Here is a 72,089-nt window from a genome sequence, read left to right on the forward strand (position 1 = left end):
ATGGTTAACTGAAAGAGACTTCACAAACCGGATCAGCTGACGAAATTCGTAAATACTGAATGGCTGTTGCACTCTAATTTACCTCATTCCTGTAATCCGGCGGAGGAGTTGAGTGTGCAGATCTATTCTTCCGCGTCGCCTACGGATACCCTCGCACCGTCGTCATTATCTGTTGCTGCAACAGCAATCACCAGCTGGAAAGTTCACAAAGTTCGGTAATTATGCTGACCAGCTTCAATAATTTAGGCGACACCTGAATCGACGTGAGAGAATTTATTCCACTAAACATACATCATTGCGATCTTTCGAAACAAGGGAATGCACAATTGATACAAGCAGGCGCGTGACGAAATACCAGCGATCAGTTCCGTTGAATACTAATGATCATTTAATTATGTTGCAACTTTATTTTATCGAAATTTCACCAAAGCTGCATTTCTATAGTCTAACATAATTGTTCACAGAAACTGTTACCTGTGCTGTATAACTGTCAATATTTACCACGTCCCACGCGATACTATCCCCGGAAAGTTTGTAAGTATCGAAGAACTTAAGAGTAGCGGCGACACTAGCGAACGCAGCTGAGTCACCGCCCAAATCACGGCATGATAAACTGTCCGCTGCTACTGTTCAAGCAATCAAGTCGGCTATCTCCTCAAGACTCTTCTCGATGGCCCAGCAGAAGCAATTGTTCTCATTTGTCGTAGCTTCTGTCTATAGGCTGCCACATCTCCGTAGCTTTTAATGCCAAAAATTTACGTCAGGAACCCTATTACAACTAAACCGCATTTTTCAAATAATTTCTTTTCCTAAAGTTATAAGCCGCGTTCCATGCTCAATGCGAATACAAGAACAGTAAGGTTAACTGGTAGATTCTACGTTAACTGATAGTTGAGAGCGATTGTTTTCAATATTATCCATAACTGTACGAATTTATCGTGTAAAAGAAATATATCTAAATTATTTGATAAGTAGGTGTATAAAGTGTCTTTCTTATGGTAAAGTGTCTCCTCTTTATACCCGAGCATTCAGAGTGTTTATGTTTGTTAGGATGTTACGATATCATAATAATTCTTCATTGAGAAGCTTTTGATTTGTACTTCACGTTTGTCGACAAGTACCGCAGACGTTATTGCTTTTCAGAGTTGCTGGATTGATAGCTTCGATACCAGATATTCAAGGATACATTGATTGTAAAAGAGAGGTAAGACTTACTGTTTTATTAATTATTAACTAAGTGCGTAGCACTGATCGAATATATATTTATTTTCATCTCCTGTTAGTCCATGACTTCCTTCTTCCCGTGTCTGTCCATCCCCTCCTCCCCTCCTATCTGTCCCTCTCCTCTACCACCCTCTACCACTTCTCTGTGTCCACTTGCTCCACCCACTCGACTCTCTGTCAATCTTCTGCCCGCCTCTCTGTCCGTCTGCTCTCCTCGATCTGGCAGTCTGCTCCTTCCCTGTTTGTCCATTTCGTCTACCACCCACCTTATTCTATCTCCTTCTACCCCTTCTCTTTGTTCAACTCCTCCTCCGCCCTTCCTATCTGTCAATATCCTCCTCTCCCCTCCCTCTCTACGTTATCACCCCAACGCAACAGGGGGCCCTGTCGTTTCTCCTCGCATACTGTTTCTTTCTGAAGTATAACTAATATGTGTACCAAATATGGTTGAAATCGTTCCAGGAGTTTAGGATGAGCTTTCTGCCCATGGCTTTGCTCGCTTACTCACATTAAATATGTTTCACATACATTTAACATATTTCACAAATATTTGTACACCTCTTTTACCTGTAAGTCTAGCAAATTACGCCGTCCAGTTTCCTTTTAAAGCAGCTCAATGCTTATGGCGCATTATCTCCTAAATTATGTGTCGTACCGTGATATAATTTTACAAGTATACACAGAGGTATAAAATGATTCAAATGGCTCTGAGCACTATGGGACTTAACATCTGAGGTCATCAGTCCCCTAGACTTAGAATTACTTGAACCTAACTAACTTAGGGACATCACACATATCCATGCCCGAGGCAGGACTCGAACCTGCGACAGTAGCGTCCAGTGGTGTACATGGCAACCGTCTGCATAGTGTGCTGCGCATACAGTCAGTTGTAAAGAGGTAAAAAATTAAAACGTAATGCACGATACGACGCTTTCTCACGTATCGCAATGTTTATGGCAAACTATGTCGTAAAATGACATAATTTTGCTGGTATATTCGGTGGCATATGTGAATACTGTCTGGAAAACTGGTCACCAATACAGTTAGTAGTAAACAAGTAATAAGATAACATTTCACGCTTGATGCAGCAGTCTTACTGCGAGTCCAGCGAAACTGTGGTAAGCGATAAAGTTTTTCTTTTCCTTTCATCGTTTTTTGGGGACTGTCATCAAGAGAAAAATTCGTAAAGGTTCGAAATTATGTGTAGAGTTTGTTTCAAGTCACTAAGTGTAATCATTCTGAAATACTGGAAGAATAAAGTATGATTATTCGCGCGTTGTGAGCTTCACTGTTTTTCCACCCCCGCGTCCACCCATTAAATAGGTAGATGGTTCTTACCCCATAGCGATTCTTTTCAGCCAGTAAGTAATATGTTCACCGTCTGGTTGAAGTCGATCCAGTAGTTTAGTATGAGATTTGTAAAATACACACATAAATACATACATACACAGGCATATGTGCTTTTTTATATGTAGCGAAATATGTGCCAGAGCAATTTCACATCTTTCATTGCGAATATTATTAACACAATAGTTGTATCGATAAGTTGTTATTACCAGTAATGTTCTTTCTGTAACCTCTAGAAGCCGCTGTATTTGGTCATTATGTAGCATACTGATAACCTAATTTTATAATGCTCATCTGTTATATTAGACGTTATATTCCGCCGTACTGCCCGTGTTCAGAACAGAGGCCATTATTCACCCACAACCAGCGTGAGGGACTCTTCTGCGTCGATGCTGTTGTGTTGCTGGGTAACTGCTTCCGACCGACGCCGCCGTTTACGGCTCTGTGTACGCGGCCGGAGTACTCCGTCCACCACGTCGCCATTAGCGTGCTTCGTGGAGCCGAGGGCTCTTGTGAAAGCAATGAGTTGTAGAATTTTGGAACACGTATTATGTTCGAGTATAATGACTTTTCCGGTGACTAGAAATCTACTCTGTAGGAATCAGCATGGGTTTCGAAAACGACGATCGTGTGAAACCCAGCTCGCGCTATTCGTCCACGAGACTCAGAAAGCCATAGACACGGGTTCACAGGTAGATGCCGTGTTTCTTGACTTCCGCATGGCGTTCGATACTGTTCCCCACAGTCGTTTAATGAACAAAGTAAGAGCATATGGACTATCAGACCAATTGTGTGATTGGATTGAAGGGTTCCTAGATAACAGAACGCAGCATGTCATTGTCAATGGAGAGAAGTCTTCCGAAGTAAGAGTGATTTCAGGTGTGCCGCAGGGGAGTGTCATAGGACCGTTGCTATTCACAATATACATAAATGACCTTGTGGATGACATCGGAAGTTCACTGAGGCTTTTTGCAGATGATGCTGTGGTGTATCGAGAGGTTGTAACAATGGAAAATTGTACTGAAATGCAGGAGGATCTGCAGCGAATTGACGCATGGTACAGGGAATGGCAATTGAATCTCAATGTAGACAAGTGTAATCTGCTGCGAATACATAGAAAGATAGTTCCCTTATCATTTAGCTACAAAATAGCAGGTCAGCAACTGGAAGCAGTTAATTCCATAAATTACCTGGGAGTACACATTAGGAGTGATTTAAAATGGAATGATCATATAAAGTTGTTCGTCGATAAAGCAGATGCCAGACTGAGATTCATTGGAAGAATCCTAAGGAAATGCAATCCGAAAACAAAGGAAGTAGGTTACAGTACGCTTGTTCGCCCACTGCTTGAATACTGCTCAACAGTGTGAGATCCGTACCAGGTAGGGTTGATAGAAGAGATAGAGAAGATCCAAAGGAGAGCAGCGAGCTTCGTTACAGGATCATTTAGTAATCGCGAAAGTGTTACGGAGTTGATAGATAAACTCCAGTGGAAGACTCTCCAGTAGAGACGCTCAGTAGCTCGGTACGGGCTTTTGTTAAAGTTCCGAGAACATACCTTCGCCGAAGAGTCAAGCAGTATATTGCTCCCTCCTACGTATATCTCGCGAAGAGACCATGAGGATAAAATCAGAGAGATTAGAGCCCACACAGAAGCAAAGTGACAATCCTTCTTTCCACGAACAATACGAGACTGGAATGGAAGGGAGAACCGATAGAGGTATTCATGGTACCCTCCGCCACATACCGTCACGTGGCTTGCCGAGTATGAGTAGATGTAGATGAATGGGTTCTTCACGTTACGAGTGGAACATGAAAATCCTTGTGATGAATCACTCACGTTTTCCTGAAATTGCCTTGCACCGTTAGTTCAAACACATTCAACTGAGTGGTATGGAAAATAGCATAGTTTCTGACATGGAGGTTGTAGAATTATCTTACAGCCTGTGTAGCATTAATCTCAGAAAGCAACTGGTACGACTTCAGTGTTAATGTGCTGAAAATATTGCATTCGTTATACAAAATTTAGACTCGCGTATGAACAACAGCGCAATCTGACTGTTAATAGAGTAATACTCGGTAGTAGGCAAAACGTTCATAGCGCAACGGAAAACATAAAGCGGCATTTGACGAGTAATAGTACATTACGTTAAAACGTTCACACATTGTAACTCTGTCTGAAAATCGAAGTGCATTTTCACGTGCGATGCAATGTAGAATGCTCTTTCTATGGCGTAACAGCTAGTCGGAAGAAGCTGAATCACAGAAGCTACTCTCAATACATTCACAACTGCAGCACATGTGTCGAAGTTCTTTGCAGTTTAAGCTTACCTTGTGCTGTCTGAAATATGTGTGCAGAGAAAGAAAAATTGTCACTGCCAATGGCAGTTTACAGTGACGGCAGATATGCTGAAAGCAGAATTGTGCTGACATCAGCTACAAACGTAGACAATAGATGGCACGTGAGAGCTGACCATGAATATCTCGAAATGATATAAATGGTTTATGCCGAAATAATTAAAGGCAAATCTGAAGTGAATTACTGTCATTATTCATTAAAGGAGCATGAGAATCGCTAACGAAGAGCGATGTATCCTCCAACGGGCTACTAGTGGATACTATTAAAAATATTACAAAAACGGACCAAAATAATCCCGTGTATCCACATATCTTCGTGATATTACTAGATGAGTGGGAAAATAACGTGAACCGTGATCTGTGGCCAGTGATGACTTAATGAATGACCGATGTGATCCTTGTACAATGAATAATGCCTCGATCGGAACGACAGCAACAATATGTCAGCAGAGCTGAAAAATCATGTGATAAAACATTACGCCAAACCGCGCTAGCAAGCAACTCTATCACCATGAATTCCTGAATACAGAAAATGATTCTTACGAACATCTGAAAAACCCCGAAGCGACGTAGACGACGTTGAGACAAGTAATTTAATTTAGGACTAATGGGGTCGAAAATGTCTGCAAATGTCCTAAAAGTGGATGAGAAATGTTAAACGTATCACCAAACGACGTACCTAGTGCCACGTGCTGCGTTTGGGCATGGACGTGAAAGGATGACTGAGCGGTGTAATACTTGAGTTAGAGCAAACACCGTCAATTTCGATCACCTTTAGTAGTGAATGTGATCTGCTGTAAAGGTACAAGCTACAAAGTTGTTGTCCTTGCAGTACCCAAGTAAAAACTGTCCTTGTTTTTTCTTCATTTCATTTCGTCCCTTGCCTTTTTTCTGTTTTGTTTTCAGGCGTTATTTAGTAAAGAAAACGTACGTCGTTTAGTGGTAACGACTGAATTCGGAAGCTTATTGTCACCTACTTGTGACACAATACGGTAGACTTTTGTTGCACTGCACTTTTCAGTAAACCAGCGGATAATAAATATTACCTTACCGTGAACACACAGCTTTCCAATGCAATGGAAAAAATGCTGCCTGCTAGACGAAAGACTCGAACCCTGAGTTCCAAGTGTAAAAGCCGCATACGTGGACCCAGAGTCACATCGACGTGAATACGTGATTTGTGTTGGGGTGTTCAGGTGTGACAGATCGATAGACTTCACTGCTGCACGTGCGGCGTCAACCGGTGACATCACATATTCGACATTCGTCATCCACTTTTATGGTATTTCCCAACATTTGCGACTCCATTTGCCTTATATTTAATTACTTGTCTATGCGACATCTATGTCGCTTTGGAGGTTTTTAAATGTTAATAAGAATCATCTTGCACAGCAAATAATTTAATACGAGGGATAGAGGATCACCTTTAATAAGAAGATATTAGTAAAAGAGAGCAAACTTCGAAGGCACTAAAATCATTCAAAAAACTGACGACCCAAGAAAATTAATATCTACGTGAAATCTTACTGGTCAAAATTGCGCCTTGACCCGTGTTATGCGCGTAGTGGGCGAAAAAAAAATTACGTTGTCTCTCACCGAAGGTTAAAGCTACATTAAACTCTGAAACGGCAACTGTTGAATAAGGTATGGCTGCTGTGTCTATTAAGTTCAAAATAAATACAAAGAACTGACTGCTTATCGAACAATTAGCTACAATTTATAAATTATTGAAGTTCATTCGTACAAGAAAATATAAGAATACGCTTATTTTGAGAATAAGTACGGTGTGGACAGAAATAACCTTAATCAGTCAGTATTTCAGGTGCTTAGATGTATTGTCACTCTGGCGTTCAATATGAATTCTTAATAATGTAAATTGAAATGGTAATCAAAATTACGATTAAAATTATCTACAATCCACCAAAATATGAATAATAATTCCCCTCATTGTCTGATAATTGTGAGCAGTCATCGCTACTGGTTCTTTACACACACGAAGTGTTGCATGCTCTTTAGGAGGGATTTCAAATTGATTTCGTATTTCTAGATTTCCAAAAGGCTTTTAACATCGTCCCTCACAAACGACTTGTATTCATATTGCGTGCCTATGGAATATCGTCTCAGCTATGCAACTGGATTAGTGATTTCCTGTCAGATAGGTCACAGTTAATAGTTAATGACGGGAAGTCATCGAATAAAACAAAAGTGACTTTTGGCGTTCCCCAAGATAGTGTTATAGGCCCTTTACAGTTACTTATCTATATATACGATGTAGCAGGTAGGAGACAATCTGAGCAGCCCATCATCTCCCGATTAGCGATTCACAGTTACGTTGGGATGTCTATGGTCGCTTCAGCCAGACCTTCGCACTCAGAAACTGTGACCCGACTGTACTCAAAACTCTCCTACCTCAGTACAATGTTACATTCCCACTCGACCACAATCCGGAGGACCTCTAGCTGTCTCATAGGATTATCTTTCCTCTACTTGTTACAAACTTCCGAAAGAAATGTCCTCTGCCGACATGCACATGGACCTAGAGACTCACAATGGCTACGGCTTTGTTACAGTATTTATTTTTGTTGTGGATTGGCAGGAGAGCCAACCCACGGAGTTTGGAGGAAGCTGAAAGGCACGCGTTTTAGCTCACGCAGGCTGGCGTGAGGTCTGGAACAGGACAATGAAGTTAGACTAGAAAAAAAAGGATGTAGCTGGTGGAATACTTAACTTTAATCCATTATTGTTGAACGTAGCTCTTGTCTGTACATTCTTTACAATATCAATAGCAACTGATAATGGCGCCTTGCTAGGTCGTAGCAAATGACGTAGCCGAAGGCTATGCTAACTATCGTCTCAACAAATGAGAACGTATTTTGTCAGTGAACCATCGCTAGCAAAGTCGGTTGTACAACTGGGACGGGCCCGACGTATACTAATGGACCGCGGCCGATTTAAAGGCTACCACCTAGCAAGTGTGGTGTCTGGCGGTGACACCACAATTTGCACAAAGTTAAGCTTTCAGAGCTCCAAAAGCCGTCTGCGTATAAAAGGCAATGTTATGTCTGACTGACTCATCATTGCCCAGCCTATACCGTTAAGGTTAGAAACTTCAAATTTGGAGAGTGTCTGGAACTTATACTGTAAGCGTCGTTCAAGAAAGGAGTTTTCGAAACACCAACCATAAGGGGGTGATAAAGGAAATGAAATGTTTTTTTTTTTTTTTTAATGTCGCCATTAAGGCTATTTGAAAGCTACGTCTATGACAATTGGTATTTGGTTTCTCGGTCAGAAGTAAAGAAATACGTGTTTCGCCATTTTTGGAAATTTAATACTATGGGGGTGAAATAGTGGGTGAAACCTTTTTTTATGTCATTATTAAAGAACTTCTAAAGTATTTTTAAAGCTCCGTCTATAATACTTGTATCTGACCTACCGGTTAAAAATGAGAAAAAAATACGTGTTTCATTGTATTTGGAAACTCAACTCCTCAGTGTGTGAAATAGGGGATGAGATATTTTATGAAAGAATGTTATTTTAAAGTTGTTTTGAAGGACAAATCTATGAAAATTTAAATTTGGCTTCTGAGTAAGGAGTAAAAGAAATCGTGTTTCGCTGTTTTTTTTTTTTTTTTAATTCAGCCCCAATGGAGGTGAAACGGAGATTGAATGTTCTTAAGGATATGTTTCATTGTGCAAGCATTTTTGAACCTAAATCTATTAAAATTTAGTATGTTGCTTCTCCGTTAGAACTAAAATATATGCATGTCTCAGTCTTTAGAAATTCAACCCCAAAGGGGGTGAATAGGGGAAACATTTTATGAAAATATTTCATTGCGAAAGCATTTTTGTAGTTAAATGATCCAAAATTGGAGTTTGGATTCTTGGTTAGAGATGAAGAAATACGTGTTTCACTGTTTTTGGGAATTCGGCCCGTGAGGTGTTGAAATAGGATCAGACTGATTACTGATCATCGTCCCGCCCAAATCGCTAAACATAGAAACTTGAAGTTTGGAGAGGGTGTGGGTCTTATGCCGTGAGCTTCATTTAAGAGAGAATTCACCGAAATTCCACTCCTAAGTGGCCGAATTAGGAGATAAAAGGCTTTTTGAAAATATGTCGTTATTAAGGGAATTTCGGAGCTACAACTACGGAACATGGTGTTTGGTTTCTTAGTCAGAAAATAAAAAATACATGTTTTAGAAATTATGGAAATTCAACCACTAGGGGGGTAAAACAGTGATTCAAAGATTTTTTTGAACATAAATAATTAATAAATAACTACTAAAGACTTTTAAGGTTTCATCTATGACAGTTGGTATTTGACTTCTCAGTAAGAAAAAGAAAAATACGTGTTTCAGTGTTTCTGGAAGCTCAACCCTAAGGAAGCGCAATAGTAGATGACGATTTTCAAGAAAATGTTTCGTTACATTAATAAAATTTTAAAGTTAAAATTATGAAAATTGATATTTCAGTTCTCGGTTAGGTACAAAGAAATACTTAATAGGGGATGGAAGTCGCTATGTAAATATCTCCACAAGAACGCAAAAGACATGATTGACAAAAATGTTGGACTGCAGCTGCCAGAATCGCTTTTTGGTCAGAAGTACATTCGGAAAAGAAAATGATTAGATGGCCTCAATTAGCGCGAAAGCTTAGACGGTGATGCAATTTGTGAACAACATAAAAATTCAATTAAATAAAAAAACCTATAGGCCGCATATTCTACGCGAGCGCAGGAACGAGCGCTATGATATTTACTCACATGAACACAGTGGCAATCTACCAATGTTGAGACATGCCGTTGAACTGAACACTGGGTCCGAAACAACACACAGTGAACAACCTTCTAATAAGACATGAAGAGTTCTTTGCTGCGCGAGCACCAGCAGAGCATTACAATTCAGCACACTAACAGTACCTGTCAGTGTTTGTTTACATGTGGTACAGAAGGGCAGCGCTTATTGTGACCTTTTCCTCCTGATGCAGCGAGAATGTTCCCGCGATGCTGTCATCAGGTTTCTAACTCATCTACTTCCACACGTATTATATCGTCGTAGTATCCTCCAAAGGATCGTTATAATTTTGAGATAAACGTAAGTAGTTCAATTTAAGTAAAATAAAACCGATGTCATTATTCGGCCACTGTAAACACTAAAAATTATTTCAAAAAAATTGACGAATTGTTCACTACAACTTATCGAAAATATCGCCTCGATATAGTTACTCGTTCTAGATATATTTAGGATTGCCTGTCTTACCTCCTTCTGCCTGTACGTCACGTACAAAGACTGAGAGGGCATAAAGAATGGAGGACCAAGCAAGAGGACCTCGGATGGGAAAGGGCAAAAGTGAGGGGAGCAATACTTCTCACCTACTATTCAACCTGTATCCCTAAGAGGAATGATGGAAAAAAAGTTGCAGGAGTGGGGTTAAGATTCAGGGTGAAAGAGTTACAATGGAAAGAATCGCTGATGACTTTGCTAACTTCAGTAAATTGAGGAAGAACAAAAGGACCTGTTGGATGGAATAAACAGTCTAATGTGCAGTGTAAACGAAAGTAAGACAGATATAATTAACCAAAAATGAAACAAAAGAGAAATTCTGTGACGGCATGGCAAGTCCTCCGATTACTAGGCTATGTCAGCATCTCCCAATTAAGGCATTCTGTGTCACTCGTTCGCTAAGTATCCATACATATCATAAAATTATATGTTTGTGTGCATGTGTGTGCCTGTGTGTGTGACGATCCACATCTTCTCCTAAACCACTGAACCGATTTCAACCAAACTTGGTACACATTCACCTTTCTGTCAGGCAACAGTTACTGTGGCGATAGCAACGACCTATCTACGAAAGGAGTGACTGTTGTGGTGGGAAAGAAGCCTATGAAACGACGCGAGAATTTCCAGATTTTTATTATTCCAGTATTTGAGAATGGGAGCACTTAGAAACTAGCAACAAACTTTCCACATATTTTCAAACCTTTATGAAATTCTTTATCGCCGTCAACACCTGCAAAATGATGAAAAAAAAAGTGTTTAATACTTACTACGTTTCCGCTGTTCATGCAGTGAAAGTACTACAAGAGACATGACACTATAATTTGTTACGCCTTTACTACTAATTGTATTTTACAGACATTATGCACATGTACCAGTGAATGTAAACGCAAAATAACATCATTGTGTGATACATAGTTCAGGAGGTATGACGTCATAAACATTCAGCACACGGCCAGACGTTGCGTTGTACGGCGTGGACGCACTGCTGCATATAAATACCTGGCCTACGCTGGGTTTCTCCGCTAGTATGTCTATAAAGTTGATCCAGGCCTCAGAAAACTGTTGAATGACTTATCTGCCAGGAGGCCGAGCTGTCGGTTATAGAATAGGAAAATGGCTCATGCGAACTTAACGACATGGAAATACGCACCCGAAAATGCGGCGGTTTCTCCCGCTACATTTAACGCATGTAAGCTACATCCTGAATCATAACCGGAACTCGTCAATTTACTTCTCTGAAAGCACGTCTCACTGGCTTAGAAATGATATATTACAACTTCCAGACTCAAACGAACCTCGCAGCCGCGTTGAATGTTTGCGCTCTGTCAACCAGAAGTGAGTTTCACAGAACTACCAAAGTTCATGGTGACATACCCTACTGTGTTATCCTCTACTTCTTCATTTGCATACCTATAGCAGACAAGTTGTTATTAAATCTACACACATACTTTTACTTTAGGCTCTCCACTTAGTTTCTGTCCTTAGAATTACAGGTAAATGTAATTCTCCATTTTCCACAGACGGTCTGTCGTCCATATTATCTCAGAGCAGTGCACGCTTAGATCTCACAGAATTACTGCGTCACACTCGGAAAGCCATAAACATCTCACTAATGATGGTGCCATATGATAGTATTCTTTTATAATGACGTGGAGACAGAAATCGTAGATAACATTATAGAAACGCTGGTTGCATTAATCTCACGTTGAAAGAGCAAGAGTAAACACACACTGGCTGAACGCAAACATTCTGACCGGAATGGAGCATTGCTCTCAAGACTACCGGCTCGAAATCGCCAGTAACTGAGAATTAACGGACTACGTTATTAAACACTTTCAGATTTTCTACTCTGACTGTAAATGTGATAGAAACCATCCTGTCATCTGTGATTCTAGCGGACATGTATCAACATCTGCTTCCAAACTTTACTTCTGAGTGATCTCGGCATTCTGTCCCAACCAATATTTCAACCACCTTCTCCTACCTAACTACAAAATCAACCCAGAGAGTGCACCCATTCTTCCAGCTTCAGCAAAATACTCTGTCTACTCTCCATGTCAGGGCTCCTCATCCTCACACTCCCCCCCCCCCCCCCCCCCCCCTCCTGTTTCCAAAATATTAGATCGAGTTTCTCCTCACCGTCCTTTTCATCTCATATCGTTTCCAAGACAATTTCCGCTTCACCTATTACTCACATCCTGTAAGTCAATACAGTGAAGTGGGTTTTGCAAACGTTCTCGGCTGCAAAGCGGTAACGTAAAGCTGCCAGCCTACCGAAAGGCGATGAAATGAAATAGTACTTAAGTGAAACAAATATCACGTTGCGCATGTGGGAGAGGATATAAAAATGAGTCCACTTGGGAATAAATTCTACTTTCATTTCGCTTGAATAGACTTACTACCGCTGGTAAAGTCCCACTAAAAGTTACCCACGTCAGTTTATACCTATGGCCTCCTCCTGTGGGATGCGATGGAAGGAGGCCATCTTGGAAAACAGCCAGTACCAACAGAGTACCCGTGTCTAGCGAAAAAAATATACTACAGAAGAGCCGGAAGAGGAGGAGGGAGAAGTGGAGCCCCTCTGGCCAGCGGTATGGGCTGAGACCAGCCAGCACGTCAGCTCCGCTAACCCCCTAAATCCTGACTCCACATTACCTGCACGGGGAATATCGCGTCCTTATCTTCAAACATACAAAACGCTCCATAAAAAGTCCATACTATTGTACCACTACATTGTACACTTCCCATTATGAGAACTATGCATTTACCCGATTTTTTAATTTTCTGTGGCTCTTACATGCTGCACTACTCCAGACATGAAATGTAACAGCAGGTTTACAAATAACAAATATTTTACGTGTGAAGACACAAGTATATTCTAGCCATTTATGTGACTAAACTCTTTATTTTAATCTTAAAACAAAATCTGATAAATGTATCCAGCCACGTAATAATATCTACTCGGAAATTTAGTTAGGGACTAGAAATGATTTCAGGTTTTTTTAAACAAAACTTTCATAATCTGCCAGCACTATTAAGCTGCAAGCGAGATCGTCATGTACACCCTAAGAACAATTAATGGCGACCCACCACGAAGCACTATCCCAATGAGACGGAAATCGATAGATGCACTTACGTATACACACAAACAAATGATTAAAGTGTAAGAAAAACTCAATGATTCATGCAAGAGAATGAGCTTCACAAACTGAGCCAGTCAATAACGCATTAGTTCACCTCTGGCCATTACGCAAGCTGTTTCGAGAGCTCTGCCGCAGTGTTCATACGTAGATGGGGAGAAATGCGGCGGCGTTGCTGACCAAGGCGTGGTTTGGCAACCTGGGAGACAAGCGGTAGAAACCCTCGCCGTGTGCGGGCTGGTTTTATCTTGCTGAAATGTAAGGCCAAGATGGCTTCCCATGAAGGACAACAGAACTAGGCGTAGAATATCGTCGACGTACCGCTGTGCTATAAGGGCGCTGCGGAGTATAACCAGCTGGGCCCTACTCGGAAAACAAATGGCATCCCGGAACATAATTTCTGGTTGTCAGACCATTAGGCGGACGAAAGTCTGGTTGGTATCCCATCGCTGGCGTTTCCAGACACGTCTTCGGCCGCAATCTCCTTGACTGGAGTATAATTGTCTTCGGTGTTGAGTCCTGCAGTGGACTGAGCCACTATGACCAGCGGAGACGTGGCTGGAGACGTACTGGTGGTCGGATACCAACTGAAGGCAGCCATACGGCGCGACAAGCAGGATTGACGATCTGAGGTGCCGTTTCTTTCCGTAGCAAGACCCCTTTGGTTGCCATCTATGTCACCCATACAGCACAGCGGTAGCTCGAAGATGTTCTACAACTCGTCTTGTTGCCCTTCGTTTCAAGTAGATCCTGACCTTATATTTCAGCAAGATAATGCACGCCCGCGCACGGCGAGAGTTTCTTCTGCTTGTCTTCTTACTTGCCTAACCCTGTCTTGGCTAGTAACTGAGAACGTTTGGAGCATTATGAGAAGGGCTTTCCAACCAGCTCCGGTTTTTGATGATTTCAGTCGCCAGTTGGACAGAATTTGGAACGATATCCCTCAGGAGGATGTCCAATAACTCTTTCAATCAGTGCCACGCCGAATATCTGCTTTCACAAGAGCCAGAGATCGATCAAAGTGTTATTCACTTGCTCAAGTTGTGAAGCTCTTCCTCTTGAATTTATCATCCATTTTTCTTCTGAAATTGTAATCATTTGTTTGTGTCTACATGTATATCCGATCTGCCAGTCTCCGTCCCATTCGGACGATTTCATCCCATTGCGTCGCTTTCCTTACTTCGTCTTAAAGTATGTTTTTTATAGTCGCGCACTTTGATCAAAAATAGTTCAAATGGCTCTGAGCGATATGGGACTTAACATCTGAGTTCATCAGTCCCCTAGAACTTAGAACTACTTAGAACTAACTAACCTAAGGACATCACATACATCCATGCCCGAGGCAGGATTCGAACATGCGACCGTAGCAGTCGCGCGGTTCCGGACTGAAGCACGTAGAACCGCTCGTCCGTACGTTGATAGTTTCCTTGTTTCAGAATGGTTCAAACAAAATTTGACTGTCTTATCATTGCATTTTTTGCATTTTAAATTTGTAAGAGACAAGAAGTTCGTATTTAGTGGACGTTTCCGAACGGAAGATTGAAGGGAGGATGAGTTGGATTGAACTTCCCGGCTACACGAGGTCATTATAAAAGGAGCACAGGCTCTGAATGTTTCAAGCATGGGGAAGGAACTGTCCATGGAGGAACCATCCCTGCTTTTGCGGGGAGCGGTTTAAGAACATCATGGAATAGATAAATCTGAATGGCCGGAACAGAAATGAACCCTCGTCCTCTGCATACGAGTCAGGTGTGCTTACTACAATGACAAGTAATAATTCGATTGTCCTTTTTCATTATCATAACTTTTATGCTATGCCTAAAGAAAATATTCCTACAGTGCATCGCTATAATAAAGAATACTTTCTTCAATACGAAACTTGTTTACGGTGAGAAACTTTACCTAGCTTAAATGCTAATTTATGTTGCATTAGATGTGTACAGCCGTTCTTGCTTATGTCTTATGAGCGAATTTGACCGTGATTAACAATTTGCATTTCATCGCGTCACGTCCTTTCTCAAGTACGCTGGTAATATGAGAGGCAAGCGAGCCGCAACACTTATCAGTAATGGCGTACCACATTTTTTTTGGACGGAACGCTTAGATCTTCTCCCTGTTTATGCTTGTTCCCCACCTGGAAAGTTTCCTGCTGCTAGCTTCACTGGCTGTAATTAAAGACTGAAGTAGCTTAACATTACAGTCTACCTCTTAAAATTCAAAAGTAATTGCCTCCTATTCGTTTGGAGTTTAGTTTGAAGGCACCTACAGTTAGCAGACATCAGGTAAGAGACGAGAAAACTTTTGTGCCTCTTCAAGGCAGAATATTCAATAATGTATCTTCGAACCAGACGTTGATCATTATTTTTTTTAAGTTTTTACTTAGATGATTATCTATCTGATTGTCTCGTTGTCATGTGTATGGCATGATGCTGGACAAGGATCCTATTCTTATACGAAAAAACCTTAACTGACAAAAGCCTTGTGATATTCAGATGAGTTTCAAAGATTATTGAATGAAATGACGTTTCTGAACTTTGAAATTGTTATATTCAGTAATATTTCACACTCTGAAATATAACAAAAAATATATTTCGTTGAGCAGTTCCATGAAAGGTCACCAGCTCCATTTTCAACATCTCTCCCGCAAAGACCGTTCAATCACAAACACGATCCCAATTAAGTTATGCACAACGCAGAAGAGCAGAGATACAACATGTAAACGGAAGAGTTTACATCTTTGCAATAAAAGGAAGATAGCAAGTGTGCACTCCGTCTACATACGTGGTGGATTCATTCCAGACGTGGAAGGGTCCTTCCGGATGCGACGAGCAGCACAGGGTGCAGCCAATTGCAGGTGCTGGTTCATAACGGTAACAATGATGTGTGTCGCTTTTGCTTTTGGTCATAAGAGATTCTGTCTGGTTGCGAGCGGCTATCGGAAGTGGTAAAGGCTGCCAGTCTTGTTTGCTAGATGAAAGCAGAGCTGTCGAACCGCAACATAACTGACAGAACCGACCGCGGGCTTCTGGTACAGAGCTGAGTGTAGGGTCTGAATCGGAGGCTCAGACAGTTCTGTGACCGTGTAGGCTGCAGATCCTTCGACTTATGCCATGGGATGGTAGGGTTTAGGGTTCCGCTGAATAGGTTAGGAGTCCACTACACGCAGGTGGCGGCTACATGGGTAGTGGGAGCCGTGTGGCGTGCACTGGATGTTTTTTTTTTTTTTAGGTTAGAGGGTCCAGGGAAACTTCAGAAAAGGTCGCCACTCTAAAATAGTACGGGACAAACAGAATGGTAGACTTAGCAACTATTAGTACTGTAGTGGCCGTGCGGTTAAAGACGCTTCAGTCTGGAACCGCGTGACCGCTACGGTCGCAGGTTCGAATCCTGCCTCGGGCATGGATGTGTGTGATGTCCTTAGGTTAGTTAGGTTTAATTAGTTCTAAGTTCTAGGCGGCTGATGACCTCAGAAGTTAAGTCGCATAGTGCTCAGAGCCATTTGAACCATTTGAACCATTAGTACTGTAGTTGTAAACTGTTGCAGCTGCGTTCGGAAAGAACCAGAGCTCCAGGCATTATTAGAAACCACTGAAGCTCAAATTGTTATAGATACCGAAAGCTGGCTAGAGCAGGAAATAAGTTCAACCGGGATCTTTACAAAGGACCTAACCGTGTTCATAAAATACAGTTGGTGATGGAGTGTTTACTGTATTTCTGTCAGTAGTAGTTTCCCTTATAGTGAATTGAAGTACAGAGTTGCTGTACGTACGGATGGAAGCTATACTTGCCACCCAGTATAAATTAATAACTAGTTCGGTTCACCGGCTTTTTCATCGAGATGAAAAGTTCAAAGAAAATTCGAGTCTCATTTCAAACAGATACCCCATTCACACAGTTATGGTTCGTAGGGACTTGAATTTATCCTCAATATGTTGGCGAAAATATATGTTTAAATCCGAAGGTACGTGAAGCCATCATCCGAAATTGTACTAAACGCGTTCTCTGAAAATCATTTCGAGCAGTTAGTTCATCAGCCCACGCGCATAGTAAACGGTTATGAAAATGTGCTAGACCTCATACAAACAGAATGAGATTTTCACTCTGCAGCGGAATGAGCGCTGATACGAAACTTCCTGGCAGATTAAAACTGTGTGCCGGACCGAGACTCGAACTAGAGACCTTTGCGTTTCGCGGGCAAGTGCTCTACCACTGAGCAAAGCACTGGCCCGTACTTGCCCGCGAAAGGCAAAGGTCTCGAGTTCGAGTCTCGGTCCGGCACACAATTTTAATCTGCCAGGAAGTTTCCTCATAGAAACAAATTATCCTGAGCTAATAACGAGCATCAAAACTGATACTGGGAGTAGTGAACACAGGGTTGTCGTAGCGAGATTGAATGTGTAGCCTCCAAAAGTAAACGAAAAAATATACCTATTGAAAAAAGCAGATTAACAATTACTTGACGCCTTAGTGAGACACAGTATCCTCACCTTTCAAATTAAGGTGTAGACCAGATGTGGCTTGGATTCAAAGAAATATTATCGACAGCAGCTGAGAGATTTATACCAAATGAATTAACAAACGACGGAGCTGTTCCCCCTTAGTACACAAATGAGTCAGAACACTGCTGCAGGAACAACGAAAAAAGATGCCATATTTAAAGGAAAGCAAAATCTCCAAGATTGGCTATCTTTTGCAGAAGCTCTAAATTTAGCGCGAACATCAATGCGAGGTGGTTATAAAAGTTTCCACAACGAAACCTTATCTCGAAATCTGGTAGAAAATCAAAAGAGATTCTGGTCGTATCTAAAGTATTCTAGCAGCAAAACAGTCAATGCCTTTCTTGCGCTATAGCAATGGAAACATTATCGACAACAGTGCTGCGAAAGCGTACTAAACACAACCTTTCGAAATTCCTTCACGAAGAGGACGATGTAAATACTCCAGAATTCGAATCTAGCCAGAACAGCTGCCTGCATGAGTAACTTAGAAGTAGATATCCTCGGAATAGTGAAGCCACTCGCTCCAAATTATATACCAATTAGGTTCCTTTCAGAGCATGCTGATGCAATAGCTCCATACCTAACAATCATATACAACCGCTCGCTCTACGAAAGTCCCAAAGTGTTAAAGGCCCTTTGCTCTTACTTGTATACAGGGTGTTACAAAAAGGTACGGCCAAACTTTCAGGAAACATTTTTCACACACAAAGAAAGAAAATATGTTATGTGGACATGTGTCCGGAAACGCTTACTTCCCATGTTAGAGCTCATTTTATTACTTCTCTTCAAATCAAATTAATCATGGAATGAAAACACACAGCAACAGAAAGTACCAGCGTGACTTCAAACACTTTGTTACAGGAAATGTTCAAAATGTCCTCCGTTAGCGAGGATACATGCATCCACCCTCCATCGCATGGAATCCCTGATGCGCTGATGCAGCCCTGGAGAATGGCCTATTGTATCACAGTCGTCCACAATACGAGCACGAAGAGCCTCTACATTTGGTACCGGGGTTGCGTAGACAAGAGCTTTCAAATGACCCCATAAATGAAAGTCAAGAGGGTTGAGGTCGGGAGAGCGTGGAGGCCATGGAATTGGTCCGCCTTTACCAATCCATCGGTCATCGAATCTGTTGTTGAGAACCGTACGAACACTTCGACTGAAATGTGCAGGAGCTCCATTGTGCATGAACCACATGTATCGTACTTGTAAAGGCACATGTTCTAGCAGCACAGGTAGAGTATCCCGTATGAAATCTTGGCGCTGAATCGAGGAAGTACAGTACATACTGACGAAACTAAAATGAGCTCTAACATGGAAATTAAGCGTTTCCGGACACATGTCCACTTAACATCATTTCTTTATTTGTGTGTGAGGAATGTTTCCTGAAAGTTTGGCCGTACCTTTTTGTAACACCCTGTATATAAACGATGCAGGAGACAATCTAAGCATCCGTCTTACGTTGTCTGCAGGTGCTGCCCCCTCCCTTCCCCTTCTATGGAACATCCGCACAAATATTCTGCCTGAATCATCAATACGAGTCTATCGTTCTATAGTGACGTTTCCATTTTTACAGCCACGGCTTCTAAGAAAGCGAACAATTTCATTATTGAAAAACCATTGCAAAGAAGTTATGTTATGTTATGTTATTCGGGGACCTAGGAACGACGGAGAGGCTCCGTCGCCGCCGCAGCCACAGTGGTCCGCAACCCCATGACAACTACGGTAGTCCACTTCACATCTCCGCCGCCCCACACCGAACCCAGGTTTATTGTGCTGTTCGGCCCCCGGTGTAACCCCCAGGGAACGTCTCACACCAGACGAGTGTAACCCCTATGTTAGCGTGGTAGAGTAATGGTGGGGTACGCGTACGTGGAGAACTTGTTTGCGCAGCAATCGCCGACCTTGTGTTAGCTGAGGCGGAATAAGGGAAACCAGCCCGCATTCGCCGAGGCAGATTGAATACCGCCTAAAAACCGTCCACAGACTGGCCGGCTCACCAGAACTCGACACAAATCCGCTGGGCGGATTCGTGCCGGGGACCAGGCGCTCCTTCCCGCCCGGAAAGCCGTGCGTTAGACCACACGGCCAACCGGGCGTGCTAAGAAGTGAAGTTACTGAAGTGAGGGGAAAAAAGACTGGAGCTATTTAGTAAGTCGAGTGCTAAAAGGAAGGCCAAAAAGGGCAAACACTTGAAGGGACTGAGATCGATAGTGGTTCACGACGTGTGACGAAAGCGCTATTATAATGCGTAGAGGAAGCGATGAGGCACCTTCCCATCCACAACTGCGATCCACTAACACAACACTCTTATTCAGTAATTATAGTTTTTGTGTGCTGCTGAGATAACAGCGGAGTTTGCGGCGAAACAAAAACAGGGCATTCCAGCTATCATAATCCTGTGTATAGTGTGCGTGAATTATCAACGAGTAATAGCGTTTCAGAATTTGCTAGCGCTTGTAATCCTGACTGAGGTCGAGTGACTGTTCGGCGTCTCGAGCATGTCAACGACCGACTCTGTTGGTAGAGCACTTGCCCGCAAAAGGAAAATGTCCCGAGTTCGAGTCTCGGGCCGGCACACATTTTTGATCTGTCAGGAAATTTCATATCAGTGCACTCTCTGCTGCAAAATGCAAACTTCAATCTGGAAACATCCCCCAGGCTGTGGTTCATTTATATCCTCGCAATGTCTTTTCATTCACGAGTGCTAGTCCATAAAATTTTACAGAAGAACTTCTGTCTGGTTTGGAATGTAGAAGATTAGGTACTAGTGGAAGTAATGCTTTGAGTACGGAGTGTGAGTCGTGTTTGGGTAGCTCAGTTGGTGAATCACTTGCCGGCGAAAGACCAAGGACCCAATTTAAAGTCTCGGTCCAGCAAACCGTTTTACTCTGTTTTACATCAGTGCACGCTCCGCTGCAGAGTGAAAACCTATTTTTCGCACAATGAGTAGTTTCTGTCCTTAATCCACCTACTAGGCACATACTTGTGCAGAGCACGATTTACAGTCTTTTTATACTTTGTCCATAATTCCTCTATGTCCGTCATACTGGAAGTAAATGAAGTCAGTTCAGTGTCTAATTGAGATTCTAACAACTAGATGCTCTATCTTTCTTGCAAAAACACTCTTACAGGGTCCTTGACTGATTTATTAACTTTTGTAGCCAGAGTCGCTAGAATCACATCAAGATCATTAAACTCCGTCTCTATATTGACGCCATCGTTAAGGTGCGGCATGTTTGTAGCTACAATGTCTAAGATATTTCCATTGCTTGTGGGTTGCCGAACTCACTGCTCAAGACAATTTTCGGAAAACGTGTTCAGAAGTACTTCGCCAGACTGTTTGTCTGTACACCCTGTAGTGAATACACTCCTGGAAATTGAAATAAGAACACCGTGAATTCATTGTCCCAGGAAGGGGAAACTTTATTGACACATTCCTGGGGTCAGATACATCACATGATCACACTGACAGAACCACAGGCACATAGACACAGGCAACAGAGCATGCACAATGTCGGCACTAGTACAGTGTATATCCACCTTTCGCAGCAATGCAGGCTGCTATTCTCCCATGGAGACGATCGTAGAGATGCTGGATGTAGTCCTGTGGAACGGCTTGCCATGCCATTTCCACCTGGCGCCTCAGTTGGACCAGCGTTCGTGCTGGACGTGCAGACCGCGTGAGACGACGCTTCATCCAGTCCCAAACATGCTCAATGGGGAACAGATCCGGAGATCTTGCTGGCCAGGGTAGTTGACTTATACCTTCTAGAGCACGTTGGGTGGCACGGGATACATGCGGACGTGCATTGTCCTGTTGGAACAGCAAGTTCCCTTGCCGGTCTAGGAATGGTAGAACGATGGGTTCGATGACGGTTTGGATGTACCGTGCACTATTCAGTGTCTCCTCGACGATCACCAGTGGTGTACGGCCAGTGTAGGAGATCGCTCCCCACACCATGATGCCGGGTGTTGGCCCTGTGTGCCTCGGTCGTATGCAGTCCTGATTGTGGCGCTCACCTGCACGGCGCCAAACACGCATACGACCATCATTGGCACCAAGGCAGAAGCGACTCTCATCGCTGAAGACGACAAGTCTCCATTCGTCCCTCCATTCACGCCTGTCGCGACACCACTGGAGGCGGGCTGCACGATGTTGGGGCGTGAGCGTAAGACGGCCTAACGGTGTGCGGGACCGTAGCCCAGCTTCATGGAGACGGTTGCGAATGGTCCTCGCCGATACCCCAGGAGCAACAGTGTCCCTTATTTGCTGGGAAGTGGCGGTGCGGTCCCCTACGGCACTGCGTGGGATCCTACGGTCTTGGCGTGCATCCGTGCGTCGCTGCGGTCCGATCCCAGGTCGACGGGCACGTGCACCTTCCGCCGACCACTGGCGACAACATCGATGTACTGTGGAGACCTCACGCCCCACGTGTTGAGCAATTCGGCGGTACGTCCACCCGGCCTCCCGCATGCCCACTATACGCCCTCGCTCAAAGTCCGTCAACTGCACATACGGTTCACGTCCACGCTGTCGCGGCATGCTACCAGTGTTAAAGACTGCGATGGAGCTCCGTATGCCACGGCAAACTGGCTGACACTGACGGCGGCGGTGCACAAATGCTGCGCAGCTAGCGCCATTCGACGGCCAACACCGCGGTTCCTGGTGTCTCCGCTGTGCCGTGCGTGTGATCATTGCTTGTACAGCCCTCTCGCAGTGTCCGGAGCAAGTATGGTGTGTCTGACACACCGGTGTCAATGTGTTCTTTTTTCCATTTCCAGGAGTGTATATAGACGTCCCACGCCATACTCGATAAATTAAAGCAGGTCATACTAGTATTGCTTGATCTGGATATTTACACGGTACTGACCGTAGACTTTATTTGAATAAATTAGAAGTGCCACAGTGGAATCGTGTGGCCAATAAAAACATCCAAAAATTAACTTGGTTTCAACTAGGCCAGTTATAAGCGAACAGATAACTTCGCTGTTACACCAAATTTCGACACAAAGGTGAATTCCTACTGGATTGTTAGTAGCAGTATGTGTTACAAAAAAGCATGTTCTTCTCAGTAAGTTAACAGGTAAATCGTCGTTTCGGTTTGGATTCTCTTCCGGCTATTGTTATCCTGTACTTACATTTTCTGCATTTAACAGTTTCTGTATCTCTTCATCAGAACGCAGGTTCACTGATGCATAACTTTAGTGATTCCATGAAGTATTTTTGTGTAAGAACTTAAAATAGATCATTAGTTTTTTAACATGACGCATGAAATGTAAGATATATGAATATCGAGTTTTAATTTGGCGACCTTATCTCGGAAATAAACTTACAAAGTTAATTATAAGTAAAGAATGGGCGGAAATAAATCTTCAGGAAACAACGGAAGTGGCGAAATCAGGTGAACAGTGTCAAAAGTTAAGATTATGAATGTGTGAAAAGTTGATTACATTTCTATTTCGTAACTGCTAAGAATAAGGACAAATTCTTGGCTATTCGTATACAAAACATAAAAAACTTGTACATCGGAACGTGATACAGGGAGATCTGTTTGTGCTAGATGATGGTTCCCAACAACTGAAAATTCCAGCAATTTTCTCATTAATTTTCCACAATAGCTGAGAGCGATCAAACATGAATTCTAATAAATATATGCAGACAAGAGGAGAACGACCACTACAAATTATTTTAAAATGAAATTTCGAACAATGGAAACAACGGAAGGGAGTCTGTCACTTATATCTTTTGTATGATGAATAAAACGCAAGATACTGGGTAAAACTCGAGCAGAAGCACAATGGTGCACGTAATCAGACAATGAGTTCACGAGTAAAATTTCAATAAGTACTCATATACTTTGTAACATTAATATGTTCTCATTAGGTACGTACACTCTAAGAAAATCTGGAGAAACGTAACCTGAAATACTCTCTCACGACGCCATTAATATTATAAATCATTGTTTTCAGTAATAATATCTGTCGGACACTCAATATTTCCAAACGCACCGTTCTCGTGTGAAAACGTTCAAATTAATTTATCGTGTAATAACGAACTTCGTTGCCATACGAAGTGACCATTAAATTATTTCAACTAAAGCTGTAGACTGTGCCTTGGAACAAAAGTATTTTATTACTGTACAGTATCTGCCCTCATTATTTCCTATGACATTTTCAATGCCTACCACAAGTCCAGTTTCAAAGCATTATGCTAATAGATCATCTAATAAATCATGCTACGGAATCCTAATAGAAACAGCAGGTAGGGCTGGGTAGAGACAAAATGGCGTGACAACACTTAAGAAGTGTCTTGATTTCCCTAACAGCCAAGAAAGTGGAGGTATTAAACAATAAATGCAGTGGTACAAAAGCTAAACAGCGACCATAACAAAAGAAAAGTCTGCTGGTTTTTGTCACACAACACGCTGTTACTGAACAATTCTGACATAAGCCTTATTTTTACAGAGACAGAACGCTTTCCCTGTATCGTAGAAACATCTGAGTGTTTTTTTTTTTTGTTTTTGGTTTTTTTTTCCGCCTGTTACAACAGGTTCAGAGGCAACAGAAGAGTATGAGGGCCTTCCGTCAGCCACTGCGCACGCACTATTGTGTTGGTGGATGAAAGTAGGGGTGAGTGGTTCTTCTCGTACACGCTCAGTAGTGCTCGCTCTTCTTCTGCCCTCGTTGTCACAGTGACGCGCTGAAAGCCTGCCGCTGCCGCCCCAACTGTTTATCAAAAAGCTACCGGTCTATAGCCACGACAGAGAAAGCAGTAAGCGTAATTGTTAGTAGGACAGCTGAGTATCCCTTTAGCCAAGAGGAAAGGGTGTTAAAGTTTATCATCCTGCTGACGAAGGGGTCGTTAGACACAGAGTGAAAGTGTGGGACGATGTGGAAGGAAATACACCGAATTCTATTTAAAGGAACATTTCCAGCATTTGCAATAACCGAATTTGGGAAACCATGGGAAAGATATATCTCTATCACGTGAAGGGGAAATGAAGCTGTGTCGTCCGGAATACGAGTGCAGCGCCTTACCACTTCGGCACCTCGCTCATTCAGTTGGCCAGGGTGGCAAAACGGTTGTGAGGATCATCCACAGCGCACAGCTGTAATCAGCCGGCCCATGAATGCATATTCGTCTTCCCTCCTTTAAAACAACAGAATGAACGCACAGATCTTAAAGTCTCGTTGACATCTAAGGCACTAGGACGGAGCTCTCGCCTGTATTGGACATACATACCAAAGAAACTGAAGCACTCTCCCGGCGTTTGTTGGAAAATATTGAAGGTTTATCACCGGAAACAAAAAAAAATCAGGTTACAACACGTCATTTACTTTCGTAATTAAGTCGAAACCAGTGTTTTAACTTATGAGGCAGCTTATTTGTTTACAAGCTATGATTCATGGACAACTGTGAACTGCTGCGAACGGTTTGCTCACAGTCCATAGTTTCTGCAAGTGTTAAATAACTGTCGCCCACTTTTCTTCTATTTTGTGCTCTTAATTTTCACGCTCTAATTTCTTTGACCCTCTTTGGTTCAATCAATCATAAACGAAAGAGATAGAAACCCTCTTCCCATACATATCTCTTTAGAGCAAATCGAAGCTTGTTCCATAATTTATCCTTTCCCTCAACCAGTCTTATTTCAATTTGTATTCTATTCACTATGTCCTCAAATTATTTGATTGTTACTAGGTGACAAGAACCCTAGAGAATTTTTATTGTGAATTACTTCTGAACAAGTTACAAGCATCTACTATACGTAACTTGCAGTCTGTAATTCAATATTAATTCTGTTCTCCGACGCTATTCTGTTTGTTAAGATTCGGTTCAGATATTCAAAATTGTTAACCTTCCTTTCAATATCAAGCCTTCCAATCTGCACAATACGTGCACAACTGTGATTTATTAATTTATCATAGCTTTTAGGAAATTGCTGACTTGTGTGAAAATATGAGTAACTCTGTACGATTGTATTTTCCTTACATTTCTTGAATCATTCACAAAATTATCAGCGTGAATTGATCGTTACTGTTTTTATGTTGTGTACAGGATTCTTTGTGGAGATACCAGTTTGATTTAATAACTAAGACTTGACCCGCTAAATACTCCCGAAACTAAGGCCATTAACAACTACCGTACAAAAAAATCTTGCAGCCCATTTCTATAAATCATATTCAAAATGGAGACATCAGATGTTACATCACTTGCTAGGTTCTCATACACACAACCGTTACACGCCAAATGGAACGTATCGGTGCATGCTGATAATATACGATACTGTTTAATTCGGAGAATGTCCGTTTACAGGAGCTAATGACAGCCTCTGCTGATTTCGCAGGTTAGCGTGATAAATAAGACGGAGGTTCTGAAGACACCTGTTGACTGACTGTTAGACCATCAGTACAAGTCTACTGTATGTCTTTTGGACAAATTTTCCAGACTACGGTATACTATAAAGTACCTAATATTCTGTTGAAGATTGACGCTACATCTCTTGTTCCGCCGTTGATGTTTTCGTTTTCTTTTGACTTCATACTGGTATTCAGGTGCCTCTGTGCACAATACTATGATTTTTCTCTGTATTTTACCCTCTTGTTTTAATGTTCATGTTGAGTATTCTTGTTCTAATTGAGGTTTAACGCATCTGTGCTTCCTAAAATCTATGAAAGTTATTGTAATTCCGGTTCCCAAGTGTGGTGGACTACTCTGAACATAATGCTGTTTTTCCATCTTGAAAAATATCTCCTTTGTGTTGCATATTCACAGTATACGAGTACTGAAAATTCTCCTGGGAAGTCACATATTGCTTTATGGTTTCTACGAGGATAAATAAGCTTTCGTTTGGAAAGTCTGCACAAAAGATTTAGTGTCTATCCATCTGAATTTTTCTCTTTTACGTGAAAGCGAAATTTCAGGATTTGTACAAAACTTTTTATTTGGTTCTGTCTCTTCCAGTGTCATAAGCAAAACACAGTACTTGGAGACACAGTACTTGGAGACACAGTAAAATATCAGCAAGCTTACATCACAATAAATTACGGAGAGATGAGGGAAATAAATCTTAAACAGCTCTCCTTCCTTAATGTGGATATGCTTACAGGAAATTTGAGCTGCTGAACATTTAAATGCTAAACTGATGCATATGGACGAAAATTTGTAATGTTAGCTGCTAAAGGAAGAAAGCGATGTTGGTCGGGCGTTCTCAATAGGGCTAAGTAAAATTGGGGAAGAAGTTGAACGTAATAAAGAAAGAAGTAATCATTGCTCGACATTAAACCAAAGTCGGAGGTAAAATACGTTGACAAGTCATGAATAAGTGAAGGAAAACTGCAGTTGTCGTTGATCGCTGAAACAAGAAAATGTAGCACTGAAAAGGTTGACATTCAGAACAGCCATTTAGGTTATTTGGAGATGAATGGAAAGTAGCAGTGTGAAGAAAACTCATAAAGATACTGCCGTTTAAGGAAATGTTTTCACGCACAGGATAATTAAAACTAACATCGAGAAAGCGAAAACCATTCATGTTACATTATGCCGTGCGAATGGCAAGAGGTTTCTAAGCTTAAAAGAAAGGGAAAATAGAGTACAAGATTACATCGATGTGCGACGGAAGACTCTTGTCACGAAACTTGAGAAGAGGAAATTGTAATTGAGCAAAATGGTGATCCAGAAATATTGTCAGAATATGACACAGCAGTGAATGTTTCAGCCCAATCAAATATGCAGGAATCGCTAAAATTAGATGGAGGCGTCTGAGTTAGGAAACTATTTGATTTTCTTTTTTTGTTTTTCAAAATTTGTGAGACAGTATTCTTGTCACTAACTATACAGAACAACATTACCATAATTTAGCAAAGGAGGAACAAGAGTATAAAGTAGGAACTTATCAATGAATCAGTCAAGAAACTCACGTATGTTTGTTGCCGATTACAGTAGTATCAAAAAATATAACATAATAATAAAATAATTATTGGACAAGCCTCCAGTAATGTAACAGATATCTGACGTCTGAGAAAAACCGTGGAATATTTTGCAATCATTTTTGGCGCGCTGGTACAGCGACTTCATATCGTGACTAACATTAAAAAAAGGTCCTAGGTTGCACAGTGATCGTTATTGCAGCAAAAGCGATGCGTTTCACGCGGGTAGCGCATCATTTGGTAATCCGGAATTACAGCGGAAAACGGACGTAATAAATAACCGAACTACTACATTCAAAAGTGAAAACCAAAAACATGGAGTCTGGTATAAAACCACCGAGAATAAACATAAAAACCACTAAGAAAACACCTACAGAAGAATACTTAAAAACGGTAACCGTCGATTTACGTCGTACGATGTGGTTCATCAGTTACAGTAGTGCAGAGTACGACACACCCATAAACTTTGACTCCACACTCACACAGTGTGTACGCACTAATAACAGAATCAGAAGCTACTAATGGCGCTTGTAAAGATAACACGCACTAGGTAATGCCAAATGCAGGTACGAAGCCATAATTAAAAAAACATTATAGTAGGCAGAAGAAAATTCTCATAAACGAGCTGCATACACGTAAAATAGGAAATAAACTGTATCATTAGTATTACAGAATACTGTCCAATAACAGGGGTATGGAGATCATATACGCGAACACAGTACAAGTAAATGGAAAAAAATTTAGAAACAAGAGAAAGAAGTGCAACAGAGGTACGTAACACAGTAAACAGACAGGAAGATGACATACAATAAGAAGACAAGCACAAGACTTTTCTAATTAAAAAATTGATGAAACCATGCACCGGGACGCGAGGTAGAAGGCACGTAAAAGGGAATCCTTGTTAATAAAAAATTGTTTGCAGAAAGACTAAAACTAAAAGATGGCCAATAATTCTCAAGAGCGTGTAGCCCAAAATATAACTAGTTTATAATCCTAAAACTGTCATATAATTCTTCTGTCGTGCGCAGGATTCTACCGTATAAAACTAAACACATCTGCAAATGTAAATATTTCAAAAATTCAATACAATTAGAAAACTTTAATTTTTAAGATAAAATCATAACAGAAACCTAAAATTTTAAATTAAAAACAGAACCTTCATAATAAAAAAAATGTACGGGAGGGACGGGCTAGGAGACACATAAAGAAAAGCGAATATCAGTAAAATTAAGAAAATGACTGAAGCAAAAATAGAAATTGTGATTGTGGAGAAAATATAGGTGTATACGATTAGTTTATATGCTCATATTACCGTAAAATTCTGCTATGAAAGCAGGAAGGCACAGGATAAATGAAAATTCACGGTTACACATTTTAAGTATTCTGCTGTAGGTTTATTCTTGGTGGTTTTTACACCATCTTCTACTGCGTTTTTCACGTTAGTTTATTGGGTACTAGGAGCGCATTTGATGAATGATTTTTGGTGATAATAATAACAATAATTCATACGTATTTTCCTATCTTTTACGTCTTATATGTTCATACTTCTTCGTTTCGCTTGTTGTTCAGGATAGGACGACGCGCAGTTATTTATTATGTTGATTTTGCATTGTAATTGCGGTTAACCTCATGATGCCCTACTAAGGTGAAACACATCGTTTTTGAAGCAGTAAATGATATTGTACAGTCTAGGACTGTTTTTTAACATTAAAACACTGTAAAAACTATATATTTTACTCTTATGCACATAGAACCTTAGCAGTAAGGTGTCTTAGTTCATTTTGATTTTTTACAAACAAAAAATAATTTGACTATCCGGCGTTTGAAGCCAGTGGAACAACGCGATCTCTGTTCGCCATTTACGGTCGATCCATAAGAGGTTGTGCTCTCTGTTAAGAAACGCTCTTAAATGAAGCCGACAGTGCGAAAATAGTGTGTTTTTACGAAGAATGAAATATTCTTATTGTTCTTTCAAATGCGGAAAATACCAGATCCCCAGGTACGTGACTCGTGCGAGCGAGTGGGAAAGCGTTTGGCTGCACCACGGAGACACCAAATGGCAACCCTATGAACCGCCAACTGACAACTGGGGCCGTACGTAAGTTTTAATCCACACCAAGCGTCTGTCTTCATTTATGTACAATATTCAGTCTTGTAAAATTTGATTAATCTCTTCAGAAGTCAGTCTTACAAAAAAGGGCATAAGACTATATTGAAGCTCATTTGCAGTGTAATATAGATTTGATGACAATGAAATAGAATTACAGGGACATAAATTTTGAACTGGGAGATAAGTATCTTTAGATACAGCAATGTTGGTCGTGCTTCTTTGAAAAATAATGTGTAATGGACTGTAATGTTCTGCCATTGGATATTTTCTTTGAAATCACATGAAGTCTTTGGTGTATGGAAGCCCAGTAGCAACCGAAGAGGAAATGGTTTATGATGTCCTAGCTGACTTGATCGTTATAGAAAGGAAACAGGGATATTATAGAGAGAGTAGCAAAGTAGATATTTATCTCAAAGAATAAAATTAGAATTCTCTACCAACCGTACAGTTTTGTCCCCAAGGGTTAACGACATCTTATAGGCCAACCTATATTGCAAACAGCCTAACGCTCTCGTCATGAAGCACCACTATTAAAGGTACATCTTAGCGCATAATGCATTTCGTAGTTAAATGTGCGTCTGTCTGCCTCTTGAGCTGATTTTTCTAAAGTAACTAGCAAGTAGCGCCAATTTCCTAGTAGGCAAAGGCTGAAATGAATGGGCGGAAGAAACTATATGGAGTCAAGTTCATCACAGTGATATATCCATAAAGGAACGAGCGGCATAGTAACAACACTTTCATTAGTATTTGTCTTACGTAAAGCGAGTGCTTTCTTCTATATTATGAAGGAGCAACAAGCGACAAGTAAAATGTTTCCTACAGGTTGCTTTAGTGGTTCCAAACCAATGTTCATCTTTCAGATCGAGAAATGTTAAGAACTGCCTCATACAAAACGTTTCATGTGGCTCCGTTGTCGCATTCATTCGTCAGTATAAAAAAGTAATACAGGTTACTTCATCGTTCCCTCGTTTATTGCAACACTACGCAGTTTGATGGTTTACGCCATCATCTTCAGCTAGAGAATCACATACTTAGATTTCCGTTGTTTGTGCAAAGCATAGACGTCGTTTCAGAGCAGCACATGAATGCAAAACACACATGATTGGCCTCTATCTGGAGATAAAAAAAAAATTTGTTTCTGAAACAACACTGCTGAAGTTGAAGGCCAAGAGTGATGTTTAATAATATGAATAATATACATAGCAAACACGAATATACAAGAAAAACTTCACATAGCATCTTTTTATTTCACTTTACCTATAAGTAAACGTTTCTTTCGAATAATTCTTAATTTCAACAGAAACGTGACACGCACTGCTGTTGCCGGCCGCGGTGGTCTCGCGGTTCTAGGCGCGCAGTCCGGAACCGTGCGACTGCTACGGTCGCAGGTTCGAATCCTGCCTCGGGCATGGATGTGTGTGATGTCCTTAGGTTAGTTAGGTTTAAGTAGTTCTAAGTTCTAGGGGACTGATGACCTCAGATGTTAAGTCCCATAGTGCTCAGAGCCATTTGAACGCACTGCTGTTGTTGGTTTTACTTTTTTATATGTACATCTTACTCTTTTATAATTTTATTTTTAACGCGCTGTTCTTTGTGAATAGAAAAAAGAACTTTTTATGACCAGGAGAGATGAAACCATCTGTTTTGCACTTGATCTGTTGCGGTGCGAGACGACATCGATCTGCACTAACACTAGGAATGTACATTCGTTACTCTCCACCTGGCAATAAGTGGCAGAACCGTCGAAACGATCAGTGGTATAATAAGCAAGTGCCTGGCGCAGAAAAATGTTCTGTTTACGTGTAACTATGAGTAACAGTGCTTCAGATGCCGCCCATCATGAATGAAATGATTAATCACACGTTTCTTTCGACAGCCGTAATACTGGGATGCTTCTCTGTCATACAAATTCTGTGAATGCCCCAAAAACATTTACGTCACTTACTGTACTTTGCGTGTGATTTTGAAGCGCTTGATAGAAACACTACAAGATAAATTAAGTACAATGAAAAGCAACTAGAGCCAGTGGCCCGAGACAGCAGCTCTTAAGCCCTGGCCTCCCTGCTTTTAGTTAACTGCTCCCCCGCTATCTGGCCCGTCCAGTTGTAATCCTTCGGCCTTTCCGCCCCCTGTAGGCCCCACCCCTTTTTACTTAGTTCTGCCTGGCTCCCGGGGCTATAAATCTACTTACCCAACTCTCGCTTCAGGCTTGCCGACTCCAGCGGCAAATGGAGTTTGGCTTCCGCACCTCTACACTGCCAGTTTTCTCTAGTTTTTCCGCTATTTTATTTCGAGAAGCTCTGGAGAGTGAACGAATGTGGAAACTGCGGGACGACTGAAACGAACTAGTTCAGAAACAAACCGCATCGTAAATATATTTCATTGGTTACTTGTGTGTGTGTTTCGTTGGGTACGAACATTGACGTTAACCTCTTTCATACGTCCAATCAACCATCCTGCACAAGTTATGTCAACATCGTATACGGTAGGAGGGGTAATTTTTGAGTTACATAAGCAGGCACAAAGGCGTGTGTCGTTAAGGATGGCGTCCAAATACATTACCACTGCGTCAGAAAATATTGACTTACGTAGTGCAGTGGCTGACGGTATCTAAGACTGGTGACATCAGTACATGTCAACATAGTAACGTGTGACTTTGCACTGCGTGTATTTGATAATTATTTAATTTCAGTAGCGCTCAACGGTCCGCGCAAGAGCTAGGTGAATTTTAGTTCCCGTATTTAATCTGGCAGTATTAGGATCTTCTTACACTCTCTTAAAATCGATCATTCGTATCAGCACATTTTCAAACGATAATTTATATACACCCATGATACTAGATATCTTCTTACACTCTCTTAAACTAGATCATACGTATCAGCACATTTTCAAACGATAATTTATACACTCCTGGACATTGAAATAAGAACACCGTGAATTCATTGTCCCAGGAAGGGGAAACTTTATTGACACATTCCTGGGGTCAGATACATCACATGATCACACTGACAGAACCACAGGCACATAGACACAGGTAACAGAGCATGCACAATGTCGGCACTAGTACAGTGTATATCCACCTTTCGCAGCAATGCAGGCTGCTATTCTCCCATGGAGACGATCGTAGAGATGCTGGATGTAGTCCTGTGGAACGGCTTGCCATGCCATTTCCACCTGGCGCCTCAGTTGGACCAGCGTTCGTGCTGGACGTGCAGACCGCGTGAGACGACGCTTCATCCAGTCCCAAACATGCTCAATGGGGGACAGATCCGGAGATCTTGCTGGCCAGGGTAGTTGACTTACACCTTCTAGAGCACGTTGGGTGGCACGGGATACATGCGGACGTGCATTGTCCTGTTGGAACAGCAAATTCCCTTGCCGGTCTAGGAATGGTAGAACGATGGGTTCGATGACGGTTTGGATGTACCGTGCACTATTCAGTGTCCCCTCGACGATCACCAGTGGTGTACGGCCAGTGTAGGAGATCGCTCCCCACACCATGATGCCGGGTGTTGGCCCTGTGTGCCTCGGTCGTATGCAGTCCTGATTGCGGCGCTCACTTGCACGGCGCCAAACACGCATACGACCATCATTGGCACCAAGGCAGAAACGACTCTCATCGCTGAAGACGACACGTCTCCATTCGTCCCTCCATTCACGCCTGTCGCGACACCACTGGAGGCGGGCTGCACGATGTTGGGGCGTGAGCGGAAGACGGCCTAACGGTGTGCGGGACCGTAGCCCAGCTTCATGGAGACGGTTGCGAATGGTCCTCGCCGATACCCCAGGAGCAACAGTGTCCCTAATTTGCTGGGAAGTGGCGGTGCGGTCCCCTACGGCACTGCGTAGGATCCTACGGTCTTGGCGTGCATCCGTGCGTCGCTGCGGTCCGGTCCCAGGTCGACGGGCACGTGCACCTTCCGCCGACCACTGGCGACAACATCGATGTACTGTGGAGACCTCACGCCCCACGTGTTGAGCAATTCGGCGGTACGTCCACCCGGCCTCCCGCATGCCCACTATACGCCCTCGCTCAAAGTCCATCAACTGCACATACGGTTCACGTCCACGCTGTCGCGGCGTGCTACCGGTGTTAAAGACTGCGATGGAGCTCCGTATGCCACGGCAAACTGGCTGACACTGACGGCGGCGGTGCACAAATGCTGCGCAGCTAGCGCCATTCGACGGCCAACACCGCGGTTCCTGGTGTGTCCGCTGTGCCGTGCGTGTGATCATTGCTTGTACAGCCCTCTCGCAGTGTCCGGAGCAAGTATGGTGGGTCTGACACACCGGTGTCAATGTGTTCTTTTTTCCATTTCCAGGAGTGTATACACCCATGATACTAGATATCAAAACGTTAGAGAAAAGTACCAGCATTATCAAAAATAATAATAATAATAATTATTATTATTATTATTATAATCTAGAATATCATGGCTGAAGACACTATAACAACCATCTTTTAATATCAATACATTTAAGATCAATACATTTAGTACATTTCAAGCCTTGGTATCGTTACCTCAACACGACAGAGGAGCAGAGAATGAGTTGACAATAAAACTGTTGCTTAAGGAAGGAAAAGTCAGACATTTCCAATATTATGCTCTGTTGAACAAGGGCACTGAGAGTCGAGTTAGCTGGATATTAGAGGGTAGCAAAATTTAATAATTGTGGTGGTGCATGGATCATTGTTTATTTTTCATATGCAACAGATTTTATAGCAAATAGTTTATAGCAAGTAGTTCGCAAAGAGCTTCTTACGAAGATGGATAACGTATTCAGTACCGTAGTATAGTGATCATCTCACGTCGGTGAGACCGAGTGTTCCTGCTAAAGTGTTCAAACCGTTGGCAGACATAAAAATGAATGAGTAGGGAAGCAGTATTTGAGCAGGTAGTGGAACAACTAATTTGTATAATAGTCTCTACACCTATCCTCTCGTAGTGGTGGCGCAGCGTAATTGTTAGCATCCTGACCTCGCATTTGGTGTGCCTCTGATATCGTCGTCATCAACATGACACTAAGCCCTAAACTTCCCTTCCCCATTTTTTAAAAAGAACAAACTCGTCAGTTTAATGACTGGTTTGATGCGGCTTGCCACAGTTCATGTGCCAGCCTCTGCGACTTATAGTGGCACCTACACGAAACATTCTCAGTTGTTTGCTGTTTATACTCGTATTGCAGTCTCTATCCTTCTATACAATTTTTGCCCTCTTCGACTTTCTCTCCAACCCTGCAATTTATTCCCTTACGTCATATCATCGTGACCTTTTTTGCGATCAATGTTGTCCATTTATTCCACTCTTTCTTAAAATTGCAAACAACTTGCTCATTTCTCATCTTACCAGTCCACCAACTTACGGGATTCTTCTATGAACACACGTCTCTAACTATGCGTTTTCACACAACCAGTGCTTCACTTCTATATGGCGCCATGTTGCAAATGTACGCAAATTGTCGCCACTATTTGACGCAAGCAGATTTATTGCAGCGACGAATGCTCGCTTCGTTTGAGCTTTCCCTTCTTAGTCGTCCTGCCTCATTCAGTTGTCCGTTATTTTGCATCCAAGGTGTCAGAATTTCTTAATTTTTTTCACATGGCCACTCGCTAGTATTTTCACCCTTTTTTTTATTTTACTCTTAATCCATGTTCTGGGCTTAGTCAAAAGATCCTGTAATTCTTCCTCACTTTCACAGAGCATTTCAGTGTCATCTGCGAAAGTTATCATTGACATCCTTCCCGCTTCTCATTCTCTTTTTATTTATTTCTTCATTGCTTCTTCGATTTGTAGGCTCGAAGAAAGAGAAGAAATATCATATTACTGCCCTACAACATTTTTAATTCGAAGATGGTCTGCCACTCTCATCAACTCTTCTGAATAATCCCAGTACCCATACAGGTTATACGTGTTTGTAATATTATTTGCTTACGTTTTATGTCTGGCTGGCAGTTAGTGGGGGGGACGCACATGATATGACTTGAAAGATCAAGAAAATTATTTATCATTATCTGTTCTAGTTTACTGTGAATCTTAATGGAAAATGTGAAACGAATAAGTAAAATAACTTTAGAAATCCCAGATATCACTGGTACAACAGAAATTGTTCAATTCTTTATGGAGCAGCGATTTATTTGAGAGCGGCAGTTAAGGCACGAATACTATTATTATGACACACAATAAACTCCCTACCTCCTGATCCTCGTAGATATGGTGCTGTTGCCAGCATTGCCTGATTTAACTCGACCTTATTGGTTTGCATGCGGCTGTACATGCACCTAACACGTTCCAAAAACGCAGCGTATAAGAACGTGATTTTTCAGTGCTCATACCTCGGGCTATATTGATGATAAAAATGTAGCGTCAAGTATTGTGAATAGCCCTTTGACTAGAAACCATTTGTATATCGAGCAGCAGGATCGACTTAGCGTCACTACAATACAATACAGGGTCAAACTATGAATATTACACACTTCCTCCTACATAGGCAAATGAACAAGGTCCGTTGATTCTTTTTGCATTTGATGTGATCCACGGTTGGCTTGGTGGGCTACTACTCGAAAACTCACCAAAAAATGTTTGCTATAGTTTCGCCGTCTCAGCAGAACAACACCCATGCGAGGATTGCAAGAAGGCTAGTCACAGCAAATGACTGAAATGTTTATGATATATTCCTAAGATCCAGGTCTCGACAACGTAGAAAATTTTGTTCACATATTTATCCGTTACCGAGATCCTACTTGTACACGTAAAATACGATCGTAAAATCCTGTGTGAGGCAAAAACGTAGTTTATAAAGTGACGTAGCACGGAGAAATATGCTGCAAGTGTGTCTTTTTTTTATCATCTGGGAACCCCATGTTGTAGTACTGAAACACATCCAAAAACTTTTGGACGTAAAATCCGGTCTGAGGTGTAAAATTGGTTTTGCGTTATTTTAGTTTCACATAAACAAAGTATCTAAATATTTCTCAGCAATACATTTCTTTTCATATGAGCTACACGCCCTTCTGTAGCAGGGAAAAGAAGAGAACGAACTGAAAAATGCTCCTATCGAACCACAAAAAATTTGTGAATATGTTCCTGTTTATTTAAAACGACTCTGGCTGAAAAGTGGGATGCCACCTGCCTCATTCTATCTTCCTCAGCTGCTTTTAGAAATTTCCAAAATATTTTGGTATACGAAAATATTCGCACTTTTTTATGCTGAGAATGAAGAAGACAGCGGCAGTGCCAAAGGGAGGCAAAAATAATAGTAGAAAGACAGTAGACAGTGTCTGTGTTACAGAAAGAACGAAGGAGAGAAACGCAGTGTGAGAAAAAGAGAGCTAAAATTTGATAATGGATCATAGTTATCAGTTACAGAACAGTGCTAGAAAAAGAATGAAGAAGACAGTGACAAGTGACAGAAGGGGGGAATAAGGACAGGGAGAAAGTGTAAATGGGTGAGAGACAGTGATCATGGGAGACATGACAGGAGATATGGTGACAGTGAAAAGAGAAGGCTGCCGTGGAAAGGAAGGAAGAAAGGAATGATACATTAACAGTAAAAGATAACAAGACGAGACAGTGACAGGGAGAGGAGACTGTAGTAATAGGACAGAACGAAGGCGACTGTGGCTGTGATACAGGAGATAATGACATTGACTTGGGCTGAGTTAGTGAGTGAGAAAGGCCAACTGGGAATGGATGTGTATAAGTGATTTACAGCGATGACTTGTGGGTGTGGGTGAGTCACAGTTAAGGGAGCTTGTGAGAGTTGAGGTGAGTTGCGTTTAAAAAAAAGCGCGAACACGTTCGCATGTCTTTAGCGAAATTTTTAAATACGCTGGGGATGGAAGAATGAGGCAGTTTGCATCCCACTTTTCAGTCAGTCTTTTAAATAAACGTAACATATTCACATTTTTTGTACTTCGATAGGAGCATTTGTCCGCTGATTTCATTATACTTGTTTTAGTCTTGGTCGATAGGTGACATATGGAGATTCGTGGTTGTAGTACAATTAAATGAGTTATAAATTAAGCAGCAATCAGTCACAAGTATGTTTTAAAAATTTTATTTCTATCACAAGATTACCGATTTCAGATTTACTTCAAATACATCTTCAGATGGCTCTCGCAGATTTCCTTGCTTATCCGCTGGGACACGGTTATTATTCGTTACTGGTTAGGTGCACGAAGATAAACAAAACGTTTATCCTTCGCAGTTTGGTTAAATTAAGAGAGATATTTTTTTTCAGTTTGACTTTCACAGGAATATTCATTAAATGGTGTTAATAAAACATGAGATGTGGCCAGAACATACGTGACATATATTTCTGTGCGACGAATTCGTCCTGTATTTGTGTCTTGCATAGTAAAGTTAATGCACTTCTGCATTTTCACTACGTAGGTGCTCTTAAATTCTCTGGAAACAATTTTAAAGCAATAATACCACGCTTTATCGCAGCATATAGGATCAACATTTACAAAACGTAGCCCATCTTCAGATGTGTAACGAAGACAGTTATTTCGATAATGTTGAAATAGTAAAAAGGTTAAGTTCCCGACGCCATATAGAGTAGATGGGTGTAGTAAAATATTTCCGTGCGTGCACGATTTAATTAATTTAAAAGTTGATAAGAGAAGTAAAATGATGTGCAAAAATCCTGATGTGGATCTAACAAATATTATATACAAACTCTGAAAGAAATACATAGATCTAATGTGTGTTACAGTGTGAAAATCAAAATTATGTACGGCCATACTATATATAGGCTTACTTTCAAATAAAATTTCCGACATAATGAAACAGAAGAACATAAAAATCAGCTTCTCCAACTTCAATAAATAAAAACTTCAAGAACAGTTTGTATAAACACTCGTAAACGTGAATATCCCCTGCAATAGATGAAGAATTTTTAAACTGAACTGTAATAACTGTCCCATATTTTAAGTGATATACAAAACTTAGGGCTGAAAGTAACTTTTCCAGAACGTGTCATATCCAAGTTTCAAAGCTTGATATCACCTGAAGACAGATATACGCAATGAGTCGAACAGAAGTAACAGGTTTATTCAAAGAAAATAATTTCAGTAAAATACTGTGATTTATGAAGGTAGCATGGACACCAGAAATAAGGGACATGGTTCTTAATAATGTAAGTGATCCCCACGGATAGCACTGCATTCTCTGGAACCTTTTCCCATGTTGCACACAAAGTCGGTAAGGAGATCGCATGGTAGGGCTTTCCATTTCTCCACCAGTGCTGTTGAAAACTGCTGGATGGTCGTTCACGCAAGTGACGTACTGCAGTACGTCTCCCCAAAGCGTCCCACTTGTGGTCGACGAGATTTGAGTCTTTGGAATGAGCAAACCAAGCCATTCGTAGAATACCCTCTCATACCAAGAGCTCTGTTCGATGCAGTAGTGTACTGCGATCCACAAAAGTGGAGTCAGGGTGTAACTCACATTTGAGGAGGCGCACATAAGGAAGGATTATACTGTGACAATAACGCTGACCTATGAGCGTACCGTGTTCAAAGGCCTGGATGTCAGGACGCCCATGCGACATTATACAACCCTACATCAACACCTGTATCACTACAACGACCATATTTGAGCTCGTTCTTGTGAGTATCACTTGTTCCCACCTCTTGCTACACGTGGTTGCTTCCAGTGTTGTCGAACATGATCGTTTTGGTGGTCAATGGGCTATGTGTGGTGAGGGATAATGTTGCATGGTGTAACACTCCAAGAAACCCGAAAGCTGAAATAAGAATGTCATGATAATTTAAAGTAGGAAACAGTGTTACCCTGACAGGTACGACAACTTTGACAGTAATATAACACCTTAAAGTTTTGATGAACACTAATTTCAATAATTACTGAGTATGTCGTGATATAAAGGTAGAAAGAAAGAAAGGTTATTGTCAATCAGCTATCAAACATCTCAGTAATAACTACAAATCAGTACGACGAAATTTAAGTCCAAAGTAATATGTCGCTCAGAGATAACATTTATTGTGAAAGACAGTTGTAAACACGGCTAAAAGGGAATTCAAAGCGTCTACAATGCTCGTTCATGGAAATGTTAGTCGCTTGATAGCTTGCTTGCTATCAAGTCGTGAGAGAGCACCGTTTGGTATGGTACTAAAAACGGAACGCTACGAGATTGCTTCTATTCAAAAATGTACTATTGCGTCATAGAGATGCGCAGATTTTGTTCTCAGTTATTCTGACTTGAGAACTTGAACTGAAGTGATATTCTGATAGTGTACGACAAGTTAATGAACTTTAATTATTTGAGATATTATTGTTGGACTCAACCTTCATCAAAGTGAACAGTTACAACGAAGAATGGACATAGTATCGAAGACTGCAATACCTGATTAGCCTTGAGTAGGAAACATTAATATGACCACACGAAGATAATACAAATACGCCGATTGTAAAAGTTGTCGTAACTGTCACGATCACCGAACTGAAAAGAATCGTAATTGATCTGATCCATCGGTGTGCGTGTGGTTTGATGATTATAAACTATCTGCTAAGAAGGAACAATACAAATTGTTCTTCAGTAATGGAAATCTCGCTTGTTGGATCCATCATTAATTGAACTGTGAGAGTTGATGATCAAAATTAATTAACTGTAAAGATTTTAATTGAAGGAGTGACTTGATGAACACTGGGCATTGAAAAGAGTGTTTTGCCGAAATAATATTACGACCACGAAAGCAAGAGAGCATTATAGATTATCTCTGGATTTGCGTCGTTCCGTTGTGTACAATTCTGCCTAGCAACGTAACAACTACTGATACTGAACCGCAAATATATTTTTCCTCGCTTCAGTGGTGTGAAACGCCGCCGGTGATGAATGATTCACTCAATACTGCAATAACTAACTAACCGGGCACAGCAAATCATCATAAAACCATAACAGACAATTAAAATTAGCAGTTCGCATCGCTGAGAAGACTGTGCGGACTCGCAAACGAACTTTCATGCATTACGCGAGGAACAATTTCCTTTAGAGATTTACAGGTGCTGTTCCACGTTATCCGACGGGGACAACCATCACTGCGTGTCGCGTCTCCATTCCACCGACCGAGCTGTGGCAGTAGTGGCTCAACATCAACAGCCACAACAAAAGGGGAGAGGGGACGTCACATTGTGCGACTGACCTCCAGACCTTTCACACTCTATACTCACCGGCCAACGTCATTGTGACACTGTCGTAATTCCCCATGTGCGTCTTTTCTTTGGTGCATTCGGCCCTGACTTCATTTTGATGGATGACGCTGCACGAGCTCATCGACTTGCGCTGGTAGTGGAGCTCTTGGGACGAGAGGATATTTGGAGAACAGACTTCCCTGTCCATTACTCTGACTGGAAACCCATCGAACACGTGCGGGACCCCGCGGGGATACGTTTTTCAGCACCTCCATATGAACCAACCATCATGCAGCCGTTGACAATCGTGCCGGACGCCCTGGCCGAGCGGTTCTAGGCGCTACAGTCTGGAACCACGCGACCACTACGGTCGCATGTTCGAATCCTGCCTCGGGCATGGATATGTGTGATGTCCTTAGGTTAGTTATGTTGAAAGGTCTCTGTTGGATTCCTTTCATGTTAATTTCTTAAATCTGTTGTCATTTACGGCATAAATTCTTCTTCTAAATTTACTGTGGTGTTTCTGACTATCTGGGAGGAGACTGAGCAGTGAAACGTGTTACTTCTACACATAAACAAGAATGACCTGTCACACTACTACACTTTAAAACACGGTTTATATGTAATTCATGTCACACAGTCTCATACGGAACCTACATCCGCTTTCTTTTATATACTGTATATGATAAGATACTGTCATCCCCCTTCATTTCTGTGTGAAAGAATGAATGAGCAAATGTATTTCTAGTTGCATGCTTGATGGTAGCAGACAAGCCTGTCTGCTAGAGAACAGAAGCAAAGAGGTTTCTACTCTTAGTATGGTCCTGTCTGTTCCTTGTCATGTTGGTATAGGGAGCTGCCTCTCTGGTCACTTCCGTTTGTACACTCCTGGAAATTGAAATAAGAACACCGTGAATTCATTGTCCCAGGAAGGGGAAACTTTATTGACACATTCCTGGGGTCAGATACATCACATGATCACACTGACAGAACCACAGGCACATAGACACAGGCAACAGAGCATGCACAATGTCGGCACTAGTACAGTGTATATCCACCTTTCGCAGCAATGCAGGCTGCTATTCTCCCATGGAGACGATCGTAGAGATGCTGGATGTAGTCCTGTGGAACGGCTTGCCATGCCATTTCCACCTGGCGCCTCAGTTGGACCAGCGTTCGTGCTGGACGTGCAGACCGCGTGAGACGACGCTTCATCCAGTCCCAAACATGCTCAATGGGGGACAGATCCGGAGATCTTGCTGGCCAGGGTAGTTGACTTACACCTTCTAGAGCACGTTGGGTGGCACGGGATACATGCGGACGTGCATTGTCCTGTTGGAACAGCAAATTCCCTTGCCGGTCTAGGAATGGTAGAACGATGGGTTCGATGACGGTTTGGATGTACCGTGCACTATTCAGTGTCCCCTCGACGATCACCAGTGGTGTACGGCCAGTGTAGGAGATCGCTCCCCACACCATGATGCCGGGTGTTGGCCCTGTGTGCCTCGGTCGTATGCAGTCCTGATTGTGCCGCTCACCTGCATGGCGCCAAACACGCATACGACCATCATCGGCACCAAGGCAGAAACGACTCTCATCGCTGAAGACGACACGTCTCCATTCGTCCCTCCATTCACGCCTGTCGCGACACCACTGGAGGCGGGCTGCACGATGTTGGGGCGTGAGCGGAAGACGGCCTAACGGTGTGCGGGACCGTAGCCCAGCTTCATGGAGACGGTTGCGAATGGTCCTCGCCGATACCCCAGGAGCAACAGTGTCCCTAATTTGCTGGAAAGTGGCGGTGCGGTCCCCTACGGCACTGCGTAGGATCCTACGGTCTTGGCGTGCATCCGTGCGTCGCTGCGGTCCGGTCCCAGGTCGACGGGCACGTGCACCTTCCGCCGACCACTGGCGACAACATCGATGTACTGTGGAGACCTCACGCCCCACGTGTTGAGCAATTCGGCGGTACGTCCACCCAGCCGCCCGCATGCCCACTATACGCCCTCGCTCAAAGTCCGTCAACTGCACATACGGTTCACGTCCACGATGTCGCGGCATGCTACCAGTGTTAAAGACTGCGATGGAGCTCCGTATGCCACGGCAAACTGGCTGACACTGACGGCGGCGGTGCACAAATGCTGCGCAGCTAGCGCCATTCGACGGCCAACACCGCGGTTCCTGGTGTGTCCGCTGTGCCGTGCGTGTGATCATTGCTTGTACAGCCCTCTCGCAGTGTCCGGAGCAAGTATGGTGTGTCTGACACACCGGTGTCAATGTGTTCTTTTTTCCATTTCCAGGAGTGTATTTGTGAGGCACCCTCAGGAAGGGACCACGTCAGTCTGACCCCGGCGAGCGTCTGAAGTGGTAAGATCTCTGGCTAAGCGTATGTCTGCTAAGTCCGTAGGACAATGGATTTCTTAAGTTCAGCCTATCTGAACATTTAATCACCTTTATTTCAGGTTTAGCTCTAAAACAACTAATGTTAACTTAAATTGCAACGCAGTTTATTTTGAGTGTGAAGTTCAGAATATCTTCCAGTAGTCGCTTTGTCTCTACTTTGTGAGTAAAGTGGAACCACGTGTTGATCAGTAACTCTAAGATCATCAATCTTAAATTCGGATGTGCGTGAGATTATAACGTGTCGTCTTGACAATATTTTTCAATATAGCAACTTTTCTTTATGTTCAACCCACGTGGGCTGTACTTTGTGAGACCAGTACCACGTGCTTATACAATTGTTTGACCCATCAGGTTAATAGTAAGACGATAGTAACCAGTTCGAGGTTTTTCTTTTGTAAATTGCTTTTCGATGTAATTTATTTTAATTATCAAAATTAGTGTGGATTTGCACTCTTTGTGTAAACCAAGTTGAACACGTGAAGCATGTGGTGTAATCATAAAAGTAGCCCTCAGCTATTCATTTCGGGAAGATTTCACAGAGAGTTAGTATGAATTTAGTAGACCCGTGTGTGGTAATTACATGACGGACAGGATTGCGCTACGAACGTAACTTCTTTGGGTGATAATTGAATCGGTTGGTTGTGGTTAATTTTCTCTTGCATATGTTTCAACGTTCTTCGTGTGTTATTTTATGAATGCAGTGTTGTATGCAGTCTGCCAATCTTGGCTCCATATTTGATGTGTTCCGTAAGATTACAAACTCACATTTTCACAATCCTAAATAACGCACCAGTTTAGTTATGAACCAAGTTTAATATGCTGAAATTTCAATGATCAATGTTAAAATAAATTTCCAAATATAAACTGATTTATTTCTTTTCATTTAAATTGACTTTTTATATACGGGGTCAGTCACCTAACGTTACAGCTGGATGTATTTCGTTAACCACATCAAATACTGACGAACCGATTCCACAGACCGAACGTGAGGAGAGGGGCTGGTGTAATTGTTTAATACAAACCATACAAAAATGCACGGAAGTATGTTTTTTATCACAAACCTACGTTTCTTTAATGGAACCCCGTTAGTTTTGTTAGCACATCTGAACATATAAACAAATACGTCATCAGTGCCGTTTGTTGCATTGTAAATGTTAATTACATCCGGAGATATTGTAACCTAAAGTTGACGCTTGAGTACCACTCCTCCGCTGTTCGATCGTGTGTATCGGAGAGCATTGCAACATACATCGCGTTTCTACAGAATGATCTGCCAACGTTGCTTGAAAATGTCCCACTAGAAACTCGTCGACGTATGTGGTATCAGCATGATGGTGCACCTGCACATTCCGCAATTAACACTAGGCTGACCCTTGACAGGATGTTCGACGGGCGTTTCATAGGACGTGGAGGACGCATAAATTGGCCAGCCCGTTCTCCTGATCTTACACCTCTGGACTTCTTTCTGTGGGGTACATTAAAGAAGGATGCGTACCGTGATTAGCCTACAAGCCCAGAGGATATGAAACAACGTATTGTGGCAGCCTGCGGCGACATTACACCAGATGTACTGCGGCGTGTACGACATTCATTACGCCAGAGATTGCAATTGCGAGCAGCAAATGATGGCCACCACATTGAACATCTATTGGCCTGACATGTCGGGACACACTCTATTCCACTCAGTAATTGTATACGGAAACCACGTGTGTACGTGTACCTCACCCCTCATGGTAATGTACACGTGCGTCAGTGAAAATGACCAATAAAAAGGCGTTAGCATGTGGACGTAATGTGCTGTTCCAGTCCCTTCTGTACCTAAGGTCCATCACCGTTACCTTTGGATCCCTACGTAATTCTGTGCTCTCCGATACACACGATCGAATAGCGGAGGAGTGATACTCAAGCGTCAACTTTAGGTTTCAATATCTCCGGATGTAATTAACATTTTATAATGGAACAAACGGCACTGATGACGTATTTATTTATATGTTCAGATGTGCTAACAAAACTAACGTGGTTCCATTTAAAAAAACGTAGGTTTGTGTTAAAAAACATACTTCCGTGCATTTTTTTATGGTTTGTATTAAACCATTACACTAGCCACTCTCCTCACGTTCGGTCTGTGGAATCGGTTCGTCAGTATTTGATGTGGTTTACGAAATATATCCAGCGGTAACGTTAGGTGACTCACCCTGTATATATATATATCACCGGTTGTCGTATGACGATGAAAAAGTTATAATTAATGTTAGTCTGGTTGGGAATTTGGTAAGCTAGACAGGATACCTGATGAAACAGTTGCTCAACAATGCAAGGTTAACTTCCCCAGACAGCTCACAGCTTTTAACCCACTTTTATGGTCTTTAATATCAGCACCGCTTTCAGAACAAATTAATGCAACAACATTATAAGGTTTAAGTAGTTCTAAGTTCTAGGGGACTGATGACGTCAGAAGTTAAGTCCCATAGTGCTCACAACCATTTGAACCATTTCTTTTTCTTTTCGTTGACAACCGCACTGGTGGAAGATTGGAGTGTCCCAGCCCAAGTCCGACCCTCCAGACTTGTGCTTTGCAAGGCTCGCATTGTCGCCCGTCACGATTACACATCCTATTAAGACCCATGTCCCGCTATTTTGTAATCCTCAGGGATTCTCCACGAATAGCGTTGACTTCACTGTAATTACTTTCTTTGAATAAAACTATCATTTATGTTCATCTCATTGTGTATTTCTTACTGTTACCTTCTGTACTATACTGCTGCAACTCTTTCTGTGTATGGTCTAAGTTTGCCCTAGCTATGAACCTTGCCAATGACATTTATGTTAAAGCTACGTTCGTTCTTAAGTTTTGCACGGCAGTATACAAGGTCGGCCTGAATGATTGATGGCGTTTCAAAGCACTGTTTATTTGCAAGTGACGTACGAAGATGGCTGATACATGAAAAGTTAAATGCACTAACCAAGTTTCTAGACCATTCCACGAATATTAATGTGTGCACTCTTGGTAACGTGGCACACATCTAAACCGTAACTAGTTCCTTCCATACGTTCACTAGCATGTTTCTGCACTGGAAGTGCATAATTCTTACCCTTAACAAACTCCCGCAAGAAGAAATCGTGTGGCTGGAGATCTGGTGACATGGGGGCCATGGCAACAAAGGAATACCAATAATACCACATCGCCCTACCCAGTAACGAAAAAGACGCACACAGTTGTGTTCAGCTGAAGTGGAGCCCCGTCCTGTTGGAAGATGATAGTCGAGGAGTCAGCAGTTAGTTGTGGCAGAAAGCACAACTGGAACATTAACAGGTACATGGTATTGTCGCCGTCTGCTGGATGAAGAAATACATATGTGTCATACACTTTTCTCTTGGATTTAGCATAGAAGATATTCACGCTTGACGAAACCCATTCCAAGTCCACACTGCATATAACAATTCAGTATCCCACACTCCCACACTGTGACAATTCAGATCTCCCATCAGACGGAAAATCTAACACGCGAAAACTTTTCTTCTGTACTGGCGCCATCCAAGCCGGGTGCCATCCAAGCAGCGATCTTTCCATGTATCACCCGTATTTGTACATCGTGTACTTGTCAATACACAGTGCTTTGAAACTGAATCATTTAACCTAACAGTTTGTTTGGCCAAACAGTTAGAACCTACGAATGTTTAACCAACCCCTTGATGCCCTACGACTGAACAACTTAAGCAAATCAGCCTTTACCACCTATTCTGCACAAAATAATCAAACAGTAGGTAACACAGAAATCAGCCTGCAGATTTTACACCTTACTGATGAGGGTGGCACAATGAATCTCCTAGAGATGACACACATCCATGTACCTAGGAGCAGATTCTCAGACCCACGATCTTGTAACTCTGACTGAACAAACAGCCATCCGAAACTATATTCCTAAATAATTCCCGAAATGTGTTCTCACCTTTTACACCAACATAGTACATTCATAATCCAAGATGACCATAGCATATTATCTATTTGATTTCATTGAAATTTGTAGACACTTTGTAAGAATACAGTATAATCCACCTATACCTTTATTGTAAAATTCACGTTTGTATCATATTTATAGTCAGATATGTAAAATCGTCAGAGTTTATTTCTTACACTGTAACTGACCAGTCAGTAAAATACACCATACTACTGCTCATAACTTAGGATATAACCTTACATTTGCTGTTTAAATTCAGCTTTATCACCGTAACAAAAAACGTTCTTAATGTGGTACTGTATTGTACAAAGTGCCAGTCATCTATTGCCCGTGTTCAACGCTAATTCCATTCAGTGTAGTATGTACTCCTGTAAAATAACTCATCTCTACATAATGTAACATGCCTTCGGTCTATTAGATTTTTCGCAGTCATGACGTTTGTTTATGTAATCGTAACCATTCAATGGAATTCCAGATTAGAATTTATTGCACATATTTTCCCTTCTCTTTTGACTTTTAAATTACTTCCATCGTTCTAGAAAAGACACACTTGACTCTGCCCTTACACTCTACACAGCATGTGAAATTTAACATTCTTATTACTATCACATCTTTGAAAGGATTCCCTACACAGCATGTGAAATTTAACATTCTTATTACTATCACATCTTTGAAAGGATTCCATATTTTACTCATGTGAAGGTGGGCCAGTTTCGAAAAGGTTGAGTGTGTGTGGTGCAATAAAACGACGGAAAGTGTAACAAAGCACTTTCCATAATCCTCAACAGCGCTCACATAGTGCAAGTGCAAAAAATGTGTTAACGTTAAATTACATAACCCAAATACGGCACGAATTCGTCTCACAGAAAGACACAACAGGTAACATTTCGCCACGTTTCATATTTTATGAAAGTTTCTGTGAAGGTTAAAATAAAAAATAACGGTGTCTCAAGTAAGTTCAACGAACTGTGAACGTAAAACGAGGCCTCGGTATGAAAGAAGCCATCTGAAGGTAGATGTGTAAAAAATCTGAAACTGATACTTCTTTTATCCAAACAACCTTTTTTCCACCATACTTGTGGCTGGTTGCAGTTGTAGCTATTAACATCGTATGTACTCATCTGATAACCTCTCTTCAGGGTATTATCCATTCCAGGCAACTAGTATACTAAGACTATAAAGCCTCCGACACAATGACACTGTCGATACCAAATTTTCACTCGTCTTTCGAATTGTATGCATCGTTTACTTTACAGATTATTCAGTGCACACATTAGTGGCATCGGGCATGGGCTACAATCCTATTTCACTCTCTTCTCAACTACTGATTTCTTTATCCTCCTCAGATTCTTATCACTGCAATATCGATTCTGTACAACTACTAGGTTTACGTCTACATATATGTAGATACTTCGTATACCACACTACGTTGCGTGGTGGAGGGTACCCTGTACCACTATTAGTCATTTCCTTTCCTGTTCCACTCACAGAATGAAGGAAAGATGAGTGTCTATAGGGTGATCCATTGATGGTGACCGGGCCAAATATCTCACGAAATAAGCGTCAAACGAAAAAACTACAAAGAACAAAACTTGTCCAGCTTGAAGGGGGAAACCAGATGGCGCTATGGTTGGCCCGAAAGATGGCGGTGCCATAGGTCAAACGGATATCAACTGCTTTTTTTTAAATAGCAACATCCATTTTTTTATTACATATACATTACATATACATTAGGTAAAGAAATCTGAATGTTTTAGTTGGACCACTTTTTTCGCTTTGTGATAGTTGGCGCTGTAATAGTCACAAACACATGGCTCACAATTTTAGACCAACAGTTGCTAAGAGGTAGGTTTTTTAAATTAAAATACAGAACGTAGGTACGTTTGAATATTTTATTTCGGTTGTTTCATTGTGATACATGTACCTTTGTGAACTTATCATTTCTGAGAATGCATGCTGTTACAGCGTGATTACCAGTAAATACCACATTAATGCAATAAATGCTCAAAATGATGTCCATCACCCGCAACGCATTAGGCAATACGTGTAACGACATTCCTCTCAACAGCGAGTAGTTCACCTTCCGTAATGTTCGCACATGCACTGACAATGCGCTGACACATGTTGTAAGGCGTTGTCGGTGGATCACGGTAGCAAATATCCTTCAACTTTCCCACACAGAAAGAAATCCGGGGACGTTCACCTGTCATGAAATATGCTATTCAATATCGCTTCAACCGCACGCGAGCTATGTGCCGGACATCCATCATGTTTGAAGTACATCGCCATTCTGTCGTGCAGTGAAATATCTAGTAGTAACATCGGTAGAACATTACGCAGGAAATCAGCATACATTGCACCATTTAGACTGCCATCGATAAAATGGGGGCCAATTATCCTTCACCTCATAATGCCGCACCATACATTAACTCGCCAAGGTCGCTGATGTTCCACTTGTCGCAGCCATCGTGGATTTTCCGTTGCCCAATAGTGCATATTATGCCGGTTTACGTTACCGCTGTTAGTGAATGACTCTTCGTCGCTAAATAGAACGCCTGCAAAAAATGTTTCATCGTACCGTAATTCTCTTGTGCCCAGTGGCAGAACTGTACACGACATTCAAAGTCGTCGCCATGTAATTCCTGGTGCATAGAAACATGGTACGGGTGCAATCGATGTTGATGTAGCATTCTCAACACCGACGTTTTTGAGAATCCCGAATCTCGCGCAATTTATCTGCTACTGATGTGTTCATTAGCACACGTCCGTCGGGCATTTTGATCACAATAGCCATACATCAACATGATATCGACCTTTTTCGCAATTGGTAAACGGTTCATTTTAGCACGGGTAATATATCACGAAGCAAATACCGTCCGCACTGACGGAATGTTACTTCATACCACGTACTTATCCGTTTGTGGCTATTACAGCGCCATCTATCACAAATCGGAAAAAGTGGTCCAACTAAAACGTTCGTATTTCTTTAAGTACTACACGAATATGCAATAAAAATGGGGGTTCCTATTTTAAAAAACGCAGTTGACATCCGTTTGACCTATGGCAGCGCCATATAACAGGCCAACCATTAGCGCCATTTGGTTTCCCCCTTCAAGCTAGATGAGTTTCGTTCTTTGTAGTTGTCTCGTTTGATGCTTATTTCGGGGCCGGTCACTATCAATGGACCACCCAGTATATGACTCGGCATGAGCCCGAATTTGTCACAGTGTGTATTGGCGACAGTAGAATTATGTTGCAGTCAGCTTCAAATGTCGGTTCTCTGAATTTTTTCAATAGTGTTTCTCGGAAAGAACGTCGTCTTTCCTCCAGGTGCTTCCATTTGAGTTCCCGAAGCATCTCCGTTAACACTTACGTGTTGTTCGAACCTACCGGCAACATATTCAACAGCTCTCCTCCGAACTGCTTCGATGTCTTCCTTCAATCCGACCTGGTACGCATCCCAAACACTCAAGTAGTATTGAAGAATAGTCGCACCAGCGTCCTATATGCGGCCGATGTCGACCAATCGCCTTCTTCACCACAATTCTCACACGGTCGTTCCATTTGATATCGGTTTGTGACGTGACGCTCAGAAACAACTTAACATTGTCGAGCAGGACACTAGTAATACTGTAACCGAACATAACAGGTTTGTTCTTCCTAATCACCCTATTAATGTACATTTTCCCCATTTAGACCAAGGTGCCATTCATCACACCAACTGGAAATTTTGTCTAAGTCGTGTTGTATCTTCCTACAGCCACTCAACATCGGTACTTTACCATACACCGCCAGCCGTTGTGGCCAAGCGGTTCCAGGCGCTTTAGTTCGGAACCGCGCTGCTGCTACGGTCGCAGGTTCCAATCCTGCCTCGGGCATGGATGTGTGTGCTGTCTTTAGGTTAGTTGGGTTTAAGTAGTTCTAAGTCTAGGGGACATAACCTCATATGTTCTGTGCCATAGTGCTCAGAGCCATTTGAACCATTTATTGCCGTCCACCACAGAATTATCAGAAAGCAACTGCAGATTGGTGTCCACCCTGTCCACCAAATCTCTTACTGTGGTCCTATCACACTTCACAGGGTCACACCTGACGATACACTTGTCTCGAACATTCGCTGTTGAGGACAACATACTGGGTTCCATTACTTAAGAAATCATCGAGCCATTTACATATCTGTGAACTTATTCTGTATGCTAGTACTTTCTTTAGCAGTCTGCAGGGGGGCACCGAGTCAAATAGTTTCCGGAAATCTGAGACTATGGAATCTGCCTGTTGACCTTCATACATAGTTCGCAGAATATCACGTGATAAAAGGGCAAGCTGACTTTCGCATGAGCGATGCTTTGTAAAACCATGCTCATCCACAGATATAAGCTTCTTAGTCTCACGAAAATTTATCATATTCTGCAGCAAACCGAAGTTAGGGATATTACTCTATAATTTGCGGGTCCGTTCATTTACCCTTCTGATATACTGGAGTCACCTGCGAGTTTTTCTAATCGCTTGAGGCTTTGTGCTGGACCAGAGATTTACGATAAATGCCAGCTAGGTAAGCGGCCAGTGCAATAGAGTAGTCTTTGTAAAACCGAATTGGGATTCCACCCGGATCTGGTGATTTATTTGCTTTCACATGTTTCAGTTGTTTCTCAACGCCAGGCATGCTTATTGCTATGTTGTCAATACGGGAGTCTGAGAGACACTCAAATAACGGTGGGTCTGAACGATTCTCTTGAGTGAAAGATTTCTTGAACTCAAATTTAAAACATCGGCTTTCGTTTTGCCATGTTCAACTGCCACACCAGACTGGTCAACATGGGACTGTACGGAAGCCTTAGACCCGCTTAGCGATTTTTCGAAGGTCCGAAATTTTGGCGAGTTCTCTGCGAGTAGTAATGTCGGCGATAGTCTTGTTGTCATTTGCGCGTTCTTTTTTCAACCGAGAGTGCAACACCCTCTGCTTCCTCAACACCTTCCGAACTTCGTTATTAAACGATGGGTCTTTCACATCCTTTATCGACTTACGAGACACGTAACTCTCCAGACAACGAATTATAGTCTGCCTAAACGTTGCCCATAATTCCTCTATGCCCATTTGAAAATGGTTAAAATGGCTCTGAGCACTGTGGGACTTAACATCTGAGGTCATCAGCCCCTAGAACTTAGAACTAGTTAAACCTAACCAACCTAAGGACATCACACACATCCCTGCCCGAGGCATGATTCGAAGCTGCGACCGTAGCGGTCGCGCGGTTCCAGACTGAAGCGCCCAGAACTGCTCCACCACAGCGGCCGGCTGTCCATTTTGCTTGAACTAAGTGATGTCAGTAGACTGTATAAGTGAGATGCCAACAACTGCTCATCTCCTCTATCTAGCAGAAAAACTCTCCTAACCTTCTGGACTATTTGTTATGTTTTGTAACCATAGTTGCTATAATGACAGCATGACTACTAAGTCCCAGTATAGATAATTTTTTGCTGTCTGTAATTTATCCCCAATGCCTCCAGAATTTAAGTGAGTATATTCAAGTCAATATTGTCCAAAACTTTCTCCAAATTTTCAAATTTAGGAACATAGATTTACCTCCATCGCGTATACGTCTCCCCATCGAAACCCCCATGATGTATGCATCACATAGGGTGTGTATGTGTCGTTGCGAAATGTTGCTTCCGCAGTGCAATTTTTACGTCGACAAATGATTAAAATGACCCAGCCATTGACAACCTACCCTTAGGGATTTCCATAAGAAGTAGTATCCTGTTGCGGTTCCACTTCATTTCAGTTTCATACATCAAATTAGTCATTCGTAGCCGAATGCTACTAGAAAGAATCGCAACTTGATACCGTAAATTACTTATTCTCAAAGAAACACGTAAAGTGCAAAAATTCTGTAAATACGAAGTACACAACGTCGGACTCTACCCTGCACGTGATTTCGAGGGGGTTGGCAGAAATGCTTGATTTCCGTTAGATCGCCCTCACCCTATCCCACCCCCAACCTCCACCTTTATTTGACGTACGTTAAGTTGCTCGATACTGTTTAGCGATGAGAAACGGTAGCTCTGCATTCTGACTGGCACTTTCAGAAGAAACGTAGTGGAAATGGAACTCAACACATACTGTGAGTGTTTCCCTGTCCGCTGAGTCGGAGTGCGCATATCACCTATTGAAGTACAGACAGCAGTCGTACTGCACTGACGACTTGCTCGTTGGGACAAAGGCTGCTGTGCACGTGATGTACGTGGCGTACCTGCAATTCTGTACCTACACCGTGGACGTAATATGCCCTCCAAAAATACCAAGGGCTGAAATTACCTCAGTATGAGACAGAAAGTGAATCAAGATATCTGTTTTCTCTCTAGCCAAGAAAATAAATTCGACTCACGTGTTCTCCCACAAAGTACTATTTCAGTGTGTGTCAGACTCCACAAAGAGCTAAAGAATCATCACTCGAGTAAACTGAATAACAACTCTGTTAACAGAGGAACGACTTCACGCATTCCTTATGTTGCAAACAGTTTTCAGAATCTAACAGCCAGATTCTCCTCTGTCACTCTCGCCAGCGAACGCTCGACGTCGATCCTTGGAGGAAAGTACCTTCGATCATTCCGCACAAGGAAGTGTATCTCCACGCCGTACCCCGCTCTCTCCCAGACACGTGGCTTCTGCACCTGCGCCCAGGCGACAAATTCCAGTGCCCGTTACAAAAACATTAGCTCGCGCTACAGGGGTCGTGAATCTGCCAGCCAATTACTTGAAGCTCATACTCTTTTCAGAAAATTTTCTGGATGTTTCCATTTTCTCTCCTACATCCTCAGCAGTTAATCAATAAAATATGAGTATCCGTCTCGCGGATGGAAGTGTGCTCCGGTGCTTCCCGCGATAAGATACCTCACAGATCAGCTCGCAACCATCGTTTGTGGGTCCGTGCATCCCTTTGCACTTAAAGGACGTCTCTTCGCCTTGATCCACTCCAGACACTCTTTCTCCAGGTGCACAGTTATGAAATTTTTTCTGTTCCACCAGAGTGCAACCTCTCGCCCGAGGTGTTCTGCGGCCTAAAGCGTTGTAAAGTGCCGCCTCCTGGCTCTGCACTCTCTCAGGGCAGTGAACGTGTGCCCCCAGAACACGACAAGACTCTCCCCCATGCCCTCCTTAGCTGACAGCCTCTTCTGAGGAAAGTGTGGCCCACGTTGACGTTTCTGTCAGTGCTCATCTCTAATTACTTCCCAGACGTGCATTACTACTGAAATTGTCAATACTTGGTGCTTGGCACTATTATCCAATCAAACGTTTAATAATCCGAATGTGCACGGTAAACTATGTTCTAATATAAATTTAAACCGGAAAGAATGTACATAATATCAAAAGTATGGTGGCAAAATCTTGGCGCTTTACACCCGTAACCAACACTGTTCTCCATGGTCGGCTTCTAACAATCTTTCCATTACTCCCTAAATACTTCGTTTCAGTACTTTACAGTAACAATATTTTTTTTTCATTTCTTACTTTCACCAACTATGAACTGCAAAAAACATCAGAATTCTCGGTTTTCCTTCTCTTGTTCCAGAACCTCTTCATTCTTTCACTTATTTTGTTCTCCCCTCCCCGGAAATGATCCGTCTGGGCGTCGTGTTTGGTGGTTTCTCTTAAAATTATATTATACTATCAAGTTTGCTTCTGCACTCTCTTCTACGGTGAACCATCTGTGGTGCTATCCCTCTTCATCTCATCTATCCTTTTAGACGTGGCTTTTAATCTCACGATGTAGTTGACTATCCTTTTGGTCAGTCTGCAGGTATCCATCCATAGCACGTGTCCGTAAAACTTCAACGTTCGTGTCTTCATTGTGTTTGTGATCTTTCCAGTGCACTTGAAGAGCTGTTCATTTTTCCTCTCCTCATCTTCCAAGTCCAATGAATATTGTTTTGGGGTCCAGGCATTTTCTTCAGAATATCCCTTTCTTCCTATTCGAGTTCTTGAAGAGTTCTGAAGACATTCTAAAACGTTGAATCCTTCAGGTCCTAGTACCGAGTTATAGTGTGTGATCTTGACCTTGCAGAATGACGCCTACTTATTGTATTTGTTCTGTGTTAGCTAGTAGGCTAGGTCTATTTTCCTGAATCTTCATTTGTTTGCCTCCTTATCCAGTCCACTGGGTTGGATCCATTACCGCATATATTCTGCTTGTGCCCTGCCTTCTGAATCCTCCCATGGTTTATTTCCGTGCATCTACCGCTTCGGTGCTTGTACTCTATATATTCTGTCCTTTCATAGAAGTATTTAAGACCCGTTTGTTCTACTATTTGATGAAGACTCTGAAGCATCTATTGACCGTTGGGAAAAGCTAAACACTTGACTTCCAGGTTCTGTCTCTCCCTTCAAAGACATATTCCTCTTATTACTTCATAATTCAAGGCCTCTTCCCATATTTTCACTATTTTCCCCACTACGATTTCGTCTGACCCCATCTTAGTTTTAGACAGATCATAAATTTTTCCAAAGGACTTCACTTTCGAGGTGGTACTAGTCAGTGTACGTTTAATGGTTTTTCTCGTTCTTTGGTCAGTTCGAAACTCTTACAAAGTACTAAATAATATTTGTCTGTCTATCGAGTGATATGTCTTCTTAAAATTTAAAAAGATCACCACAGCGTTCCGACGTATTAGCGCTCTCGCTCGCAGAATGCTGTGTAAGTTGAATATTTGATCGACGCATGGTTTTCCTTTCCGGAATCCAGCTTGGTATTCGCTAATCAGTTGATCAGCCTGCTCTTCAACTGTGATCAGCGGAGTCCTGTAGAGTATCTTACAAGCGATTAGAAGTAGAGGGATCTCTACCCGTACATATTTGAATCCGTTCAACTACCATTTTTATGAAGTGGGTGCATGAGCGCACATTTACAGTCATATGGAACCTGTCCACTCTTCCATACTTCTTCTATAAGGTGATGGATTCCTTCTGTAGCTATCTCTTCTCCGATTTTCCACGTTTCTGTCACAATGCCATCTTGAACTGGTGCTTTGTTATCATTGAACTCTTTCATTATCTCTTTGATCTTCTTTAGACTTGGTGGTTTGGAAACTGGGTCCTATGGATTTGTTTCTTGGCATCCAGTCTTTCTAAAGTTATTTGCAGTTCAGAAGCACATTAAAATGTTCCGTCAACAGCTCATAGTTTTCCTTGTTGCTAGTAATTTTATCACCATCTGCACATTTAAAGACAGGAGTTAAATGTCGATACCCCTGCAGCTCCTCTTTAAAGGTTCGATGAAACTCTATCTGGTTTTGTTCTTTATAAATTCTTCTTCCAATTTTTCAACCCTAGACATTTAAATAGAATGAAAAACCAGTTCAAGTTGCAAATATTTTATTTTTCATTCGATGACTAGTTTCGCGCCGACACCCATTTTCAAATCAGCATAACAAAGTCGAAAACAGTCTTTCCGAAGATGTCAAAAAATATATAATGTACATTACACATTTTTCATTCCACCATCTGTGCTTTCTCACTAACAAGGTTAGTTACAGCGCTTGCATAACATGTCAAAAATAGCACCTCTGCTTGATGCATGTAGAGTGGAAAGTTATTCCATGTCCAACGAGTAGATGTGGTTTCTAAATAGAATACCATGGAACTCCATCCGTGATTTTCCTATATTTGTCAAAAGTCTTTTGTTTCCAGCATGGTTTGATTTATTCGCCACACATTTTAAAGTATCTTTAAGCATGTCAGAGATGTAATTTTTAACTTAGCCATCTGCGGTGTTATGACAACGCTGACACGTGTGTGTTTCAAAGCAGTTTCATTACATTAGTATTACCTGACTTCGATCGGTTCCCGTATACTTGTGAACATATGTGCGTCAGTTTTATTCAGATTTCTTGCACCTAATCAATAAATGACATGTGGTGCTTCAGTTATTGTAAAATACGCTAATCGATTTACTGTATAGTCGTTGTTCCAAAATTATTGATTTAAAAATAAATTTTCTGTCTTCCCCAGGAATGAACTTATTTGATTTCAGTCTATGATGAATCTGTCTACTTGTTCCAGGCACAAGAATGTTAAAGCACATTTTGTAAGGGCCCCTAAAAGTTTTTCTTGGGCTAACGCTCACATAAGGAGTAAAGTCTAATAACAGAAGTGATGAATGATGAAAGGTGTGCCGTTATTGTATTCAGCAAGGAGTCGACCTGAGGTTATGGAATAAAGTTTTATAACAGAAGTTACAAATCGTACAAGAACACGTGGCAATTAGAATTAGCAAGGAACCGACGTACAGCAAACAGAAATAATTTATTACAAATACTGGAAAGGAAGCCAGCCACGTCCTTTAATCTAGAGGTGAAATAACACCAAACTGGTCTTTAGGGACCCAAATGATCATCAGCAACGATATACACAAACATTTACAAGTAAGAGCTACCGTTCGTCTATATGTTGCTGTCTCACATTGTTTTACATTATGCATTACGGTTTTCACGCTGGACTACAGATCCGCTCGTCTTATCACAGGCCATCTGCCGGAGAGCACATAAAAGCATGTGAACAGCAAACAGTAGTACAAGCAACGAAGTAGTAATATGAGAATAAGGTAATTTGAAGCCATTGTGTTAAGAACGAACATCTGAGAAGACAGTAAAGATAATATTAAATACGCTCTATTTCCTGTAAAAATGTAATGAAGTTACATAAAATAATGTTAGTAAGAAACGGAGTATATAGCAAATCTGTTAAACAGGAGGGGATTTGAGATAACTACCTACAGCACACCAATGGTCAGTGACCGTTGTCTAATTATTCATCCCGCCCGAGGTGCTGGAACACACACTTCTTCGTCTATCCCTCTGAGGCAGACAATAGCTGCTTTAGATGATTTCTGCGGCACCGCTGTACCTGTTGCAGCTGCCACGGCCCCTGTTCTTCGACCTTGACGGAGTGACTGAGGGCACAGTGTTGGCGGACTTGGACCTAGCTCCGCGCCTGTGATCACCGCTGATTGCTGTTTGACCCTGCGGTGATATCGCTGCAGAGACAGCACCGCGCGTCTCGGCGGCCTGTTTGAACTAACTTCGGAATTGAGGACGTCTTGTGATACTGGCGCTCAGTACACACGAAATGCCCTGCCAGAAACTTATCGGTTCCAGACACTAAGAAAACAAAATGTAGATTGCGACGTTGCTAAGCCCGATAGTACTCTTAATTATGGAAGCTGAACACTGTAAGACCTCTGGCAACGACAGATAGTTTTTCAAAATTTTGCCGCTGTCGTCAGCTAGGTGTGGATAAGATTAACTTTTATCGTGTTACGCACACATAACATATAGGAGACATACACTTTGTAACGAATGTGTCGAAAACACAAATGCTGCTTCCACGGTGCAAAGAAACCTCTTCATAGACATCTACATTCACCTCTGAAAGATGCTGAGATGCGGGGTGTTACTTTTTCTGGAGTTTTCCCGCCATCTCCACCGAATTTCTTAGAATCACATCCCTCGTAAAGCGACTTATGGTGTGGTTCAGCCTGCAAAAACTGTTTAAAACGCGGACTGCACTACATATATGTCAGAAGGGGTATAAAACTTAGTTTTCCCTAACTGAAAAGTGGGAATCAACTAAGTAAAACAAGTTCTTGGCACAACATTTGTGATGCATTCTTACTTTAGCCGTACACGTGCAGCTACGAAATCTGCCTTAGAACACAATTCCAAATGTAATAGAATAGACTTCCACACCGTTATACTGTTCCGTTCATTCACATAGCAGAGTTTTTCGCCGTTAGCCGCCATACGTATAGAACTCACGACCTGATGTCCCAAGAACAGAAATTTTGACTAATTAGTAAACAGATTGAGAGTTTACTCGATGGCTGGCAATTTCTAATGCCCTCTCAGTACTATACAGCTGGCGATTATTCATTAATTTAGAGTTTCTCGACTGCGACTGCAGTCTATGGCCATGTGGAATTTTTTCTTATCCTGAAGATAGTCACAATCTTCACTAAACATTTCAAAACTTCGGAATCGTTGTTTACACCGGATCTCATCAGTTTCTGCACAACTCTGCTCCTCGTTAAAAGCAAATTAGATTATTTTTCTTAAAACTGAGGAAATGGCGAAATATGACGTCACTCTAGTAAAGCTAAGTTACGACTCTTCTAAACCAGCGCGTTCAAATCTCTCCCGTTTTCAGAACAATCGGTTACTCTCCTCTCTGAATGACTGAGGCATGTTGCATTCAATAAGTTTCATACCTTCTTTCAGGAGACCAATGTTCCTGCTTCGATTTATCCTCAACTCCGAATTTAATCAATCACATTTCAAACGTTTTATTTTCCTAAAAGCAAGTAACCCCTAACCTTTCCCCCTCACCTGAAAATAAACCTCTATTTCTCTTAAGTATAGAAGTAAAAATTTTCTTTCTAGTTACCTGCTCAGCTTTACAATAACAGTTTCATGCATGACATGTGTGTGATACATTGCAAGTTTGCAAAATATGATTCATAGACTCATTCACCATTTACTAACAAATTTCAAGATTCATACGTCACATACACTTCCTCACTCATTCAGCTTACCGAATGAAAATGAAAATTAAAACAACTGAGAAGAACAATTGCTGCTTGAAATCGTAAAAATTATGTAATATATGCGTTATGAGAAAATAATTAACTGCTCTTCAACATAGTGTTTAGTTAAAGTCCTCCTGTGATCTGTGATGTATTCATATAAACATATTAACAGGTGAAGCCAGCCTGGCACCTTTCCCCCCTCCCCCTCCCCTCACCCCCTTCCCCGCCCTCCCCCCACGCACGGTCAACTCAACTCACCCTCGAGCTTTGGGATAGGGCCTAAAAAAAGATTAAAAAATCTAAATATCTCATTCTGTATCGCAAATCTTACTGAAGAGTTTGATACATAAAACGTGTATGTTCGAGTAGATGTAAGACATCTTTTTTGATCATAAGTGTACCAAAGTGCAGCGCCATGCCTCTTCAAACTGCACTCTTCTGTCACTGTATTTTACTCTGTGGAATTCAAACGTGTATGTTTCGTAATGGAAACCATCAAACCTATATTCAGGACAGTGGAAATTAAAGTGTCCTGCGGTGCCTCTCATGAGGCCAGTCGGCCGGTCTGACATCCTCCCCCTTTAAAAAAACTCGCAATTAATACAGGGTGGGATTATTTGTGATCAGGACAATAAGAACTCCTTAGAAAATTGGCACTCTTTACAGCGTATTATCTCTTTTTTGGGACATAAAATTAAATATAGTAAACATGAAGGAAGAAAAGACAAGAGACAAGCAAGACAATATACGTTTCTTCCATCCTTATGTCCGAGCATTGTTTTCTTTCTAATCTTGCTACAGCTTTACAAAGCGTGCTTTGCTTTCCGCGAAAGAATCTGTTACCTCACCAAAGTTTGTCAAACGTTTTGCTACGTGAAAAATCAAAATGTCACTTTCTAATACTGGAAAAGCTGTTAACACGAATAGTACGCACGTCTGGTGTGGTTTCTCGGTTTGATTACGTCTGCTAGATAAAACGAATTAGGCCTTTCTAGTACTGTATCAGTTGTAATGAACGCCAAATAATTGAGACTGTTTTGGCACAAATGGTCATTTTTATCTACTTCATTTACATGAACAACACGACAGATTGTAATTCACGAAGTAGTAATATCAAATGCCTATCGGGCCAACTATAAGAAAAAAGTTTTATGTTAGGAAAAAAGCTTACCATTAATTCATATGCTTCAGTTTCTCAAGATTGAGATCGAAAAGCAGTAGTAGTACGACATTTTCAAATACATTTGGAACTGACACATTCTTCCATGTAATTTGTGTGACGTCCCCGCTTCTTCTCCTTCCTCATTCTAACAAACAATCTTGTCACTATTAATTCTAAAAATATTCTTTCGTCAACACTTATTCTTCGGTTAACTTCACTAATCCTGTCGAAATCACCAATTTGGTTTTCCTGCGTTTTTTCTCCGGCTAGGCGTTACTATGAGTTCTTACAACGCGTTTTCCGCCCTATTTCGAGAATGGAATTAAACATGGAATTAAACGGCTGCCTGCCGGGGACTGAACAACTCCCCCTTACTAGCAAAAATTTTCTGTCAGGATTTCATTTTCTTGGATACATCGAGAAGATAATATGTAATCTTTCTTACCTGTTATTCCGGCTAGTTGTTTCTTTCCACTCTGGCAGTCTGAATCTATGGATTTCGTTACTAACTATAACAACGCTTATCATTCTCACACCGAATCAACCAGATAAGCAAATAGCGGTTGGTATTCGGCCGTTCGGGTTTATTCAGCTCAACTCGTAGAGCAGTGTCCCCTTTTGTCTGACGGAAAGCTTTTAATTTGTAGATGCGACAGGGACTCACCTGGCAGAAACATCAAGTACACTATGCACGCATTGAAAAATCTGTTTATGATTAGTTCAGAAATCAAGTTATAACGTCTTGAAAATTGTTCAAAAACCAACATGGATGCGTTTCAAAATCATATGAAAACTCGACAGACCAACGTGCACTGGGTGCTAGGCGCTTTGTAAAACAAGATTTTTTCCTTCAAGAATATGAATTTGATGCCCCCTGCTGAAATTGCCACTCGGGGCAAATGCCCCGATTTGACCCCTCTCCACTTTTCTAGATCCGTGACTGCGTCAAGCGGTTGTTGATAACCGGAAGGTGCAAAATGTAGTTTTTACTTACATTTGAGTACTTCAGAAATCATTCCAGATTAGCTGTTGTTATTCTGGCAGTATGCCCCAAATTTCGTGACGATTGGTGTACGGGCTGGCAGATGGTTTACGCGATCTGCAAAACGTACATGCGCGAGACTCAGCCCGCAGCACTGAGACCACTAATGGCATCTTCTCAGCATAGGAACACTTTCTGTAGGGCACCAGGTCTCTGTGAGCAGCCATAATAGTGTTGCAGCTTCCTAACTGTCAAGAGATATCGCTACGCCCCAAGACTACACAGACTAACAGATCAATTTTCCCCATTAATTTTTAACACTTGTCAGACTGCATGAGAGAATAATTTGTGTCTATATTTCTGCTACTTAACCATCTTAATTACTGCACAAAATGTGTGTTGGAGTAAGTAATGTATTTTTTGATTTGTTTTCGAATGTGACTCCTTTAAACTGTAAGGTGAAGGGGCTCCAAGATACACAACACCTTCTTTTAGCGTCTTCAGCAGCAGCTTTTTGGGCATTTCCATCACACTTTTTCACTATAGCAAGTGAGGAAAATTGTAAGGAATGACGAAGTTACACTTAGAAACTTCTCTACCGTTTACCTCGATCCATCTTTATCAAAAGAGAAGTGTATAATTTTTTTTATTATTAGGTATCTTCCAACACATGTACAAGAGGCAGTCTTCCAACATTCAATGTGTTGCAGGACATCGCCCGCCCACCTGTTGCAAAGGTTATTTCGCTTACGCTGCAGAAGTTTCGCTGGGAATCCCTTACGCGTCGTTCGAACAGTCCCAGTTTCTCTCCATGCTATTTCCGTATATTTAGAGCCCCGTTGAAAGACATTCGCGAAGAGGTGCACGCACAGGCACATTCGTGGTTTCTTAGGTAAAAGGAAACATTTTTCCATGAAAGCATTGACCGTGTTGTTTCGGAGTAGAATAAATATATTAAGAGTTACGACGATTTCTTTTGACATAATAAACAGTTTACTTTCTTTCCTCCAAGCGTCTGGTTTCCGTTTCATTGCCCTTATAAGAAATACACTGATCGCCAGAAAGACATTTGAATGGTTCAGAACTTACCTACTGGTGCCTTATGTTTCACAATTACATATCAATAAACAACGTGGGCAGGAATGATCCATTAAAAAAAATTAAAGGATTGCGGTGGCAGTACGATTCTAATAAAATTGACAAGAATCTTAAATAAAAAAATTTGGATATTTGTGGTAAGTTCCCATGACAAAAAACTTATGAGGTTATCGGTCCCTAGGCTTACCCATTACTTAATCTAACTTACACTAATTTACACCAAGGACGACACACACACACCCATGCCCGAGGGAGGACTCGAACCTCCGACGAGGGGGGGGGGGGGGGGGGGGGGGGGAACCATGTGCGAACCGTGGCCAGCTGCCCCAGCTACCCCGCCCGGCTATTCAATACAGAAAACGTAAAGTAAATTGCAATAGCCCAAAGATCTGTTTCACACATGTATACATCCATTTATCATCGAATTACTCTGAATACGATAGAACCGGAATAAGAGAAACCGCAGAATTAATGGATACAAAAAACTATGTTTTTGAACTGCGGGAATACGTTTTCAAGATTTAGAATATAAGACATGCAGTAATTTTTTTTTTTTTGACACTGGAAATGGAACAATTTATAATACATTTTCTGTGTTCAAAATAGATGGGTGAGTGTGTTACGAAAAAAGTGATTAACCTTCACAACAGTGATAAACACATTGCGCTGAGAATTGCTGTAATGTTGATGTCTGATGTCAGTTCCGTAGGAATCAGATCCTGTTGTTCTTGCGAACCTGCTCACAGTCTACGGTGGATAGGAATAGCAGGATTACAAACACAGTCCCAAACATGTTCTTCGCGTTCTCCCGTTGTAGAATTCCGTTCACGAGACGAATCATGTGTCTTAGTTGCAACGTCTTATAGAAACGAATTATAATTGTAACGACGTATAAGGGCGAAGAAGATATTGTCTCAACAGATCCACAACCTCACGGTGCCGTGTAAAGAGACTTGGAGATATTTGCAAACACAGTGGCTAGACAAACACACCCGCATGCAAGACGGTAAATGACAGCATCATCTGTAAACAATCTAAGACAGCTACTCAGATTGTCTCCTAAGTCGTTAATACAGATCAGGTACAATAGAGGGCCTATAACACTTCCTTTGGGAACGCCGGATATTACTTCTGTTTTACTCGATGAATTTCGTCTATTACTAACTGTGACCTTTCTGACAGGAAATCACGAATACAGTCGCACAACTGAGGCGATTTTCCGTAGGCACGCAGTTTGGTTAGAAGACGCTTGTGAGGAACGGTGTCGAAAGCCTTCTGGAAATCTAAAAATATGGAATCAGTTTGGCATGCCCTGTCGATAGTACTTATTGCTACATGAGCGTAAAGAGCTAGTTGTGTTTCACAAGAACGATATTCTCTGAAACCGTGCTATGTGTCAATAAATCGTTTCCTTCGAGGTACTTCATAATGTTCGAATACAGTATATGTTCCAAAACCCTACTGCAAACCGACGTTAGTGATATAGGCCTGTAATTCAGCAGATTACTCCTACTTCCCTTTTTGGGTATTCGTGTGACTTGAGAAATTTTCCAGTCTTTAGGTACCGAGCTTTCTGTGAGCGATTGGTTGTATATAATTGCTAAGATTGAGCTATTTTAACAGCATACTCTGAGAGGTACTTGACTGGTATACAATCTCGACCGGAGGCCTTGCCTTTATTGAATGATTTAAGCTGCTCCGTTACTCCGAGGATATCTACTTCTATGTGTCTCATCTTGGTAGTTGTTCTTGATTGAAATTCAGGAATATTTACTTGGACTTCGTTGGTGAAAGAGTTTCGGAAAACCGTGTTTAATAGCTCTGCTTTAGTGGCACTGTGACTTCACCGTTGTTATCGCGCAATGAAGGTACTGATTGCGTCTTGCGACTGGTGTGCTTTATGTATGACCAGAATCTCCATGGGTTTTCTGCCAGATTTCGACACAGAATTTCGTTGTGAAAATTATTAAAAGCATCTCGCATTGAAGTACGCGCCATAGTTCGAACTTCTGTAAAACTTTTCCAATCTCAGGGATTTTGCGTTCTTTTAAAATTGGCATGCTTTTTTCGTTACAATTACATGATCAGATCGGAAGGAATAAAGACTGACTCATAAAAAGGCGTTAAGAGCATTTTATCAACTTTTTTAAATAGATGTACTTTGCGTTTCATTTTGATGGTTGTAGGTGTTACGGTATTCAGCCTAGCAGCAGCTGCCTTGTGGTCGCTCATCCCTGTATTCGTCACAATACTCACTATTTGTCCAGGATTATTTGTTGCTAAAAGGTCAAGTATGCTTTCGCAACCATTTACTCTGCGAGTGGGCTCATGAACTAATTGTTCAAAATAATTTTCTGAGAAAGCAATCAGTACAATTTCGGATGACGTTTTATGCCTGCCGCCGTCTTTAAACATATAATTTTTCCAGCATATCGAAGGTAGATTAAAGTCATCACCGACTACAATTGTATGAGCGGGGTACTTATTTCACATGAGACTCAAGTTCTCTTTGAACTGTTCAGCAACTATATTTTCTGAGTCAGGGGGTCGGTAAGACGATCAAATTAATAGTTTTGTCCGATTGTCGGGTATAACCTCTACCCATACTATTTCACACAAACTATCTACCTCAGTTTGGCTACAAGGCAAACTACCTCTGACAGCAATAAATACTGTATTTAATATATCCTTTCTGAACACTGTTAGATGGTTTGAAAAAATTTCGTCTACACTTATTTCCGGCTTTAGCCAGCTTTCTGTACCTACAACTACACTCCTGGAAATGGAAAAAAGAACACATTGACACCGGTGTGTCAGACCCACCATACTTGCTCCGGACACTGCGAGAGGGCTGTACAAGCAATGATCACACGCACGGCACAGCGGACACACCAGGAACCGCGGTGTTGGCCGTCGAATGGCGCTAGCTGCGCAGCATTTGTGCACCGCCGCCGTCAGTGCCAGCCAGTTTGCCGTGGCATACGGAGCTCCATCGCAGTCTTTAACACTGGTAGCATGCCGCGACAGCGTGGACGTGAACCGTATGTGCAGTTGACAGACTTTGAGCGAGGGCGTATAGTGGGCATGCGGGAGGCCGGGTGGACGTACCGCCGAATTGCTCAACACGTGGGGCGTGAGGTCTCCACAGTACATCGATGTTGTCGCCAGTGGTCGGCGGAAGGTGCACGTGCCCGTCGACCTGGGACCGGACCGCAGCGACGCACGGATGCACGCCAAGACCGTAGGATCCTACGCAGTGCCGTAGGGGACCGCACCGCCACTTCCCAGCAAATTAGGGACACTGTTGCTCCTGGGGTATCGGCGAGGACCATTCGCAACCGTCTCCATGAAGCTGGGCTACGGTCCCGCACACCGTTAGGCCGTCTTCCGCTCACGCCCCAACATCGTGCAGCCCGCCTCCAGTGGTGTCGCGACAGGCGTGAATGGAGGGACGAATGGAGACGTGTCGTCTTCAGCGATGAGAGTCGCTTCTGCCTTGGTGCCAATGATGGTCGTATGCGTGTTTGGCGCCGTGCAGGTGAGCGCCACAATCAGGACTGCATACGACCGAGGCACACAGAGCCAACACCCGGCATCATGGTGTGGGGAGCGATCTCCTACACTGGCCGTACACCACTGGTGATCGTCGAGGGGACACTGAATAGTGAAACCGTCATCGAACCCATCGTTCTACCATTCCTAGACCGGCAAGGGAACTTGCTGTTCCAACAGGACAATGCACGTCCGCATGTATCCCGTGCCACCCAACGTGCTCTAGAAGGTGTAAGTCAACTACCCTGGCCAGCAAGATCTCCGGATCTGTTCCCCATTGAGCATGTTTGGGACTGGATGAAGCGTCGTCTCACGCGGTCTGCACGTCCAGCACGAACGCTGGTCCAACTGAGGCGCCAGGTGGAAATGGCATGGCAAGCCGTTCCACAGGACTACATCCAGCATCTCTACGATCGTCTCCATGGGAGAATAGCAGCCTGCATTGCTGCGAAAGGTGGATATACACTGTACTAGTGCCGACATTGTGCATGCTCTGTTGCCTGTGTCTATGTGCCTGTGGTTCTGTCAGTGTGATCATGTGATGTATCTGACCCCAGGTATGTGTCAATAAAGTTTCCCCTTCCTGGGACAATGAATTCACGGTGTTCTTATTTCAATTTCCAGGAGTGTATTTGAGGTTCAGTGCATTCTATTGGGGCTTGTAGCTCCGGTTCTTTCCCAACACAGCTAAGACAATTTACAACTACATTACCAATCGTTTCTACAACTACCTTACCGTGTTTTACCTGCCCACTTTTAGACGGACGTCCCTTCTGTGGTTCCTCTCTAACAAAAAAAAAAAAAAACGCCCAGTCCCTTCCACACAGCCTCCGCTACCCATGTAGCCGCCTCCTGTGTGTAGTGGAACTCGGAATCCCACCACCCGATGGCGCAAGTGAAGGAATCTGCAGCCTACACGGTCACAGAACCGCCTGAGCCTCTGATTAAGGCCCTCCACTCGGCTCTGTACCAAAGGACCACAGTCGGTTCTATCGACGATGTTGCAGATGATGAGCTCTTCCTTAATCTTGGAAGCAAGCCTGGCAGTCTCTACCATTTCCACCAGCCGCCCTAAACTATACAGAATCTCCTCCGATCCAAAGCGACACACGTCATTGGTACCGACATGAGCCACCACCTGCAGTTGGCTGCAGCCTATACTCTTAATGGAACCCTTTCCCCATCCGGAATGACTCCCCACGGAATGCACATGGAGTGCTCACTGGCTTCCTTCCACTCCTTGGCAGCCATGTTCCTAAGGGATCCCATTACGCGCCTAACGTTGGAGCTCCCAACTACCAGCAAACCCACCCTCTGTGAATGCCCAGACCTTGCGAGCTGAGAAGCTTTCTCTGGAACAGGGTGGACGACTGTATCTGGCTCAGAGACATCGTCAGCCACAGGTAACGCCCGAAACCTGTTCGTCAAACGAACCGGGGAGGCCCTACAATCGACCCCTCGGAAAGTTCTTCGCTATCTGCCAGACTTTTGAATGATCTGCCACTCGACCACGGGTAAGGGGTTGTAACGTCCCTTAGCAAAATACATATTTTGTAGTAAAGAGAAAATATTGTGCATCGTATTCTGTTATTGTATGGAATTATGTATTTTTTTTAATTATTTATTTTAGATAATATCTGTGTCGGCGAGTACTGAAACCGCACAGACGATAAATATCAGCAAAGATAAGAATATATCACTAGTATAAATAATACAGAACGAACATTAATTTCTCTGTCTTCTTCTTGGAGTTACGGGAGTAAGATAGCCTGTGTCGCAGTTGTAAATGCTAACGTAGTCTTCTTTTGTCATGGTCAATAGATGTACGCCATTACGTACTCATTTTTAAAAAAGGTGTGTATTGTAGATAAGTTAACATATTTGAATGTTTTGAATAGAGTTATTTAATGAAACCTTGCATTATTATTTGTAGTAGCTTGCTTAGAATATTATCCCATCCTTTTAAGACATTTTCAGTTATTTAAATATTATCCGTGGTGCAGAGCTGCGCTACGAACGAACGAGCCGCTGCCGCGGCGCATTCAAACTGCATTAAAAGAAATCGATCATACCGCAAAGAAGCGGGAAGGTAATAGTGAAATAAAATCATCTCTTTCAGCTTCCGGACTTGCAGAGCAGAGCAGCAGATTTTATTATGTGTTTTGCAGGTTGACGCGGGCTGCTGATAATATATTGCTAACAGTACAAAAGAGATAATTTACCTTCGTAACATAATAGGAATTTTGCTGTGCTTAGTTCTGGTCTGGCAAACCTTATAGTGAAAACGTATTTTTCTCCGACAATAGTCTCATGTTCTTGTGCTAGTAGTGGTAATTATTGGTGTTTTACTCTTAACAAAAATCCACTGCAAAATTTTGATGTTGAACAATCTTCGTGAACTGTAACATCAGTATTTCATAACAAAGTAATTTTCATTTTCAATAGCTATAAAGTAGGGAAGATACGTTGACTTTTATAGTGAGTTACAGTAACGGAAAATGTTCCTTTAATAGAAAGCCAGATACAGAACAATAAGAATCCAATATATTCTGTTTGTTGAAAATTAATGATTATAAAGAAATTCAAGGCACAGCATTACTGAAAGGTATTTCGCGGCTCTTTTCGTATATGCGTTATTACGCGTGCAATAATAAAACAAAATAATAGAGAAAAGAGTTTTTACGAGGCGCGAAAGGGTCAACCACAGTGCAGGCAGTACCCGGGGCGTCCACAGCAGTGGACCGATCGGAGGACAAGAGGGACCTGCTTGACATCCCTTGCATCCCCACATTCGATCACCCAAAGCTGCACCCCTTGCCAGCAGCATCAAGCTTTGTGACAGAAACCAAAGCAGCCTGGAGCTGTGAGCGAAGAGTCGCCAACTCAGCTCGAATCCGTACACAACAATCACAGTTCCTATCCATTACTGCAATCGCTCCTGTTTGAATCTCGTAAAAATATGTAACAAGCGAACGGTGTACGCGCCTTATTAGTAGCAGGAACTAGCGGTGCTGCTCTCGCTGACGGTCTAACCGACACTCAGACCAGTTTGCATTTAGTGAAATGACCTATTGGACGCTGTAGTACTTTGTATTACTGAGTTCAGGTTTTACCAAAGCTAATATCGAAAACGTACCTTTTAGTTATAAGCAAGATTGTATTTTCCAGACAATTCTTTCCCTGCAGTTCTGAACAGTTCCAATACTATTTCTTGAGTATTAATGACTTAAACGTACATAACATCAAAAGTTCCACAGTGGTGGTTCAGAACAATACCACACACTGCCAGGTCTCTCTCTCTCTCTCTCATAAATCGACTGCATTCTAACATTTAGAATACAAGTGAACGCTGCATTTCAGCGTGCTTTTTTACGTAACATTGCTATGGGCTGATGAACGTCAGTCCTACTTGCAGGCGTTTCGTCTTGACTTTCAGTTATAAGTAATTTGTTGGTTCTGTAAGCGGATTTGTAATGGCCACTCGCAGTTTGAGGTTAATAGTCTAAATAGTAAAGGGAAGCAGTAGACTTGTTTCTGTGTATTATGAATTACATGTCCAATACCTTATACACTGCATAAACTCCATATTAAATTTGGCAATAGTGAACATCAGTTGCCATTACAGGCTTTATTTTGACAGAGAGTTCAGTGTTTTCATTGCTGAGAGTAATCAATATGACTGCGTATACAATGGTTGTAGCTTCTATTTATGGTCAGTTAATTCTGACAGCCAAAGTTAACATGCAACTTTCTTAATGATGATATGTACTAATCGTATGGTTGACAAATTAAACTACTAGAAATCCCATGGACTATATTAATAACAAAGGACATTTTCCATTTTTGTTAGGGTTCCAGGGAAAACTACGAATGACCTGGAACAAAGCTCTTTCAAACTTGTTTCTTATTCAGCAATCTACAGTGAATCAAGGACTAGTTTGTTCATAAAGGTTACATAAATAGCTCTGACTATTCCTGTCAATATGATCAATTTTTAATGATCAAGAACTTATAGAGAAATGTTGTCGATTGGCAGATAGTTCTGAGTAGTGTTGATCTAAGAGTTCCGTTGAAGTTTATGGACAATTGACTTGTTTTTGAAAGCTTCGTTAATCGTTTTGGTGGAGTCAGGTGTGAGACATTTAAAAATGTAAGCCCACAGTCACGTATCATGGAGAAACAAGATGAGACACAGGACTGATGATCAGTGTGAAGGTGGAGGATGGGTGTCCTTGGACCGGAGCTGGCATGGATTGGCAGAAACATGGTCAATCCTAAGAAAGGAAAACAATTAAGATCGGACTCGCATAGCGTCACACACTCAACAATGGTGTGTGAACATGAAAAGGACTGCCGGCCGGAGTGGACAAGCGGTTCTAGGCGCTACAGTCTGGAACCGCGCGACCGCTACGGTCGCAGGTTCGAATCCTGCCTCGGGCATGGATGTGTGTGATGTCCTTAGGTTAGTTAGGTTCTAAGATCTAGGGGACTAATGACCACAGCAGTTAAGTCCCATAGTGCTCAGAGCCATTTGAACCATGAAAAGGATTCCAAACAAAATGTATATAGGTACTTAAATTTACAGTCCTAACGTAGAACGGGTTAGTTCACGCTACTTATGTACTTCATTTCTGGTCTGAATTCCTCGATTCGGAAGAAGTTGCAAACAAATCAAGTTTATTCTGAATCTATTAACGATGTCTCCCAAATGCATTTCACTTCGTATCATAATCCACCTGTAAACTTGTGACAATCTTATGAACAGTCACAGTTGTGCTTGAGACGATCAAACCTTCACTCATTAGTCACAAAATTTCAATCGGAAGACAGACTTGTGACCCACGTGGTGACAATAAACTTTATTGAGCAGGTGTAAGGTCGTAGAACCAGTAAACGGTGATGAGGGAGAGAGAGGACTACATCACTGATCTTGAAAAGCGCGCGGAAGTCTGTACATGCAGATAAATTGAGAGGGATAAAAAACACCATGAGCTTAGTTAAAAAATTCAGTCTCTTGTACAAATATGTATTACTAAACCACATGATTGGTAGAAAATTTCTTTTCTTACTACCAACGCCCCTTACCAAGTGGTTGCTTAAAACCCTCCCCAATAGCCAATTCCTGCGAAACTGAAACTGGGAGCAATCTGGCTAAAGTGTAATGCATAGCACAGCAACTCTAGATCGCGCGCACTTCTTGCTGCTCCGTACGAGATCTACTGAATTTAGAAAAATTTTCTTTAGTTTTGCTATGCACTACTCTCTGACTTTGTTCCCGTATGGCTACCAGATTCAGTTTTACAGGAGTTG

Source organism: Schistocerca nitens, chromosome 2 (assembly GCF_023898315.1).
Source record: "Schistocerca nitens isolate TAMUIC-IGC-003100 chromosome 2, iqSchNite1.1, whole genome shotgun sequence".
NCBI classification, from domain to species: domain Eukaryota; kingdom Metazoa; phylum Arthropoda; class Insecta; order Orthoptera; family Acrididae; genus Schistocerca; species Schistocerca nitens.